At 46.6% G+C, this 72,089-nt stretch overlaps 1 protein-coding gene across 1 annotated transcript; it reads left to right on the forward strand.

Annotated features, from left to right (window-relative positions):
* The first annotated feature begins 2,486 nt into the window (after positions 1–2,486).
* Positions 2,487–35,865, forward strand: GNRHR (gonadotropin releasing hormone receptor). Its single transcript, XM_078879071.1, has 3 exons — positions 2,487–3,140; positions 28,942–29,161; positions 35,384–35,865. The coding sequence occupies exons 1-3, from the start codon at positions 2,487–2,489 to the stop codon at positions 35,863–35,865; spliced, it is 1,356 nt and encodes a 451-aa protein (XP_078735197.1).
* The last annotated feature ends 36,224 nt before the right edge of the window (positions 35,866–72,089 follow it).

A 72,089-nucleotide genomic window follows, 5' to 3' on the forward strand; every position in this document is an offset into this window, starting at 1 on the left:
CTGGCTGAGTGACCGCCGAGCTTTCAAACGAGCGCAGGGCAGGGCCTGGGGTGGGGGAGGCGAGTCATTTCTGCGTCGAAAACACAATCAGCATGCAGTCAAATAATGATAACAACAGCAATGATACAATTATTGTTGTTTACATTTGCGAGGCGCATTTCCATCTGTACATCCCAGTCGCCCTCCAACGGATGCAGAAATAAATTGACCACGTTTTGTTTGACCGCGTGGCAATTTTATTTATTTACTGCGTCGGGTGGAAGGGGGGTTTACGACACACATTTTTATTTGACGCGATCTGACCCCCCCCAACCCCCCCCCCCCCGCCCCCCCCTCCCCCAGCAATTATGAATAATAATATTGGTCGTGAAAGTTTAACACGCAAGCTTTTGCGACCAATATTATCCATAATAGAGATTTCGCCAGTATTTGCAACCAGCATCATTAGGCGACAGGCGACACTCTGATATGATGCTGGTTGTAGCTACTGGCGAAACGTCGCACTCGAATTGTACATGTTGTGAGTTTACTCTCCAAAACACAGAACCAGTAACGATTTGCCATGGTTTGCTCACGTGACAAACCTTACTAATTGGCTGTGTCGGGTGGTGACGGGTTTCACGACACATTTATGCAGACGCGATCTAAGCCTACTACGTGTAAGATGCCAAACACAAACTATATTTGACACATCTAAATTAGCCACACGGCCTCGTGGCAGTGCGCAATCTCAGCAGCATCGGTTCAACGCGAGCGATACTTCGGGCCGATTTCGAGCCCTTGTTTAACTCCACTGTTGGATGATGAACTTCGCCCACGCCGTGTGGGGGAGGGGTGGGGTGGGGTCACCGTATTTGACCATACCTCACCACGCTGGTCAATGCGAATTGGTGAAAGCGGGGAGCATAGGCAATCCAGTACAACAAAGGAGGCCAGCCACAACCCACGTAGCCTCGCAGGAGCCTGCAGCACCTGTTATATATTGGGGTTGCTCATCCGAACTCGGCACTGTTTAGCTTTCGAGACCCGGCTAGATCGAATGTTTGGTCATGTCGCCATTACATTCACGAGTTTAAAAATACCTTCATGTTCATCTCATTTTTATGAATGGATGACTTCACGTTCAGTAGACACGTGTTGCCTCCTCTAACGTGAATACGAGGATCATCATCAGCAGCAGCAGCAGCATCACCGGCAGACGCATGGCTTCTCTCAATCCCTCCATGCTTCGTGTACCACGTGTTATTGTTGTTAGGCACGAGGTCCAACGTTTCGCTCCACGAGCTGCTCGGAGCTTCGGCGCCAGCCGCTGAACTGAGCCAGACGATGCGCTTTTCCGCCACGGCGATTATCGTGTTCAATTCACTCCCCGAAGAAGCTTCCAGCTACGTGGAGCGAAACGTCGGACACCTGCGTCGACCAACACGGCGGAGATCAACGCGAAAGCGCACGCGCGCGCGCGCACATCGGAGCGCCCCTCCGCAGCACAGCTGTGAAAACCCGCACACGGTAGTAGGCATGATCTCTCTATCTTCACCACGTATCCATCCAATTGATTGTATATGACAGCGTATGGCGACTCTGCCCCCACCTACCCGTAGCCCCCCCCCTCCGCCCCGTAACCCCCCCTCCCTTTACAAATGTAAGCATAGCATGGATTGGATGAGCGAAAGGGGGGGCTCGATGTGGCGAGAGGGGGAGCGAAGCAGAGAGAGAGAGAGAGGGGAAGGGGAGGGGAGGCGGACGCCTGGGGGTGGGATATCATTTGCGCTGTTTCTTGCAACATCCACGCGGCGTGATGTGATTCCCCTGATTCGCATGATCATCATCATCAGCAGCAGGAGCAGCAGCAGCAGCATCATCATCATCGTCGCAAGTCAACTTCAAGTCGAGACGCGCCGCTAAGAGAGAAGTCATTGCGAGATTAGTGCCCGTCTGAGAAGCGTCACTAATTGAAATCCCCGTTCTTTTTTTTGCGTGTTGCGTGTTGCGCTCCTATCCGCTCCGTCCAAAAATACAATTTGCGTAGTCAGCGAGTTCACACAACCCGATCATTAACATTCAGAAGACTGCACCCAACCGCGTGTAGCTTTCCAAGGGAGATTTGTGATGAGATTCTTAATATAATAATAATAATTCTAATAATCGTCCAGAGTCATTTTGACTCATAGAGTCAGTCTTAAATTGATAGCGCATCTCTTGACGACGCTGGAGTTTGCAAACACGTCCTTCTTATTATACGTCCCACAGTCGTTCGTCACAGACAACAAAGAGCATCCCCTCCCCCCGCCCTTCCACCCTCTGTCCCCCTCACCTCTTTCCCTCCTCTTTCTAGGCTACGTAGACTGTTGGGGCAAGTGCTGCTAGCGAACACCTCGTCACATCACACACACGCGCGCGCGCGCGCGCAAATATCTTTATCGCATTCCCAGAGCGACTCACACCCCTAGAGCGACTTGCTCAAACTCATCGCTCCTCTGTTCGCGATGGAGTTACTAGCGCACGCGTGTAACTTCACGTCGTCGTCGTCGTCATCATCGTCATCCTTCTTCTCGTCCGCTCCCGGCGCAACCCCGTGCACTCCGGGCACCTCCCTCGTCACGTCGCACCCGGACGCCGATCCGCGCGGCGTCGACCCGAACATGACCACGGTCCCGGGCTCGAATCTCACGGACCCTCCTCCTCACCCGCTGCCCCTGCTGCCCACGTTCAGCGCCGCTGCCCGGGTGCGTGTGTGCGTAACGCTCATCCTGCTGCTCGCGTCGGCGACTCTCAACGGCATGGTGCTGCGCTCGGCGTGCCTCGACAGGCGAACGCGAAGTCGCCGCCAGCGCGGTTCGCACGTCCGCCTGCTCATGCTCCACCTGAGCGCGGCCGACCTCCTCTTCACTCTCCTCGTGATGCCCCTGGACGCCGCGTGGAACGTCACTCTGGAGTGGCGTGCCGGCGACGCCGCCTGCCGCCTGCTCATGTTCCTCAAGCTGTTCGCGATGTACGCGAGCGCATTCGTAACGGCCGTCATCAGCTTGGACCGCTACTCGGCCGTGGTCAACCCGCTCGCGTTCGGCCAGGCGAAGAGACGCAGCCGCGTGACGCTCTGCCTGGCGTGGGCTCTGAGCGCCGTGCTCGCACTCCCGCAGGTGAGGAAGGTCGTGGTTCCCGGAGTGCCTGAAACTCTCGCCGCGCGCGCCTTGTCCGACGTTTCTCTCCAAGTGCTCAACTCCGCGGAGGCCCCGCAAGGTCTCCACCGTAAAAAGCGCGCGCAGAGAAAGACGTCTCCCATACGCGTTGTCGGGTTAAACTGCGCGCAGTTGCCGGCGTGATACCCGACGTTTCGCTCCGAGTGCCGGGAGGTTCTTCGGGAAATTAAACGGTTCCTGAAGATGATGAATTCACTTCCTCGAGAAGCGGCCCCCAGAATACGGTGCGAAATTTCGGGCGTCGCGTGTTTTCCGGATCGTACCGCGCGCTTGTTTCCGGCGCAGTGTCCGACGTTTCGCTCCACGTGCCTGGGAGCTTCTTCGGAAATTGCGTTCCCCAGAAGCCGCCAGCGCGCGGAGCGAAATGTGGCCGTGCACGCGCGCCTGTGATCCAGCGCGAAGGAGACGAAGGGGGTTGGTGTATCACGCTGAGATTTGTCAAGCTCCCCAAACCCCGCTGGGACGCCACGTGGACAGGAAGTGGCAGTTCTGCACTGTAAATCAAGTGGATCGATGTATCCACCTGTGCAGAACTTTTAATGTTAACCCCCGCCCCCCCCCCCCCCCCTTGGAAGTATTGTCAGGACATTGATCTGAGTTGGGTATTTAGGCTGGATTCAGAGGTCACGACCGGAGGTCATCGATTTGTTAGATTAGCTAAAAGTGGGGTAATTTTAAGCAACAGTGGATGGATTGGTGTGTAGTCGGAACGCTTTCTGAAGTAGTTTTTTTTGTTGATAAAGGCGTAGCCAGGCAATTGCTCGCTCACGCCACTGCTGTCGGAAGAGCCTCTACAAGGGGGAGACATAGAAAGGCTCTATAGACTGCAGGGTGTACTTTTGCCTACTCTGCCACGCGAGTCAAACGTCTTTGGAGAGGTGCAAGCACCCACATCTTACCCCGCCATTCGTGACCACCCCCCCACCCCCCCCCCCTCTGCGAACTACGGTGGTTCAGAGGCGAGGCAATTCAAGAAACTGGCTTGCACCAATTGCTTGTTATATGTGTATACTGTATGTTGAACTTCGTTCGCACCGTACCTATCCAACCGTGCTAATCGGAGGTGTTTCAAGTGCCACCGCACGCGGTAGTGTAGCGGTTAGCGCGCTGCGCTATGAACCTGGCGACCCGGGTTCGATTCCCGCTCACGGCCAACACCAGTGACGATTATCTGAACCGGTCCTGGGCCTCCCCTAGGTCGACTCAGCCTTAAATGAATACCTGGTGCGGTGTGTAAACATCGTCACTGGGGAGACAAAGGCGGTCGGGCGTGGTGCTGGCCACTCACCCCCGAGTGTACCGTTCCGGCCTTCATAGGTGCTCGCTAACAGCACTTGCCCCTACAGTCTATTAAGGTTATACGGGGGATCTTTGTTTTTTATGTGTGTGTGCGTGTGGACACTACCACGGTGGCATCCAAAGCGTGAGTGTCTCTCAAAATGCCCAACCGCGTGCTCATCCCTTTCTGGAACACTTCTGTGCGTTCTTCACCATCCAGAACACAATCACGCGTGCCAGAGCTCTCATCATGGGACCCCCCCCCCCCCCCCCAGCTCTCAATGTCCTGATAGTGGCATTGTCATTGTGCTGTTCGCCTTTTGGCGTCCTCTTGTCTAACACGGTTCGAGACGAGGCTCTAAAGAAAGCTGTCTCTGGTGTGGACCAATCAGTTTCAAAGACAATGCATATGCTATATTCTTAGGTTTTTTCGGTAAAGTCACGTAGGTAAAACATTAAAATTAATAAAAGTAAAATAAAATAAAAATCACGACGTTTCGGAGGCAACACAAGCTTCCGTCTTCAGGTGGAACCGTCACAGCTACGACAGCTGTATAAAAAAAAAAATTAATGCATATGCTACCAGAGCATGTTTTTTTTTGCATGTTCACCACAAGTATATGTGGTTAATGTTGATCTGATTCCTTGCAAAAGGTTTCTGTTTAGTGTTTTAACATCTTAACACCTGTTTTTTTTTGCCAGAAGTGGTAAAACTTATTCTTATACAGACCTCTCATGTATGTACGTATGTATGTTGAACTTTTTTCCCGCCGTACGTAGCCAACCGCGATAAGCATCACAGTTGCGAAGCAATATTTTCTGCGTGACTCTTTCTCTCTACGTTTCGAATTTTTTTTCCATCTGCTCAAATTTCATATTGGGAAGCTGTCGTGGTGTGATGGTTAGCGAGCGCAATGGGACTTGTAATTTAGATGCCGCCTAAACGAGAGGGGAGGGGAGCGGTGGCGCTTGCACATTGAGGGAGGGAGGTGAGGTAGGGGAAAGGGGGGGGGGGGGAGACGGGCACTCATCCAGCAGTGTATTGACAAATCGGTCTGCAACACGCGCGGCACCTTCCACGGGTGAGCGCGCACGTGTGCCACTCGCGCGCGGCGCTTCGCACTTCACGGCGAGGAAGACGCGAGCGTGGAGAATTGTTCTCGCGTGGCCCTGATTTCGTCTGCGCGTGGCCTGTCAGCGCTCCTTTGTCCGCGCTCAAAGCGCTATTTCAACAACAACTACGAAAATGATTGCAATGTGTCGTGAATTCAGCACATACCTAAACACACGCTGGATGCTACGGCGCAAGGGTAAAACCCGGGCTGGCTTTCCCCCCCCCCCCTTACGGAATGGACTTCACGGATTCGGGCATGAGCGGTGGTGCTTGCACATTGAGGATCACAAATAAGGTAAAACCCGGGCTGGCTATATTAGCCCCTGCGGAATGGACTTCACATATTCAGGATTGAGCAGTGGTGCTGGCACATTGAGGGTCCTAAGGAGAATTTGTTTTAAATTCCGGGATGGTCACAATTCTCGCTGCGGAATGGACTTCGCGTATTCCGGCGTCAGTGGTGGTGATGGCACACTGAGGATCACAAATAATGTAAAACCCGGGCTGGGCACATTTTCCACCGCGGAATGAACTTCACGGATTCGGGCATGAGCGATGGTGCTGGCACATTGGAAATGTGTAAAACCCGGGCTGGTCACGTTTCCCCCTGTGGAATGGACTTCACGCATTCAGACATCAGTGTTGGTGATGGCACACCGAGGGTCGTTAAAATAAATTACTGTTGAAGACCCACCTCCTTTCAATGTGTAAACTCCTCGTGAGATGGCTGAAGAGATATCGACACGAGATTGAGATGCGGTGAGTGAGATGTGAGAATAGATATGCAGATGGTACAGATGTAGTGAAATTAATCGAGATGTACACAAGATACAAATATGAAGTTATGCTAGAGAATAGACGTAAATAAAAGATAAGGGACTAGATTTTAATTGGCTTTTTAATGTTAATCGGCATTTTATGTTTTTGGGATTTGAATTCGAGATAATATTTGATTAAACTTGTTTTTATATGTTACTCTGAGGCCCCTTTAGCTGCTTGGGACCCCGTCAACCACGGCTTAGTTTTGCCTGTGCCTAGCATCACCACTTGATCGCCTGGCATACAGAACGGCCAATATTTTTTTTGTATTTCTCCCAGGCAATAAAGTGAGAAAAAAAAGCGGAATGATACAACTGCTCCAGTTAATGGAATATATCATCCTCTCACTGCGATGTATTGCTCATAGAAGTTCCAAGCGCTTATCTGTGCCTTAGCCACCAGGCACAGGGGATTGAAACAGGAATTATTTTTTAAGTGATCCATAAAAGGAAATCGGTTTTGGTGCCACAAATATATAAGTACGTAAGTTCAACATGTTAGCACGCCTCAAGTGAGGCGAGAGAGAGAGAGAGAATGAAAAAATTAACCCGTAAAAACTAAGTTTTTCACTATAAATCCTTTATATGCGTGGCGGCTAGAGTCCTCTCGTCCTCTGGCTTGAGATGGCTGCCACCTATGGGTCAGATGATTGCCTGCCACCATTAAGCAATTGGTAATTAAATATTATTTCTTTTTTCCTAAAAAGTGTACAATTTTGGGAAAAAATTTTCACGAAAATATGTCACGCACAACGAGTCTGTGTGCAAAATGTCAGCTCGATGTGGGTTACAAAACGACCGAAAGATTTGCACGGTCGTAAGCGCGCAAGCAAGCAAGCAAGTAAGCAAGCAAGTGAACTTAATATAAAGGATTTAAAAAGAGAAAGAAAGATCAGGAGGAGAAGAGCGAATGAAAACGCCCTCTGTGTTTGGAAAATAAATGAAGAAAAAACCCAACAACAACAGCAACAACAACAACAACAACGTCAACATCAGCAGAATCATTAAAATCAGCGCTGGGGTCGTGCACATTCAAGTGCCACGTGGGTCGAATTGCATCGCGCCAAGTGCACAGGGTACGACGGTGTCGATTTGTGGGTGGGAAAAAATAACAACAACAATAACAACAACAGCGGCAACAACAACAACACCTCAACGCGTTCGGAATTAACGCCGTGGCCTTCGAATGAATGTATAAATGTGTATATAATAGGAGACGTTTCGGCCAATGGTCCTTCTTCACGGGACTTTCTATTCAAGAAAGGCCCTTTGAGAGGGGGCCTTTGCTCGAAACGTCACCTATTTGTTTCTATTAAGTTCAGAGTCTTCTTGTTTCTTTCGGTAAAGTCACGTAGAAGGGAAATAAGAAAATAATAAAAATAAAACATAATAAATTATGTTTATAATAATATAATAAAATAAAACGTAATAATATTATGTTTTATTTTAATAATAAAAATAAAACATAATAATATTATGTTTTATTTTTAATAATAATAAAAATAAAACATAATAATATTATGTTTTATTTTTAATAATAATAAAATAATAAAAATAAAACATAATAAATTATGTTTATAATAAAATAATAAAATAAAACATAATAATATTATGTTTTATTTTAATAATAAAAATAAAACATAATAATATTATGTTTTATTTTTATTATTTTATTATTTCCCTTCTACGTGACTTTACTGAAAGAACCAAGAAGATGAATCCCTGCAGTCACGAAAGCTTTAAATCGAAATTTAAGTTCAGAGTGTTGTTATTGACGAATGTGTTGTAGCAGCAGCATCGCCAGTGAATTCCCTTCACGTCAATATCGCTGTCATCATTGTCGTCATCGCCCGTCCCTGTAGACCAATACCTCCGACCCCCCACACATTTCTGTTTTGAAATGCATCTACTACCACAGCATGAAGCCATACAAAACACGTATACTGCTATTAGTACAAATGCATTTACCCAAAGAAATAGCAATGCTGCGATTGGCGCACCGACGCTATGAACCTGCGGCCACCTTTTAACATCAAGCCCCCCCTCCCTCTCCTCCTCCCCCATGCGGGGTCGTGGGAGGTGGGGGCAAGCGTGCGGATAAATAACACTGGTCAACACACTTTTTCTGGCATAAGGTATTCCAACGGTATTAATGTAATTTTGGGGTGCTGCTTCCAAATCTATCACATCAGGTTTTTGAGATATCAAATATTGCATTTTCAATAAAAACTGCGGAAGAAAAATATTAAATAAATGTGGATATCTACATAAAATGATATTATAAACACACCATCCTAAAAATACAGCACCATATTTTAACACTAAAGCCGTCACTGACTCGCAACAACTTGCCATCATAAGTGACAGAGTTAATTTCGGGTAAAATCAATGAAAATGGGGTATGCCGATAGCATAAAATGAGATGTGATAGAGCAAATCTGAGATCAGATTTGGAATCAGCACCCTGAAATTAGTCTAAAAGAGCTGCAAAAGTCCAGGCCAGAATTTTTTTTTTTTGTTGACCAGTTGTTGACCAGCTGTCGGCCACAAACGTCTCGCGCTCCACGCGCCGTGAGTGAGAGTCCGGAGAATGACGGAACGCGCCTCGGCGATGCGGCGTCGCGCGCCTGCGATTGGGACAGCGAACGAGAATGAGAGGACGACGCCTGCTCCGACCGGCCGCTTTGTTGGTTTGCAGGTCGGATAGTTTGGTTTTAAGCAAAAGGAACACAAAAGCAAAATACCCACTGGGCCGCGAGTTGTTTACAAAGAGGTCACCCTTAATTTTGGAGCTTTCGTGTCTGCAGGAATTATTCTTTGGTCCTTTCGGTAAAGTCACGTATAAAGATAAAATAATAAATTAAATAATAGCATACGACGTTTCGATTGCAACACAAGCAATCATCATCAGGTATAAATTAAATAGCAACAAAAAATCTAACCAGAAAACTATAGACAGACATAAAAGCAGACAGATATCACCAAGATACAAACAAGCCCAGCGTTAGTCTGATTAAATGGTGAGGCACCGGGTGGCGAGATGTTAACTACCTCGCCTGGTATACAGGAGGTCGTGGGTTCAATCCCAATCCTGACGCCTGCTGCTGTATATTTGGAGTTTGTGTCTCTCTCATCATCATCATCATCACGGTGGCTAGGAGATGTTAACTCCCTCGCGTGGTATACAGGAAGTCGTGTGTTCAATCCTGATCCTGACGCCTGCTGTATATTTGGAGTTTGCGTGTCTCTCTCTCTCTGATCATCATCATCATCACGGTGGCTAGGAGATGTTAACTCCCTCGCCTGGTATACAGGAGGTTGTGGGTTCAATCCCAATCCTGACGCCTGCTGCTGTATATTTGGAGTTTGTGTCTCTCTCATCATCATCATCATCACGGTGGCTAGGAGATGTTAACTACCTCGCCTGGTATACAGGAAGTCGTGTGTTCAATCCTGATCCTGACGCCTGCTGTATATTTGGAGTTTGCGTGTCTCTCTCTCTCTGATCATCATCATCATCATCACGGTGGCTAGGAGATGTTAACTCTCTCGCCTGGTATACAGGAGGTCGTGGGTTCGATCCTGATTCTGACGCCTGCTGTATATTTGGAGTTTGCGTGTCTCACTCTCTCATCATCATCATCATCATCACGGTGGCTAGGAGATGTTAACTACCTCGCCTGGTATACAGAAGGTCGTGGGTTGGATCTAGATCCTGACGCCTGCTGTATATTTGGAGTTTGCGTGTCTCTCTCTCATAATCATCATCACGGTGGCGAGATGTTAACTACCTCGCGTGGTATACAGGAGGTCGTGGGTTCAATCTCAGTCCTGACGCCTGCTGCTGTATATTTGGAGTTTGTGTCTCTCTCTCATCATCATCATCACGGTGGCTAGGAGATGTTAACTACCTCGCGTGGTATACAGAAGGTCGTGGGTTCGATCTCGACCCTGACGCCTGCTGCTGTATATTTGGAGTTTGCGTGCCTCTCTCTCTTTCCCCGTGGATTTTTCTCCGGGTCCTCCGGTTTTTTCCTTCCTCATATCGAAATATGTGTTTACAGTATTTGCCTGCTATACATTTCTACAAGAGAAGCCATGTTCGTCGATGTATTATGTGTGGCCAAGTCGCTTCTGAAAAAGAGTGACCTTTACCTTGCTAAACAAAATAACGTTTGGTTTTAGCATCACTACATATCACAAACAAGGGAATGCACAAAGGGAGCTCTAAAGAGAGCCCCTTTAAAGGCTAACTTGGCCTCCTCTCACACGCCGGCGATGCCCCGTTGAAGAGGTGGGAGTTCCCACACTTTGACCCACCACACGCGATCGAATACCCGTTCGCGAACACATTTACACCGCTTGGTTGGACAGAGTTTTGGCGGAGAATTTAACAGCTTGTCCCTTTAAAAGAAAACGATGAACTACGTTATTATTTTACCAGGTAAGGCCCACTGAGCTGTAGAGATCCCTTTCAGAAGCTGCCTGGCCACAAATGAAAGCGCAACGAGGAGGCTTGTCGTGCGAAAACGTCTAGCAGCCAGAGACTCTCCAAGTGTGTTTATAAATGTGGAGGGATAAACCGGAGGACCCGGCGAAAAATCCACGCAACCACGGGGAGAGCATGCCAAATACAGCAGGCGTCAGAGTCGGGATCGAACCGATGACCTCCTGTATACCTGGCTAGGTAGCTAACATCTCACGGTCGTGGCATGCCGGTAGATCTAATCGAACCGATGACCAGAGGTCATCACTGACCATTCCACCACGGCAGTATCTCCCACCTAAATGCGTTCTGCCGGAAGACAGATTGCCGAGGCAGAAATGATACATAAGCACTATGGTGGCAATTCATTTTAATAGGGTGATTTATTTGTAACGTTAATCTTATATCGCGGAAAGCCTCACTCAAGACTGAATTTGGCCAAACATTCCACGCAATGCACATGGGCCTTGTGGCTGTGTGTGTTTATTAATGTTTCCTGTTGTTGTTGTTATTGTTGTTGTTGTTGTTTATACACAAATCCCTGTTGATGGTTTGACAGTTAAAACAAAAACAAGAAAACAAGGAAGCGTTGTGCACTCGACGGTGACCTGGCAATTAATTGTACTGTGTTGGAAACAAGCCAGTGGTAAATAAATAAATGAATAAATGTTCCACACAATGATAACAAAAATGTTAATGCATATAATTGGACGCAAAAATTGTAATTGTGCCAGCAATGTGATTTCTGCAGTTTGTAGCACGACCGACACAAACAAAAGGGATTAACACGTGGTAGCCTTTCGCTACAAATATTATCCACAGTAGAGGTTGTTTTTGGTCAGATCGTGTAAATGTGTCGTTAACTCCGCCACCACCCGACACAGCCAATAAGTAAGGTTTGTCACGTGAACAAAGCATGCCAATTCCAATTAGTTACTAGTTCAGCACACTAGTGTGTTTTAGAGTAAACCCACACCATTTACAATTCCGGCAATCACAACCAGCATCATCAGGCGACAGCCAGAATTGTGAATAAATCCTCCTCCTGTTTCGGTTTTTCAAGCGACACTTAAAATGTACGCGATCTAACCCAAAAACCCCCCACCCCTATATAATGGACAAAGGAGATGCACAGATGTCGATGCAACATTCGCAATGCATGAATGGATCCGTGTTTACATTGTCGCAGTTGTGCGTGTCATTTGTGTGCTTCTTGAGCATCACCGAGATGGCCGTGGCGAGCGCTCCTCCGTGGTCAATTACGACGTTTCGCCTTCCACGTTGGAGGCATATTCAGGCAGTAGCTGCCTCCCACATTGGAGGCGTCTTCGTGCTGTCAAAAAAATCGCGACGAAGAAGAAAAAGAAAGCGACCGCTCGCCAAGGCTATTCCAAAAGAGCAGCTTTTAAGAGCATTTATCACACAGCGAGCCGTGAAAAACCTTAATCCATACATTGTGAACATCATTATCAACAGAACCAAGAGTGAGAGGTGAGGGCGGGGGGGCTGGGGGGGGGGAGGTAAGTAAGAGAGCATCGCAGAACAGATATGCGAAAATGGCTCTGATGGGCTTAAGTGGGGCCAATCTTTGACCTCACCACTGCGGCGTTTCCGTGGAACTCGTTGCTCAGGGCGCGTCGTCGTCTTCATCGTCTTCGTCGTCGTCACTGAGGAAGCGATGAGTGTCCCGTTGACGTCACGCGGCTTTGTCTGTGAACGTCTCTCCCACGAGCCTCTCGAAGTGGCCAAGGGCGGTCGAAAAATCCGCAGGCTCTGGATCTTTTTAAAGAGCTGCTTCATGGCTTCCGGCGGCACGACGATCATTTTCGATTAGCGGTGAATGTCTAAAAGCCCAACAAATATTTGTAATGCGGCTTTACAAATCATTACGCGCGTGCTGTTCTCCAAAGAGGGGGGTTACGAATCGCATGGTTTGACGTTTAGCATCAAGGACTGTCTTGCATTCGCATGCCGTGCAACTCTCGAAATATTCATAGGGGAGGGGGGGGTTATTTTTTTAACCGAATTCGCTAAAAAAAGATTCATCTTCTTATTCTATTGTTGTTTCGGTAAAGTCATGTAGATAATTTTTTTTATAATAATACAAAAAATGAAAACAAAATGAATAAAAAATAATAAAAATATAACGACGTTTCGATCGCAACACAAGCGGCCGTCATCAGGAACAGGGGAAAGTTTTAAGTCAAAATCCCTCTCCTTGTTATTGTGGTTGCCGATCCCTCCTCTGCTCTTAGGGCCACGCCTTTATCGCTTGCCTCTGATTCTCGGTTGCGCATTTCGTTATGCCCACCGTGAAATGCAACGGTGTAAAAGCCCCTGCGAGGAAATAAACGAACGGGGCCATTCTTGTTTAACGGCTCGGAGCTTTGGCTTTCTAACCCGTGAAAGCATTTTTTTTTAATGTAAAATCATCCACAATGGCTACACTCGCAGTGGGCGATCACACGATCGGGGCGGATAATCGACGGTCAGTTATGCCCCCCGCCCCCCCCCCCCGTAGCGTTGTGTAACAGTCAAACAAATGTGTCACGGCGATTTAACGCTCAAATAAGCCACGTTGAGGCATCGGAGCTCATCGCCTGTGGTGGACATTGCACGTTCCTGTCGCAGGACAACCACTTTTGACCCTTCTTGGTTCTTTCGGTAAAGTCGCAGGTGAAACCAGGTCTGTCGAGGCGACTCGACAGACCTGGTTTCACCTGAGGACGGATGCTTGCGTTGTGGCTGAAACGTCGTGAGAATTATTTTATTATGTTTTATTTTTATTATTTGATTACTTCCCTTCTACGTGACTTTACCGAAAGAACCAAGAAGATGAATCCCTGCAGTCACGAAAGCTTTAAATCGAAATTTCACTTTTGACCCATTCACAAATTGCAAACTATTTCATTGACTCCCCCCCCACACACCCCCCGGACAAACGATGGTCCGGGTACGAAGGCGTTAATTTATTAACGTAAAATTTGTCCCCTTTAGGGAATAGATTTGGGATATTCATTATCTGGGGATGAATGGAGATATTGAAATTGATTATGCTGTGTATGACGTATCAATCGATACGCGGACCGATTGATTTATAACAAAGAGAGTGGCTACATTAAGAGGTGACCCGGGTGGACGGGCTATAATGAGATGTTTCCTCTAAATAGCCGCCGCAAACCCTTAGCGGCGAAATGCACTCATAGGGTACAGATGATTGAAGGCTCAACACAACGGTAAAACCGCACGGCATCTCTTTCACACACAGCACGTGCACTCCGACTCCCGCGCCCGCGATTGGGCACGGTTGGCTACGTACGGCGCGAAGGAAGTTCAACGTACGTACGCACAACACGTGTAGCGAGCCGACGCTGCTGTTGAGAGAACGAGTATCGAGTTTAGGTGGAACGAGGGAATGGTCTCTGGGTCGGGTCACCAACAAATTGCACGAAAAAACCTCGGAAGATTGAAGCGAGTTCACAGGTCAAAACCGGTTTGCAGTTTGCCCGCTTAATCAAATAGTGCGAATAATTGTATTTAAAAAAAAAGTGTCTTTCGCGCACATTTCATTGGGCGTTGTGGTCAAAGCATTAGAGGAAAATGCAGACACCCCCCCCCCCTTGTTTACATCTGTATGGGATAAAGCGTTTCCCCCTTTCACCTTTCACACACGTGGGGTTTTCTCCGGGTGCTCCGCTTTCTTCTCACGCGAATAACGCACTCAGTGATAGGCTGAAAACAAATCTTAGTACGTAGAGGACCGCAGAACTCGGGCAATTGCTGATAGGCGCTGGCTCATCACCGTGTGGCCGCTGCCTTCTCTGTGGTTCCTCCTCCTGGTCACGTCTCCGAGTCGTCCTCTCTCTGTCTACGAGAGCCGAGGAGCCAATAGTGTGCGGCAATGCGTCACAAGCGGACTGAATAAATAAATAGATAACCCGCTAAACATTGCGAATCAGATAAACGTCAAAAAAGTGACGAGAACAGCAAAGGAGGCACAGCGGGGATGAGGCGGGCGACAGTAAATGCCTAAGCGCCCGACATCAGAGAAAGTGCGATGGAATGACCACAAATTTGGCTGTTAAGAAGGTGAAACAGGCCAATAGGTTAATGGACTCGAATCATATCTTATTTTCACGCAAAAAAAAAGCATTTGACTGTTAAGGTAAAACAGAAATTTACCGCGTCATGGAATTTGACTCACTCCTAGCTCCGTGAATGTTTATTTTAAATTGCCCCGACATATGACAAATACTATTCGTGGTACAAATTAAAAGCGTGCTCCTAGAGTGTGTGCTGTGATACAGAGGACTAAGTGAAGTCGTCAGTGGTTCGGCACGTACGGCGCACTGCTGGCAAACATCTGGCACATCACCTGCTGCAATAAATAAATAAAAACATTCCTTAGAGAAACATCTTCATCCCGTGACAAAGTTACGTATTTCTTTTAGTTCGATCGCGCGTCAACGTGAATTTGTCGTTAAACCCACCTCCACCCCAAACAGCCAATCAGCAAGGTTTGCCACGTGTGCGGAACCTGCCAATTTGTCACTAAATCAACAGCACCGGTTTTTTGCGTTACAGAGCAAAAACCCGCACCGACATTTACAATTTGAGCACGTTGACGCTTCGCCGGTGATTACAGCACACCGGCAAGCATCGGGCGAAATTGTAAAACGTGACTGTGAGATGGAGGAGAGAAGAGAGGGCGAGAGAGAGAGAGTGCGAGAAAGAAAACAAAAATCAACGAGATAAAAAAAAACGGAATATATATACAACGGCAGATCGAACTTGTCAATGAGAGGGCTTTGATCGGCAAGGCAAGTGACGAGACGAGAGGAGAGCGCCTGAAGACGGATTAACGAGCTACATGGGACGGAAAGTAAAACAGACGGACGCGAGACACGTGGAGGGAGCTAGAGGACGGGATCGGAGACGAGATCGAGAGGCGATGTCAATCAATGACTCTTTGTCTTACGTGGCAATATCGCCCTCGATTAAAGGAGGCATGGGTGCACATTGCAGCGGAACGGGAACGGTGGTGGGGGGGGGGGGGCGGCGCACGGAGCAAACAAGAATGATAAAATAAAGTCCGTCAAGAGCTCAGCGGCGAACGTGGCCCGAGAACAAAGATAAATCTGCAACCGCGCGCAGGTTAAAGGGCATCGGCGCGTAACGGAGTAAGCACGGGAGAGGTGAGTTAGTCGATAGAAGAAATTAAAAGTGAAAAGTTAAGTCATTATTCTTTGGTTCTTTCGGTTAAGTCACGTCTAAAGATAAAATAATAAATTAAATAATAGCATATTACGACGTTTCGATTGCAACACAAGCAATCATCATCAGGCATAATAGAAATAGCAACAAAAATCTAACTAGAAAACTATAGACAGACATACAAGCAGACAGACATCACAAGGACACACAGAGAGAGGACACATATCGGCACAAAGAGAGAGGTCGTTTCGTCGAGGACACATATCGGCACAAAGAGAGAGGTCGGAACGTCGTAATATGCTATTATTTAATTTATTATTTTATCTTTAGACGTGACTTAACCGAAAGAACCAAAGAATAATTCCTGCAGTCACGAAAGCTCCAAAATTAAGAGTTAAGTAATTGCTTTTCTTTACTCTTTTGATGTTACGGGGAAGGCGACAGCGTCTAAAAGAAAACACCACCACGCTTGGAGCGTCTATTTAAACTGGGTTGGAAGGGGGGGAAATTTAAAGAGATACAGATAGTTTGGGGCAGTGCTTGAGTACGGCTTCGTCCCCCCCACCACCCTCCATCGATGGGACAACGCGAAGCGGAAGATTGCCGCATGTCGACAACGTGTAATTTTTATTGCACGGATTCTTTGAATTAAACTTTCCACGCGGCCCAGCGATTTGCACTTCATGCAGCCACGGAACATTTGCTAAATTGTGACGTGCGCTGTCAAGCCGCAAACGGCACCACACCACTCGTCTAATTGGGGCGACAGCAAGTCCAGAGATTGATGGAGCGTGGGGGGAAAGAGGCGATGCCCGGGAGAAGGAATTACAGCAGGCAGTGGGTTGTTAGCCTAATCAGCGGCGTGATTGAGTGCTGCTCCCTCTCCCAGGAATGGCCTTTTTGTTCTCTGATGACTCCGGGCCCCTCCATCGCGTCTTCGGAAGTGTTTGGGTTATTGAAACGGAAGCCGACGGATAGATGTCAGGGCAAGCAAAAGCATTGGCATATTTGCAAATGTCTGTACAGGGACTCCTCTATTTACGAACGAGTTAGGTTCCAGAGGTTTCTTCGAAAGTCGACTTGTTCGCAAGTCCGACTTTGCCCCTGTCGATTCCAAACATGTTGTACGACGTATACACTAAACACGGGGAATGGCTTTAAAAGTTGTATAATCTCGTGTAGAAGTAGATGTCACTGACACTTGATGTTCTGCAGATGTAGATGCCACCACCGCCATCTATTCCGCGACGTTGAACTCACGACTCTTGATCCGAACAGGCACAATGCATGTACGGACAGGTTTGTTCGTATCTCTAAAGGTTCGTACGTCGAATGTTCGAAAGTCGAGGTTGTCCCCGTAGTTACCTTTTTCTGGTTCGTGTCTCAAAGTGTTTGGGCAACGCGCTGATGAATTGTGCCAGTGTTTCAGAGAGCCGGCCCCTAATAGCGGCAAAGCTCTTTGCCACATTTTGGGTTCACGTTGGATCACCTTCGCGGGAGTAATCGTGGCGTACGCGCTCCCCTACGTCCCACTGTGGACGGACGGACAGATGCACCGCACGTGTGTGTATGTGACCTCCTGCCAGCGGGCGTTCGACACTTCACGTGGCCTCAAGGTGCACATGGCCTGGCACAAGCGTCGTGGTGACGTCACCGCCACTTAGTGGCGAATGGCGGTTGTTGTTGTTGTGTGTTGAACTTCATTCGCAACGTACGTAGCCGACCATGCTAACCGGAGTTGCAGGGGAAAGGACAACAGCATTTCTAAAGAAATGAGTTTTGTATCTAGATTTAAAAGTGCATAGCTCCAAGCGGCTTCCCAACGTAGAAACAATTCGTCCAACAAACATTTCAGGGCAAAATCATTTGCTCAAGGAATCGTGAGATTCCGCGAAACTTTTCGACAAGGTGAACAAGGACATTCCTGTTAAGATGTTCTAACACCAACTAGATACCTTTTGCAAGCCATCAAATCTGCATTAACCACGCGTACTTGTGACAAAACATACAAACAAACATGCTCTGATAACATACGCAATATCTTTGAAACCGATTGACCTACGCTAGCGGTAACCTCGTTTATGACCTGCTCTCACCAGTGTCAGGCCAGAGAACGCCAAAAGACGAACAGTATAAAGAGAGAGTAAACCCTAATCTTATTTTTCATACAGTGATATTGGCAAAAAAAATAGTCCCTTGATGAGGACGTTCTGGTTAGAAGTGACAAGTATTCAAAATACCCTTTAACATTTTTTTCGAGAGGGACACATCGAGATAATTCAATTGCTAAACAAATGACTCCTCTTTGCAACGATAGAAAAAAATAAACCTTAGTCACGGTCCATGACTCTAAGCACGGCAGCAGTGCATTGTGCATTCGCGTGCGTTCCACACACGGCACGTTCTCTCTCTCTCTACTCTCTCTGTGTCAATCAAGCGCGAGTCTCGTGTCTTTTGTGTATGCGCCCTCGACGTGCGTAGCGAGTTGCTATGTACAGCGAGCCCAATGAACGGTGGCGGGCAGGGCAGCTTGCAGAGTACCGCTGGAGTGGAACGGCTTTGCGCTGCAGGAGCCACATCCAAAAGGTAATTCTGCCCACTCTTCCACGCTGGCATGCCGTGTTACGGAAGGGTCGGGGGTGCCCACGGTTTACCCCACCACACACGACCCTCCAATCACAGAGCAACACCAGTGTATGCTGATGGGTGGGTAGAGGCGGTGGTGAGTTGGGAGGGGGGATGTAAGAAATGTTGCATCGGTGGAGATGGAATCGAACCAGTGAACCTCTGGATCGCAGGTTAAGGGTGCTGATCATTGCACTGCGGCAGCAACACTGCCCCGTAAATGGAATTAATCCATGATTTAATTAAAGAAAGAAATATAACCGGACAGCAGATTCGAAATGTCGAATATCGGTGGAACTTCGTCCTTTGATGCAATATTCATATTCTTGCGTTTTTTCGGTAAAGTCACGTAGGTAAAAAAATTAAATTAATCAAAGTGAAATAAAAAATAAAATAAAAATCACGACGTTTCGGAGGCAACACAAGCTTCCGTCTTCAGGTGGAACCGTCACAGCACGATAGCTCTTCAGGTGGAACCGTCACAGCACGATAGCTGTACAGCTATCGGAAGCTTGTGTTGCCTCTGAAACGTCGTGATTTTTTATTTTATTTTACTTTTGTTAATTTTAATTGTTTACCTACGTGACTTTACCGAAAAAACCTAAGCATATGAATCCTTGCAGTCACGAAAGCTTCAAATATTTGATGCAATCTCATGAACCCAGCTCGCGCGCGTAAGCTGGGGACATGCCGGGTGGAAGCAGAAGTCCATAGCGCAGTGTTCGGCAAGAGTGGTCAGTCCGCACAGCGCGTGTGATGGATTGCGTCGAACATGAGCTCACAGCGTCGTGGCAGTGCGTGGCAGCAAGGGATTGTAATCCATGGGCGACGCATCTGTTGATTCGCAAGATCGATAACCCTCCTCCTCCTCCGCCAGACTTGTCCGGAGGATTCTGAGCGATCGTGCCTGACACGCCAATGTCCCTGGCAAGCGACCTTGACGTCCACATTGTTGTTTGCTTGTTGTTTGTTTGTTGTTCCCGAACACCCTGAACCTCAATTTACAATTGATGTAACCGTGCAGTTTGATGTACTAATGGTGGCAGCTGGTTTTGTTGTTGTTGTTATCAGAATAATGTATAACCTCAAAAAAATTTGGCAGACATGAATTAAACCCGGGCTTGTATATCCTTGGGATAGATTATATTTATTTGTCGGTTTATTATTTATTTAAACGAGGCCATTCAAAATGAAAAGGAAACGCCAAACAATTAGCAGGAGTGCTCCGATGCGACCGCTCAAGAGACGAGTGACATTTGTAAAACTCCAGAGTGAGGTTACAGGAGGAGCTCTGGAGTTTTTTTGGGGGGAGGGTGAGGGGTCGAGAATCTGCAAACACAAGCTGGGAGAGGCCAATCAATTAAAGGAGCCTCTCCTCTGTGAGGTTCCGGAGCCGCATGCGACTCTTTAAGTGACGGCCTCGTGACGTTGTTTATTAGGGGACCGCCTCCGTCTCGTATTCACCACCACAATGCACTGCGGCTCTTGTTGTTGTTGTTGTTTGACTTGCATCCCACTGGGATATTTGCACACAGCGTTGGTGTACGGTGATTTTTTTCTGCAATATTTTGCTGTCTTTTCTTGGATTTTCTGTTTGCACTTAGTCACATATTCACTTTAAGATGTTTTTTGTTCATGTTTTTGTTTTTTGTTTGTTGCGGTTGCACCCGATTCAAGAGCCGAATGGCTCACAGGGCTATACCTAATAAATGAACTTGAACTTGAAACATCGAGCTTATTTATTTACCAAGTTTGACAGAAACGGCTCTTCTTGTTATGTTGGTTACCCACCCCGGTAATAGAGGATCCCACCAAGCTACAGACCGCATAGGTTAGGCAGCTCTTTGGGGCCGTCCATAAATGACGTCACGCACCTAGGGGGGGGGGGTTCAGACATTTGTGACGATGTGTGACGAGGGGGGGGGGGTTGAGAAATGTGACGTCACATCAAAATGCGCAACTTTAAATAAATATAGACAACACGTTCTACTTAATTAAATATACTTTTTTTATAAATGTTTTCTCTTACAACATCAAAGTGCAGCGGCACATTAAATACGCACTACAATGACAATAGTTTAAAGCGATTTGAAGCACGTTTTATTTGGGGGGGGGGGGGGGGGGCAGAGCTTTGTGACGTAATATTTGAAGGGGGGTCTGACTTTTTGTGACGCCGTGTGACGAAGGAAGGGGGTCAAAAATCGTCAAAAATCACGTGACGTCATTTATGGACGGCCCCTTTCCCTATAGCCAGATGATATCACCATGATCAGCATCAACATCATCATCAGCCATGGTCAATCCACTGCTAGATGAAGGCCTCCCCCAAACCCGCAATCATCTCTCACAATTCTCAGATGTAATAATCCACCCAGCACGTGGTCTGCACACGAGGTGCCGATTTCATCGCTCCGTCTCCCTGGTACACGTCCTCTCGGACGCGTTCCATTCCTTTCGGCTGCAGCTCCTTCATTGTTCTTGGCCAATCGACCATCGTGTCCCCATAAGCGGAACAAATCTGAAAGCACCTCCACCAAGGAGATGGAGCGATGGAAAAAGTTTGTATCCAGCTGGTAGGTAGATTACGACATGGCACCGGCTTGGGGAAGGGTCTTAAGCTAAACTATTCAACAATTTTTCTTGCTGTGGATTTCACACCTGATGATGATTGCTTGTGTTGCAGTAGAAACGTCGTGATAATTTTTCGGTTTAAAGCTTTCGTGACTGCAGAGATTCATCTTCTTGGTTCTTTCGGTAAAATCATGTCATTTTCACGAATTGTATTTTATGATCTTTTATTTTTATTATTTTATTATTTCCCTTCTGCGTGACTTTACCGAAATAACCAAGAAGATGGGTCGTGATAATTGTTATTGTTTTATATTTATATTATTTTATTATTTCCCTTCTACGTGACTTTACCGAAAGAACCAAGAATAGTCAACTATTTGTTTCATATTATTTTACATAGGTATGGCCACACTGAGCAATACAGCGCTTTTTCAGAAGCAACGTCGCAATCACAAATGATAGCTCAACAAAAGTGGCTCATCACGTGGAAAAAATATTTTAAACGCACGATGTCTATTAAAAATTTTTGGAGGGGAAAAACCTCAGGGAGAGAGAACGTGCAAGACTCCCAATAATCAGGCACCGTCATGGGCACGGGATCGAACCCATGGGCCCTCCTGTATACCAGGCGGGGTATTTGGCTTCTCGCCACCTCGTCCGGTCCAAGCCCGCGGTGACTTTTTTTTTGACAGTTTCGATGGTGCCATTAACCCGCGCGCGTGTCCTCTAAGAGGCGTTGCTCCTCTTCCTGTCCATCGATCTAAACTCGCCCCTCCCACCCTGCACCATGACTCTGACCGTACAAAGGCAGTGTTAGTTACATTTTACATTTGTGTCGTTTTCGTTTGAACTTGGAGGAATGTCGCCGAACGGTCAGATGAATGGATGTGTCCTTCTTATCTCCTGGCTGCAAAGCGGCGTTGTGTACGCGGTGTTTCAGAAGTCCTGTGACCCACAATTAATTGAACCCCTGACATGCTTTTTTGTTGTTTCCTTTGCGTATTCATTCGTGTTTTAAATACACCATACTTAAACAAATGTAAATTAAGTGTTAGAGAGTTAAATGGGGGTCACAAGACATCTAGACCACATCTGTGCATGTGCTTGTACCGTACGGTCCTGAATCAACCCACTGCTGTATGTCAACCTCCACAATGCTCAGTCAGTGCGGGTTGGTCAAAGGTGGGGAGCGAATGTGTGCGTGTGTGTGGCCCTGATCTTCCCACCAGAGCGTTCCGCAGCCTATAACACCTGTTTTCCCGACGGTCGCCCATCCGAGAAACTTTCCAGTCTCAGCTCTGCTCAGCTTCCGAGATTTTCGTGAGGCCGGGGGCAATCGGAGAGATTTGGCCCGATGTGGTGTCATTGATACAAACGCGTGTCCGTAAGGGATTCGATGTGTGTGCGCGCGCGTGCGTTGACGTGTGCGGAGCGGTAGTGCAGCGGTTAGCGCGCTGCGCTACGAACCCGGCGGACCCGGGGTTCGATTCGCGCTCACGGCCAACATCAGTGACGATTATCTGAAACGGTCCTGGGCCTCCCCTATGTCGACTCGGCCTCAAATAAGTACCTGGTGCGGTGTGCAAACATTGCCACAAAGGCGGCCGGGCGTAGTGCTGGCCAATCACACCCTCGTGTGCTGTGCGGGCCCTTCATAGGTGCTACTCGCTGACAAGCACTTGCCCCAACAGTCGGTTAAGGCTATACGGGGGGTCTTTGTCTTTATCTTTATCGAACGCGTACCGTGTTTTACATTTCTCAGACGAGCGGGTGCAGGAGCGTAGAGTGTGCCGTTGGGTGTTTGGAAGCGTTGGAGGAGGATATCGACGTTTTTTTTCTTTTAAATTAGCAGTCAATTCTCGATTGAAACAACAAAATGCGTAGATGGGCGGATTTTTGTTGTGGATTTTTTTTGTTTGGTGTGTAGTTGTGTTCTAGCAGAATGGACATTATCGATTTGGTCGGGGGTTGTGAAATTAGTCAAACGCTGGGCATGTCATGGACGAGTGTTTTTATTTGGCGTCACATTCCCACCTCCCCCCACCCACGGAAGAATTAACAATTGTTGATAAATAGCGACGTGCGGTCAGGGGAGGCAGAGGAGGCACAGCCTCACCTGTGATACTCCAATGAAAATAGCTGTTACGAAAAGTAAAAAATTATGAACTAAAAATTAAGCTTTTTCCACTGATCTGTGTTATAAATGTCATTTCTGTACGATTCCAATCATTTTTATAGTAAAAATCGCCAAATTTGCGGAGCTCCGCTGCAAATACAAGGAGAGACGAGAGGTGAGGCAGCGACCAGCTCGGCCTCCCCTCTGATTGCGCAACCCCTCAGTAACTGGATGGAGCGCGGGCAATAAGCGCGTGCCTGTTACTATCTCTCTGTGTGTGTCACCAATGTAATGTTTGTAGACCCCTTCATTTCTTGTCCTCGCCTTCCATACTCCAGGTAACTTATTTCACGTATCTGTATAAAGATATTTAGGCTCGCTGGTCTCGTCATGAAACTGCAATGAAAAAGCACCAGGGGAGGCAGCTATCACATCTGCCTCACTGAGGGGGACGTGTCTAACACGCCCCCCTCAGTGAGAACACGCCCCCCTCAGTGAGGACACGCCCCCTCAGTGAGGACACGCCCCCTCAGTGAGGCCACGCCCCCCTCAGTGAGGACACGCCCCCCTCGGTGTGTAAATCTCGCTCTCATACCAGCCAGTGCCTCCCCAGCCATTGACCTCACCGCACGCCACTGTTGGGAAATGAATTAAACTGTAAGACAATTGCGCCTTCATTTTTTTTCACTGAAGCGTGAAGCCACGTGGCTGCCTGCGTTATTGGGGCCCCCGTGAGATTCCCCGTAGTTCCCACAATGCACGTGTTCATTGCGAAATGACAAAATCTCTGAACCGGTCGCTACGCAAATTTCCACGAAGCAACGCCCAAAGCGGTACCGAGCGCTTTTTTTCCTGTCTCGAATCAATGCCGCTGGATTTACGCACTCCCGAAAGAAACTGATGGTTTCGAGCAATAAATATGTAAATATTAAGTAGAGATACTGGTACGTGAATTCGACAACATCGGTCTGCTGATCTCTTTTGTTTTTTATATTGTCCCCAACGACGATCATTATTATTATATAACAATATTATTCTGAGTTACATATCAATGCCTAGTGGGAGAGTGTTTGCTTGGGCAAAGATTGACGATTGCAGACGTTAAAGCAATTAACGTTTTAATAGTTAAATAATGACTTATTGATTTTTTTTGAAAAACATGTTTAATGATTATTCAATTACGACTAAACGATCATTTGATAATTGATTGATAATTATTACATTAATTTCGGCAATTTTTGTTATTACTTTTTACTTATTATTTCATACTTTTTTAATGCTTGTTTAATGATTATTTTATAACTATTTAATAATTATCTAAGACACGTTCAACGTTACGTTGCACACGAGCGCACTCTATGTGTATAGGTCGGGTTTAAGTAGAAAACAGCGGGGCCAGTGTTTCATTTTAAAGATCGGAAGGCACGCGCCTCGGGTTAGGACAACGCATTGAAGGTCTTGAGCCCGGCACTTGTATCGCACTCACTTGCCCTTCCAACTCGGTCACGTGGATTCCATCCCTCGCCACACCGAGCCACCATCAGTGGTGACTGATGTCTGCACCTGCCCTGAACGTCTGGTGCGGTGTATAAACACCGGTGGCTGGACGTGGTGCTAGCCGTCCGCGCTGCCCACTCGTGCACCGAACATTCTTTCCAAATAAATAAATAACAGTTGCTCGCTAGCAATGCCACTTTCCCCAACGGTCCCCTGTGCAGGCTACCCGGGGGAACTTTGTCTTTGTAAGCACGCGCCCATGGCACGCGACTCCCGCCGGCGCACGCGTTCGCGTATCGCTGCTGCGCTCAAATCGCGCGTGCAAAAACGAAAACAAAAAAATCTAACGCGCAGTGCAAGGAGGCTTAACAGCTTGCCGAGGGCTCGCGAACAGAGAGCCGGCGCAATGGCGGAGCCAGGCTTTTTAGGTAGGGGGGGGCAACCCCTCCAGCAAGGAAAAATGATAGAGGAGTTGTTAGTGAGTAAGGACTTGTCGCTTGCTTTTTATTGGACGCGTGCGTGGCGATGGCGCAACCATCGACCACATCAACTGCAGCGCCACCGCTCCCCGTGGATGAATAATCCCCACTCCCTCCCACTACCTGGCACGGCGTGGGGTGGTCCTCTTCGGGTACAGACAGTGGATTGGGTAAACGTTAGTTCAACACGTAGAAGGCTTTTGGGTTAGATTGCGTAAATATTTAAGTGTGTCGTTAAAACCCGCCACCACCCGACACAGCCAACTAGTAAGGCTTGTCACGTAAACAGAACATGCCAATTCGTCACTAGTACAGCACACGGGTGCGCTGCATGCCTATAAAGGGCACCATACTTCAAAAAGGATTACCGTTGGTACGCCTATTTTAATACACACAATAGACAGGAAGGACAATATCAAAGGGCTCGCATAATGCACATGCATAATGTACGTTGACTCATTAATTACGACGGAGACTTGTGTTGCCTCCGAAACGTCGTGAATTTTATTTTTATTTTTGTTTTGTTTTATTTTACTTTCATTACTTTTAATGTTTTACCTACGTGACTTTACCGAAAAAACCTGAGAATATGAATCATTGCAGTCACGAAAGCTTCAAATCTAGAATCATTAATTACCCCTCCCCCCCGCACTTTGCGCAAGAGCGCAGAAGCGTGGTCACCACATCTACGCCTCTACATAAGGAACGAAACAGGTGGATTTCTCCACAAATCTGGCTGTCGCCTGATGAAGCTAGTTGTAATGACTGGCGAAACGTCGTACTCAAATTGTAAATATTGTGGCTTGGCTCTCCAAGACACCGGTTAGTGCTGTACTAGTGACGAATTGGCCACGTTCTGTTTACGTGACAACCCTTACTAGTTGTCGGGTGGTGGCGGGTTTTAATGACACGTATATTTACGCGATCTAACCCCCCAAAAAACCTGAGAAAACGTCGTGCGAGTACAACGACAAGGGGCGAAGGCGCGCAGAGTCGGGGAGAGCAATCGGCAGACGACAGCCAAAAACGCATTTCGGACACGAAATTAAGAGTGGGGACTGACCGAGATGAAGGTGCTCGCATTCCGCCGAATGAACACGCAGAGGAAGGGCGCGCGGGCGGACGGGCGGGGAGGGGGGCAATTCCATACACCCTTGGGAGTCATGAGCAGTAATCCTGGGCCGTGGCGGTGAGAGACAATGGATTTAGCGCTCCGGCACGCAGGGCTGTGAGGTGGCGTGCGGTGGAAGGGGTTGGGGGGGGGGTGGGCTGCTGAGTAATTTATTTGGAATAAATTCTGCCGGGTGTCGGTGGAGATTGATATGCCTCTTGGGCTCCCGGCGTTTTTGGTCGTCTGGCTATACCCCCCCACCCTCCTTGCCCCCCAGCCTAGTTACAGCTATTCCCATTTCCAGGCACATTGAATTCCACGATGACTATTTCAAGCCGGTGATAACGCGATCGTACGCGTTGCGAGCTATATAGCACTTTACCCTCGCGATAGAATTCCTAAGTTGGCGTATATCTGTTGCTGTTGGTTTCTAATCGAAATTGCGTTTGAGTGCAGCTGCTACTGCTGCTGTTGGCGGCGGTTGTTGTTGTTAAATCGCAGAGGGAAATGAACTTGAGATCGCGTCCGTATGTCCCGGGCAAGATGGCCCAATAATTCGTTCATTCCGCCGATCGTTGACTGCGCAACTGCCGTGCACAGCTCCCGTCTTTCAATCACACTCCTCCTTGGGTTAAGCGGGCCAATTGACCATACTTCACCCGCACAGGCGTGCGTCTAGTTTTGCTGGAGGTGGAAAAATCGTTCGTTGTTAGGTCAGCATTTGGACAGATTTGTTCAAGCCGTGGCATTTATCTTCTTGGTTCTTTCGGTAAAGTAACGTAAAATAATAAAAATAAAACATAATAAACACAATTCTCACGACGTTTCGGCCACAACGCAAGCAGCCGTCCTCAGGTGAAGAACAGGGCTGTCGGAAAGACAGCGTCCGAATGAATGTCTTTCCGACAGACCTGTTCTTCACCTGAGGACGGCTGCTTGCGTTGTGGCTGAAACGTCGTGAGAATTGTATTTTATTATGTTTTATTTTTATTATTTTATTATTTCCGTTCTACGTGACTTTACCGTAAAAACCAAGAAGATGAATTACCTGCAGTCACGAAAGCTTTAAACCGTGGCATTTAGGTTTTTTTTTGGTGGCACTGCACTATGCTGGTACCTGAGCCGCACACGAGCCTACAGCAAACGGACTTGCCGTGGTGGCCTTGCCCAACCCAAGCGCCATCCAGGCTCACCCCTCTTGCTGAGCTCGTGAGGATTTAACGAGATGCAACTGCCTACCGGGCACCTTTAGGCAATTGCCTCGGAGTGTCAATTAAGCGAAACGAAGCCGAAATGGTACGTCCTTAATTCGTATTACTTGTGGGAGGGTTTTTCATTTATGCAACTTTACAGCTCCTAAAACTCATTGTCGTTATCATTATGCAGTAAGGGACGCAAGTGGATTATTTTCGTTAAAAAGTGGCTCATTCTGAATGGCAAGCACACCAGCCTGTGAGACAAACGGGTTACAACCAAGATTATTCGTATGTACGTTGAACTTCATATTCTTAGGTTTTTTCGGTAAGAATATGAATCCTTGCAGTCACAAAAGCTTCAAATCTAGAATACGTTGAACTTATTTTGCACCGTACATAGCCAACTGTGCTAGTCGGAGTCGTGTTGGGGAAGGATAACAAACTAAACACACATAAATCAGTTCGAAAGAATTTAGTTTTCAATCTATACTTAAAAGTGCATAGCTCCAATGGCTTCCTAATATCGGAAAGAACAGACCCATAGAGACCGACAGAGATACAGAGACTCATACAAAACCATAGTGACCCACAGAGACCCACAGAAACCCACAGACACCCATAGAGACCAATATGTATGGTGAACTTCTTTCGCACCGTACGTAGCCAACCGTGCCTGCCGGAGAATTCAAGGCGGCCTTGTGGCTCTGGGGAAATGAGCACCGCACCTGGCACTGAACCGGCACCGCTGAGAGCCTGGGTTCGACTCTGGGTCTCAGCCTCCCGTGGTGGGCTCTCAAGTGAAGTCAATTTAAACTTTTGCTTCACACGTCGGCGCCTTTCTGGCACAAATCTTCCACCCAAAGCGCGTCATTTGTGTCGTCCTTCCCCGCACCTACGATTCGCACGATTGGCTACGAACGGTTACGAAAGAAGTTCAACATACATAGTGAGTCGGTGGTCTCTGCTCAGCTACATTCTTCATCTTCTTCACATGGCTGACGTTGATGCAGAGCAACGACTTCCAATTGGACACCGCGGCGGTGCATGAGCCAGACGTCTGCGTCAGGAGTAGCGCCAGCAGAAAACGACCCTCCCCCCGAGAGAGCAAGCCCGGCTCGGCTCGGATGTGGCAGTGGAAAAAGGGGCTATTACTCACGATCCTCTTCTGTCTCGTCCCTCCTTTACCTTTCTCTTGCGACCCCCCTCCCCTTCCCCCAATCTCCTTCCACGACGCAGCTGGTCCTGTTCCGCGTTGTGCAGACGTCCCAGCCGGGCCCGCAGTTCACGCAGTGCGCGACGCACGGCAGCTTCCCGCAACGCTGGCAGGGAAGCCTCTACTTTATGTTCACCTTCGCCTGCCTCTTCCTGCTGCCCCTGCTCATCATGGTCTTCTGCTACGCGCGCATCCTCCTGGAGATCGTGCGGCGAGGCAGGGAGAGGGATGGAGTGGCGCACGGTGGGTGGGTGGTGGGTGGGTGATGGGTGGGTGGCATGGGTGGGTGGGTGGGTAGTGGGTGGGTGGTGGGTGGGTGTCATGGGTGGGTGGGTGGTGGGTGGCATGGGTGGGTGGTGGGTGGGTGGCATGGGTGGGTGGTGGGCGGGTGGTGGGTGGGTGGCATGGGTGGGTGGCATGGGTGGGTGGGTGGTGGGTGGGTGGTGGGTGTCTGGCTTGGGTGGGTGGTGGGTGGTGGGTGGGTGGCATGGGTTGGTGGTGGGTGGGTGGGTGGGTAGTGGGTGGGTGGCATGGGTGGGTGGGAGGATAGGGTGGGCGGGCGACGGCTCCCCCGGCTTTTCGTTCGCGTAGCGGTAAAAGAGTAGGGGAGGGGCAAGTTTGAATTTTAACCCCGGCACAAAAATTCTGAATTCAAATCAGTAAATGATGAGAAAATCCATCACAACAGAAAGGTTAGTGGAAACGGGAAAACAATTATATTAAAAAACGCCCAAAGATGTCCAATTCCTGTAGTAAGAAAAAAAACTGTCAGCCTTTTGCAGACCACCAGCTCAAAAGAACCGCACGTGTGACCGTTTTGTCTCTCAATGTGATTACGACACGCATGAATTTCTCCGTGCATTTTTGGGCACTCATCACAGCTTTTGTTTAGCTATTTCTCATGAATGACCGTGTTTCTGAACCATGTGTCATCGAAGGCTGGATATCCATGTGTTTCCCTCCATATATTCCTGCTGCCACTCTCTCTCTGAAGTGTTGTCCTCCTCCTCCTCCCTCTCTCTTCAAAAATTCCACCGGAATCATTGGCGGTGTCCTTCCGTGATTACGAAGCCGAGTTTTATCAAGAGCACTTTCACCCGGGGACCGTGGGAATGAGAGCGAGAGAGGTTAGCGAGACGAGGGGGGGGGGGGTGATGAGTAATTGGGGATCGGGAGATTGGAAGAAAAGAAAAAAAAAACCTCGAAATGGCGAGCTGCGTAACGTGGGCTGACCGCCACCAAATCTAATCCCGCGCGCTCACCTGACAGGTCGTGTTCGTCGGGACAATTCCGCTTAAACGTAGGGGATTTTTTTCCTCTTTTTTTTACTCGTGCACTATTAACCTCGCCAGCGTTTAAACCACCGCATCGCGTTCCGCTTGCGAAATCGGTGCAGAAGGACGCCCGCTACGCTGCCCGCTCAAGCAAGCCTGCGTGAGCAGCGCTCGTTTCCGTAGCCCAACGGCGTCAATTCCACATTACGGTGGCGGCCGTTGTGTTTGTACTCGTCACTGTGTGACGACAGGCGGGGTCGATGTGCCGAGGGGTGGTACAGCGGATTGCAAACTGCACTAAGAACCCGACGACCCGAGTTCGATTTCCCGCTCACGGCGGAGAAGACCAGTGACGATTATCTGAGCCGGTCCTGGGCCTCCCCTAGGTCGACTCAGCCTCAAATGGGTAACTGGTACGGTGCGTTAACATCGCCACTAGGCAGACAAAGGCGGGGGGTGGGTGTGTTGCTTTCCACCCCCTCGTGTGCCGTGCAGGCCATCCTAGGTGCTCATTAACTGCACTTTCCCCAACAGTCGGTTAAGGCTATACGGGGGATCTTTGTATTTGACGTGCTGAGCTGCGGGCCCGGGGATTGAACTCGTACACCTTCCTGGTGTCTTCCTGACGATGGCTATCATTGTGGAGTGAGTGAAATCTGAACCGGCCCTGCTCCTCTGCCTTCGCCAATCCGCACTGACCAGTATGGTGAAGTATGGTCAAACAAACCCCCCCCCCATGACCGACACAGCATTGTGCATTGGGGGAGTGGTGGGCATCGTCGAGTAGTGGATTGACAAAAAAAAACTTCCTTAAATGATTAATGGGACTTTTTTTGCCAGTTTCCAAAATGATGAAAAATAAGAATAGGTTTTAGCTTTTCTGGCAATAAAAAAAAGGTGGTGTTAAGAGGTCCAAACACCGAATATATTCCTTTTGCAAGGCATAAAATTCTGCATTAACCACACGTACTTGTGGAAAAACACCCACACGAACATGCTCGGACAAACATGCTTGTCTTTGAAACTGATTGGCCTACACCAGACAGCCTTCTTTATGACCTTGTCTCGCCAGCGTTAGACCAGAGAACGCCAATTAACAACAATCGATGAGTCATTCCGCAAATTACTCATCAATTACTATTATTTTACTGCAAATACACGCTGACAATTATCACGACTAGGGGGTTGGGCAGGAAATAAAACCACGTGTCTCCGAACATGCCTCGGCCAGGTGTTGGGAGGTCGTCCAAGGAAGTTAGAGGTTCCGAATTTCAGCAAATTATTATTTTTTGTCTACGTGACAAACCTTACTAATTGGCTGTGCCGAGTGGTGGCGGGTTTAACGAGACGTTTAATATTTACGCGATCACCCCCCCCCCCCCCAAAAAAAAAACTGTCATTGATAACATTGATCGCAAAAACCTACTACGTGTTCAACAAATCATTCTTGCTCTGCTCGGCGGACCTGTGACAACGCAACGATAACGAACAAAACAGCATTCTTCTCGGCGCCGTCGTCAGCATCGCCGTCGTGCCCAAGGAGGAGACGTCCCGTCCGGGCTCACGACGAGAGGGCCGCAAGCCGCGCCGCCGTTCAAATCAACCGAGCGCCCGAAGGCGATCGCAAACAAAACATAATACCCGCCAAAGGTGGCTTCGACTAACGGTGCCTAATTGCGCGCGTGCAAGCCGATCACACGGCTCGCCACGAGATACCTCTCACATACCCCCCTCCCCTCCTCCTCCACCTCCACCCACCCCCACAGCCACCGCCATCTCTCACCCCGCTGAGTCGCCATCTGCTCCGATAATTGTACCGAAATATATGATGGAGGGCGGGGGAGGGGGGATACGGTGGAGGGGGGAGTTGCAATAGCAGTGGGGAGAATGGGGAAATGTGGAAAGTGGGGAGAGGGGGGGGCTCAAAGAGAAGACTTTTGAAATGCGTGTGAAATCGAGAGAGGCCCACAATTATCCCTTGGCCAGTGGCAGCGCTAGACGTGGCGCGAAGTAAAGCACAGAGCATAATCTCCCCAAGTAGCTCAAGGAGTCCGGGATTAATGAAAAATAAATGGTAAATCAAATATCAGCTCGAATTCAATTCCTAATGCGCATAAATCCAATTATTATTAAAAAGCTCATTAATCTCTCTCGTCTCATTACACCTCTATCTATTTAATCCACATTTCTTACCTCGCTACCGACCAATATCTCTGTTTATTTATCTATCTGCTGTCATCTCAATCAGAGATAGAAATTAAATGGGGAGTTCCCCAAAAACAATTGCTGCTTTGGGCCTCCAATGGGCGAGCGCCACCGATCTCGCCGTTCCTGACCACCGCCAAAGACAAAGATCTCCGTGTAGCCTTAACAGACTGTTGGAGCAAGTGCCATTAGCGAGTAGCACCTATGAAGGCTGGCACGGCACACGAGGAGATGAGGTGGCCAGCACCAGGGCCCGACCGCCTTTGTCTCCCTAGTGACGACCACCACCATTAACCACTCCCAGTGGCCGGTATTGACTCTTTGTTGAGAGTCGTGGCTGTTAAACAAAACATGACGGCTGAACTAAACTGCCTCATTGCCAATGGCACACAAACGCACACAACAACAACAACAACAGAAGAACCCATCGCGAGTATCAATGTTCCACTTTGTAAATTAAAGGTGCATGGCCGTGAGAGATGGCAACAACCTGGAAGAAGCCTTCATCCAGCAGCGGCATTGCCCATGACCGACGACAGTGATTTAAACCAGCAAGGGCCCCGTATCGATTTAAATCTTTCGTGACTGCAGGGATTCATCTTCTTGATTCTTTCGGTAAAGTCACGTAGAATGGAAATACTAAAATAATAAAAAATAAAACATAATAAAATAATATTTTATTATGTTTTATTCTTTCGGTAAAGTCACGTAGAATGGAAATAATAAAATAATAAAAATAAAACATAATAAAATAATATAATATTAAATAATATTTTATTATGTTTTTTTTTCCATTCTACGTGACTTTACCGAAAGAACCAAGAAGAAGGGCCCCGTAGTTTAGATTCAGCCCCCCCTTGCTGCCACCGACTGGTAACCGGCGGCATTTGTTCACCAAGCCTGCTGATGAGACCCAAAAGGGTCGAAACTCACCCCAAAAATGTGCTTTGCCGAAACAAATGTTGCCGCATAATATCCGCCTGGCAAGTGAGTAGGCCGATGGACTGTTCGTATCGTGTGCATGCGTGTGTCTATGTATGTTGTATGTATGTATGTTGCATGTATGTTGTGTGTATGTATGTTGTATGTATGTTGTGTGTATGTAGTGTATGTTTTGTGTATGTATGTTGTATGTATGTTGTATGTATGTTGTATGTATGTTAGTTGTATGTATGTATGTTGAACTTCCTTTCGCACCTTACGTAGGATACCAAACTGCACACACACACACCGGTTCTAAAGACATCGTTATTGCGCGTGGAGGAAATGAACGAAATTGTGCTTAAGTGGGCAGCAGACGTCTCAAACGCAGGTTCATGTAACCCCCTGTGACAGGGACGGGGGGGGGGGTCAGGCCTCGTTTTCGTTCCCGCGTGTGCCAATGTTCTCCGTTTAATGACTCGGGCGGTGTGCATGTTGCTGCTGCTGCCGCGTGCGGCTCTCACGCGAGTTAAGCGAACTTGCCTCCTGTACGGAGTTGACACGGCGAGGCTCAGGGTACATCGATCCACCACTCATGTCAGCCCAGCTGGAGTCGGTGGGTGGCTTCTCTACCCCCACCCCCTCCCCCGCAGCCTATAACGCCTGGTTGTGCGTGGTGGTTAGAGAGTTCGGCTATGCAAAGACTCTTAGATTGCGATAGTTTGTTGTGCGTGAAAACGCTTCAAACGTCATTTGACGGGCGTAGCAATGCGTAAACTGTACGGGGGTGGTCCAGATGCCTTGTGACCCCCCCCCCCCCACCAATTAATTGACCCCTAATTTTCTTTTCCTTTGCATATTCATTTCTGTTTTAAATGAAGCTCGCTTTAAAAAGTATGCGTTTTAGAGAATTAAATTGGGTCCGTAAGACATCTGTACCACCCTGGAGTGTCGAGAGCTTTGTCTATCCGCTGCTGGATGAAGGCCCTCCTGCTTACGCCACGCGGGTCGTAGGAGTCATTTGACCATACCTCACCACGCTGGTCAGTGCGGGTTGGGGGAATATGATATGGCGTAGATGTGGGGAGCATAGGCGTACAGTCCAATCGTGGATTTTGCGAGTCCAATAATCGATGAGCAAGGGCAATTCATCATTTGACCAATTATTTTGATCACCAAGTTTTCGGGCAACCCCGGTTTTCTAGAGGGCAAAGCCCTCCTGGCAATGCAACATTGGAGTAACATTTGGTTAACATTTGTATTAAATGTGGCGTCTTGCCCTCTTAACATTTGTTCGGTCACTCGTATCTCTTCAGTCGCGAGCCCGACCTCTCTGATGAGACGCCCTTCGCCGAAACCGCTCCCGAGTTTTGCTCGCATCTTGATCACTGCGGAACGACCGCATTCCCAGGAGGCCACGGTGGTCCGATGGGTTGCGTTGAGAGATGCTTTTGATCATGTCCTCTGCTGATCCGTTGAGTTTAATTTAGGGATCACCTTGACGATACAGCCCCGCTACAGACAGACGGACAGACGGACAGACGGACAGACGACTACTGCGACAATTAGTATTTTATTTTACAAGGTTAAGGCCCACTGAGCTACAGTATCTATGTCTTTTTCAAAAGCGACCTGGAAAAAAATTATAGCTCAACGAAGTGGCTCGTCACTGTGTGGACACTTTTAGTGGCGGGCAAACATTCCAACCGCACGTCTCTAGACGTGGAGTGAAACCCTCGAGGACCCGGAGAAGAATCCACGCAAACACAGGGAGAAAGAGAGAGAGAGAGAGGTTACATGCAAACTCCAAATATACAGCAGGCGTCAGGATCTAGATCGAACCCACGACCTCCTGTAAACCAGGTGAGGTAGTTAACATCTCCTCGCCACCGTGGCGCCCCGTGACAAGACGGACAGAGCTGACGCATTGACGCGTTCGACCTTTGTTGGGAAGCGTTACAAACAAACAAACGACAAATGTGTTTTGTCGGTCATAACTCCGTGCCGGGGGATCTCATTGCTACATCCCCTCGCCACCCCCCTCCCCTCCCCTCCCCCCGAACAGACGCCAAGGCGGTCACCTTGCGCTGCTCCTCCAACAACATCCCGCGAGCGCGCCTCCGCACCGTCAAGATGACGGCCGCGATCGTGGGCTCATTCCTCGTCTGCTGGACTCCGTACTACCTGGTGGGCATCTGGTACTGGTTCTGGCCCGCGGCGCTCGACCAGGGCACCTTGCCCGAGTACATCAACCACATCGTCTTTCTCTTCGGCCTCCTCAACGCATGCCTGGACCCCCTGGTGTACGGTCTGTTCAGCGGCCAGTGGCACGGCACGCTCTGCTACCGCTACTGCTGCTGCTGTTGCTGGTGGTCATCGTCGTCGTCGACGCGTCGCCGCCGTCGTTCCGGAACGACCACCGGAGCGACGACCTCCAGTCGCGGCACGATGGCGAGCAGCGAGCTCGAGCCGCAGCCAACGCTGGCCACGGCCTCGGTCGACCTCTCTGCGCCGCTGCAGCGGCAGGGGTGCCCCCCCGTTCAATAACGGGACGAGGAGCAAGGATGCAGTGGTGGTGGTGGTGATGCTGTGGATGGGTGGGTGGGTAGAGTGTGCGGAGTGGGTGGGTCAATGGGTGCGTGGGTGAAAGGGTGAGTGGGTAGGTGGGTGAATGAGTGAGTGGGTGGTTGCACGGAGTGGGTGGGTGAATGGGTGAGTGGGTGAAAGGGTGAGTGGGTGGGTGGGTGAATGCGTGAGTGGGTGGGTGCGTTATAGGGTGAGTTGGTAGCTTGGTGAATGAGTGAGTGGGTGGTTGCGCAAGGTGCGTGGGTGAATGGGTGAATGGGTGAAAGGGTGAGTGGGTAGGTGGGTGAATGAGTGAGTGGGTGGTTGCGCGGAGTGGGTGGGTGAATGGGTGAGTGGGTGAAAGGGTGAGTGGGTAGGTGGGTGAATGAGTGAGTGGGTGGTTGCGCAGAGTGGGTGGGTGAATGCGTGAGTGGGTGGGTGGGTGAATGCGTGAGTGGGTGGGTGCGTTATAGGGTGAGTTGGTAGCTTGGTGAATGAGTGAGTGGCTGGTTGCGCGGAGTGGGTGGGTGAATGGGTGAGTGGAGTAGAGTGAGGGGCGGTAGTGTGGTGGTTAGAGCACTGCGCTACAAACCCGACTACCCGAGTTAGATTCCCACTCACGGTCAACATCCGTGACGATTATCTGAACCGGTCCTGGGCCTCCCCTAGGTTGACTCAGCCTCAAATGAGTACCTGGTGTGTTGTGTAAACGTCGCCACTAGGGAGACAAAGGCGGCCAGACGTGGTGCTGGCCACCGACCCCCTCGTGTGCCGTGCCGGCCTCCATAGGTGCTCGCTTACAGCACTTGCCCCAACAGTCTGTTAAGATTATAGGGGTGATCTTTGTCTCTGTGTATGCCAGGTATCAACTTTATCGACAGCTGGCACGAGTTTTACATTTTACTTTCTGGAGCATCTAATTACCTGGAGAATACCCTGAATATTGATGAAAAGTGTGTGCTCCACATTTGACTATTTGGTTACTTGTCAAAAAATTACCTATAAAAGAGGTTTTGTGTTGTTTACATTTGGGCGAATTTATAGGTTGATGCATCCAGAGCCGTACCTAGGGGTACACGGCGAATCGGGGCGAGTGCACTGGGCCCCGCACTTTCGGAGGGGGGGGGCGGTGGGGGTAATGATCACCCCTCGAGCTGTCTACCCTCCGGTATAGATCATTTTTTAAAAAATCGATTCAAGAATCGATGAGTTCACATTGGATATCTCGTGACCGATGCATCAGTACAACCCTATTTTGTTTGTATGAGCGTAATGATAGTGAATGTACACTATGAAATCTCTTTTACCAGTGGCAAAATATAGTAGTAGGTTTTTACCCTTTTAAACTGGTACAAATCTGACACCTTTATTCAAGGCATCATGTTTTGACAACTTGTGTTGTGGTTATTGCAAACATGATGCCTTGAATAAGGGTGTCAGTTTTGTACCAGTTTAAAAGGGTAAAAACCTACTACTATAGTGAATGTAGTTACCTCCATCCTCCAGCCCGCTCGTTGATGCCTTGAGTGTTGCGAAAAAAAATCACCAATGTAATAATACATTCTGTTTTAACACTGAAGTTAATGTAGCAGCCAGAATCAGAATCTTTATATAGGCTGGAGGAATCCGATGAGCTATGAAGCTCTTTTTTTACAGCAGTCCAGTAGGGGCGGGTCGACAATTGGCTGAAGGGTTCGTGTGAATACATTACAAACAAATTTTCCATTATATTAAAAAAAACATTGCTGCTTTCTTATGCGACTTGATTGCGTTTTGTGAGCTTGTTTGCAGTAGGGTTCCTGCATCGGTTTTGTGTAAATATGTTATATTTCATTGTATTTTGCTTTGGTAGGGATCACGTTCCCTCCCTGCAATGTCCTGAAAACGAATTTCTTTAGAACTGCTTTTTGTGTTTAGTTTGTTGTCGTTCCCCCGCACCTCCGATTAGCACAGTATGCTACGTACGGTCCGAAAGAAGTTCAACATACATACAAACTACTGTACACTACACTATACACTATACTATTACACACTACACGACTATACTACATTCAGAACTAATTTCTTTAGAAAATCTTTTTGTGTTCAGTTTGTTGTCCTTCCCCCGCACCTCCGATGAGCACGGTTGGCTACGTACGGCGCGAAAGAAGTTCAAGTGCATAGCTCCGGTGGCTTCCTGATATCGGAAGGAAGAGCGTTCCAGACGGCCGCAGGAGCGCGCCTGAAAGCGCATGAGCGGTGACCGCCTTCATTCGATGGTTAACCCAAAGCCGCTGCGAGGATGACCGGAGTTGGGTGATGATGGTTTATGCTGCTTTGACGAGATCAGCAAGTTGTTTTGTTCTAGATTTGAAGCTTTCGTGACTGCAAGGATTCATATTCTTAGGTTTTTTCGGTAAAGTCACGTAGGTAAAACATTAAAATTAATAAAAGTAAAATAAAATAAAAATCACGACTTTTACTTTTATTAATTTTAATGTTTTACCTACGTGACTTTACCGAAAAAACCTAAGAATAAGTTGTTTTGTTTCATTTGTGACAAGCACTTTGTACCGTTAACCGATATTAATCGATGAATCGCTGCAACGTTCCCATTCCAGTTTGCATAACGAGTTAATAAAAATACCTACTGTCTTTGTTTGATAAAGTTCAGTTAGCTTACCGTTTTTCTCTCTCCCCAAAACGGGGGAATGCGTTTCTCTATAGTGACCTCCACCGCCGGCGTCTTGTGCTGTGATGGAACGCATTGTTTTTTAAAGTGGTGTCCTGTTGAGAATCTGTCGCGTGTAGCTTATTTTAGAGTGGTGCGAAGATGATATACGAGTCTGCCTGGGCAGAACCCATCACGTGCAGCTGATACGATCTTACACTCATTCACCGAGTCCTCTAAATGTGTTTGGTGTGGGTTTCATTCTAAACAACTTGTTTTTTTTGTGACGCTATTTCCTATTCAAATACATTACTTGTAAGTATTATTTACATGTATTTACTCTGCGATGATTTTTTTCTTGTGATGTCAATTTTGTTCTCGTTATTTACGTGTTAGTTTATTTTTGTTAGCTTAAGTAGCGGGTTTTGTTTTTATATTTGTGGACGGAATTGGATAATTGATGTGCAGCATTGTGGGATGCAATTGCATGAATGACGCTATATAATATTAAATTATTATTACAACATTTTAATGACCATATCCATATTCAATCAAATTTTTGTTACAATAAAAAGTGGCACTTTCCATAATAAAGGTGCTTGCTTTAGATCGCGTAAATATAAATGTGAGGTTAAACCCGCCACCACGTGACATAGCCAATTAATAAGGGTTTTCACCTTAACAAAACAATGCCAATTCGTTACTAGTACTGCACACCGGTATGTTGGAGAGTAAACCCACAACATTTACAATTCGAGTACGACGTTTCACCAGTAATTACAACCAGCATCATCAGGCGGACAGCCGGAGTTGTGGAGAAAATTGTTCGCGAAAGCCTCCGTGTAAAACCGAGTGGCACTCTATTCAGATCAGAAAAGTTTATTGCAAGCACAGTGATGTACACCACGATTCCTGCACCAGGTGACCGCGGTGCTGGCGAAACTGGGGGGGGGGGCTGTTGGCGGCGGGGGGGGGGGTCCCACATCGGATCCATGAACTTTTTTAGAGATGACAGACAATATAGCGACGAGAGTTAGAGATGTAAATCATGGCCGGACACCTTTATTGATTTATTTTCAGTACTCTTGGGTTCTTTCGGTAAAGTCACGTAGAAATAAAATAAATTAAATAATAGAATACGACGTTTCGATTGCAACACAAGCAATCGTCATAAGGCAGAAAACAAACGTAGTGAGCTTAGAAATACAATGCAATCCAACACAGAGAATCGGCTAACACAAGTCAGCACCTTACCTGGTTGAATACGTCCTTCCAAAGATTGCTAAATTTGAGAGAGAGAGACAAAACACAGACACGGAGACACACAAGCAGAGAGAGAGACAACACAGAGACACAGAGAGAGAGACACACAACTGCTTGTGTGTCTGTCTGTGTGTCTCCATGTCTGTGTTTTGTCTCTCTCTCAAATTTAGTTCTACCTGATGACGACTGCTTGTGTTGGAATCGAAACGTCGTATTCTATTATTTAATTTATTTTCTTTCTACCTGACTTTATCGAAATAACCAAAGAGTAATTCCTGCAGTCACGAAAGCTTCAAATCAAGTTTATTTTCAGTAGTTTACCATCAAGATTAAAATCAATTCATCATATGCACCAGCCATTCCTTGCGTGTGGACGTAATGTCACTGTGCACACGTGCGTGGAAATCCTTTGGTCGCTTTTGGCCAATATCCTTTAAATACTCGCTGGTTCTTTCGGTAAAGTCACGTAGGTATAAAATAAAATAAATCACGACGTTTCGATCGCAACACTTCAGCAAAAAAAATTATTGCTGTGGTTTCCCACCTGATTGCTTGTGTTGCGATCGAAACGTCGTGATTTATTTTATTTTATACCTACGTGACTTTACCGAAAGCACCAATAAGTATGGATTCATGCAGTCACGAAAGCTTCAAATCATTTAAATGCTTTTTTTTCAGTGCAATCTTTCGTTGGTCGCTTAAAGCACAGCAAATGATGTGGGCAGGGGAATTACTGAAGTTGAATGAAACCACCCTGGGCTAATCCTGAATTGAAGCCGGCTCGAGATGCGTCGACGGCACCACGATCGAAAAAGAAAACTGAATGCGATCACAAAGACATCATGATACCTCCCTTACCAGTATCAAAATATAAGGTTTTAGAGCCTAGTCTCAAAGCCTAGTCTTTGTGCTGTTCGCCTTTTGGCGTCCTCTGGTCTAACACTGTTTGAGACGAGGCTCTAAAGAAAGCTGCCTCGGGTGTGGACCAATCCGTTTCAAAGACAATGCTTATGCTACCAGAGCATCTGTTTTTTTGCATGCTCACCACAAGTATATGTGGTAAATGCAGACCTGATTCCTTGCAAAAGGTTTCTGTTTGGTGTTTTAACATCTTAACATCTGATTTATAACTTTCATGACGGCAGGTATTCATATTCTTGGTTCTTCTTCTTTTCCGAACATAGATGGGACTCGTTAATCTGACCAACTGCGAAATCGCTGTCCGTGGTGCTGACGGTAAGAAAATAACCGGCACTTTTTTCAAATTTTATTGCTGTGGATTTCACACCTGATGATGATTGCTTGTTTTGCAGTCGAAACGTCGTGATAATTTTATTGTTTATATTTGTATTATTGTATTATTTCCCTTCTACGTGACTTTACCGAAAGAACCAAGAATATCTTAATACCTGTTTTTTTGCCAGAAAGGGTAAAACCTATTCTTATAGGTGTACAGTTTCCCCATTCTTACTCATGCATTTGCTCTCTGCCATTTTTGATATCCGCGAATGGTATCTGGAACTCTACACGATTGCATCTCATCACTTTTCATCACTGAAATGAAGTGATTAGAGATAATGTGATAGGAGATAAAGTGATGAGTGATGAAGGTAAATTAATTTACAAACTATTTTTGTATACTTTAATATTCATTATTATTTACTTGCTGATTATCATAACGATTGTTTTTTGTGTTATGATCATTTTCACGTAGTTAATAGCTTATATGCGTATTCATTTAGGGCAATTCACAAAAAAAAGATAGTTTATTCCCAGGCCAACATCATTATCCGCAAAGATTTGGCAACGAAAAGGGACGGTCACAAACAAAGACGAGCGAGGCATTAGCGCGTAATGGAAGGGTAACGTCTAATTATATTTGGCTGAGGATTAATATTTGAAAGGCTATATTTAAAAAAGTGTAAGATATAATCCCACAATGAATGCGCACACACACACACAAAGCAGACTATTGACTGCAGGAGGCCATATTTTGATTAATTTCATCCGAATTGGAGAGTCCCCCTATTGAGCCATTGTCACTGGTCTCCTAATGGCGTTAGCCCCTTTAAATATGACTGATGCCCTCTCTGCGTATGCTTGTACAACGGTGTGATTGCGTTGGTGGGGGGGGGGAATGGTATTCTACACAATTTCTGATTAATCACCGCTTTGTCAAAATCCGCCGCTGAACGGAGGCCTCCTCACTCCACGTCGGTCATGCGGGTCGTTTGACCATACTTCACCGCACTGGTTAGAGGCAATTGCCGATGTGGCAGTTGTGGTGGTGTGGGGTTGAAGGTGGTGGAGGGGGGTGATGCAGTCCTGGTCAGATATGACTCCCCACTGATGTGAGCCATGGCCAGGAACCAAACATCTAACTACTGCCTTCGGAGTGCATTTCTTAACAGTTTAAAATGTCAAACTTAAGAAAAGTGAAGGGGTTTGAGACAGGACGTGTTTTGCATTTTTAAATGATCTAGATTGAAAACTCGTTTCTTTATAACTGCTTCTTGTGTTTAGGTTGGTGTCCTTGCCCCGCAACCTCCGAGTAGCACGGTTTGGCTACGTACGGTGCAAAAGAAGTTCAACGTACATAACATAGACACCTCACGGCTATAAGGGAGGATGGCCAATGATTTAGATTAATAACAGTGGCGGCCAAAGAACGAAACGGATCCAAGAGGGAGGAACGTCCAAAGAGGAGATGGAGCGATTAAATCACTTTGTGTGCAGGTGCCGGGTGGATTATTGCATCCAGCAGTGGATTTACCATGGCTGATCATGACGACAACATCCGTGACGATTGCCGTTCTCGTATGCGGAGTAGAGAGAGAGAACCCTGCGTGGAATTTCTAATCGAGCCACCTCAACTGAATATTTCATCAACATTGACAACTGTCAGTGACACTCAGAATGGGTCGAGGTTTCTGTGCCATTGGGTTGCCCTTTTCAGGAAAAAATAAAATCAGAGGTCATGGTGGGTCGCTAGAGACTCGGCAAGCAGAGGGCAGAGGTGAAATTGAGCACAGGTACAGGGTGAGCCATCGTCATCAGACTTGGTCTATCCACTGCGGGATCTGGGGCGCTACGTAGGCGACATGACACATTAACTAGCTCTTCATATTCTTAGGTTTTTTCGGTAAAGTCACGTAGGTAAAAAAATTAAATTCATAAAAGTAAAATACAAATAAAATAAAATCACGACGTTTCGGAGGCAACACAAGCTTCCGTCTTCAGGTGGAACCGTCACAGCACGCTTGTGTATCAAGTAAATGAGAGATTCCAAGAGATACTACCCCGTATATAAATACTGGTCGAGGGGGGGGGGGGATGGGCCAGGACAGGCCCCCTTTTATTATTAAAAAACCTAAGAATATGAATACTTGCAGTCACAAAAGCTTCAAATCTAAAATTAACTAGCTCGCCTGGCATACAGGAGGACGTGGTTCTAGATTTGAAGTTTTCGTGACTGCAAGGATTCATACTCTTTGGTTTTTTCGGTGAAGTCACGTGGGTTAAAAATTAAAATAAATTAAATCACGACGTTTCGGAGGCAACACAAGCTTCCTTCTTCAGGTCGAACCGTCACAGCAAAATTACTGGTTGTCCCACCTGATGACGATTGCTTGCGTTGCGATCGAAACGTCGTGATCAATTATTTTTCTACCCACGTAACTTTACCGAGAGAACCACAGAGTTTAAATAGTATCATTGTTTAGCTTAAGAGCTTCCCCAAGCCGGCGCCATGTCGTAATCTACCTACCAGCTGGACACAAACTGATTCCATCGCTCCATCTCCTCGGTAGGACGTGCTTTCAAATTAATTCCGCTTTTGGCTGCCACACCGTCGTTACTCGAAACCAGTGGTTATTCTCAACCTTTTTTTCGGCTACTTGTGTACCCAACTTGTTGGATTGTGTTTCAACCCAGTAGACCTCCCTTTGCCTGACCCAACATGCTTCTGAGAAATAAATGTATTTTGTCAGGGATCCTAACCAGCTAAGTAAGTGCACGCGAATAAAAAACATAAATCACGGACGTTCTGCAACGCGTGCTGTAATGTGTTGCCGCTCGATGGTTACTCTTGCAAACCACGTGATTTACGATGAGTTTAAGGTATTTTATATCGTTATAGGTGAGCATATGGATTGACATTTCATCGTAGTTCATTTAAATCGGCAGATTCATGCGTGCTTATTCACCAGTGACCTCTCGCGCATGATATAATTTCACACCATGATATAAATCACATCACGTACCAACCTTGGACATTGGCACGTGTACCCCCTAGAGGGTCGGTGTAACGCCTCGCTTGAGAACCACTGCTCTAGACCAGTGGCTCTTAACCTGTGGCACGAGCTTGCATCCCCGGAGGGTGCGAGATGCCTTTTCTGGGGGGTGCGAGACATGGCCACTTTTTTTTTCGAAGGTAGATCATCGAAACAAATCAACCCTATGTATTAATTAACGTTGTATATTTTTGTAACTATTGAGATCAGCACAGAGAGCATTCAAGGGGACTAAATATACCAAGTGGGAGAGTCGGGGAGGGCAATTTAAGCAAGATCTTTTCGAACAGATTAGATTTAAGCAAGACCTTTTCGAACAGATTAGTTTTTTTTGGTGTTTTTTCTATTTAAAGCTTTCGTGACTGCAGGGATTCATCTTCTTGGTTCTTTCGGTAAAGTCACGTAGAAGGGAAATAATAAAATAATAAAAATAAAACATAATAAAATAATTCTCACGACGTTTCGGCCGCTTGCGTTGTGGCCGAAACGTCGTGAGAATTATTTTATTATGTTTTATTTTTTTTAGCTATTGAGATTTGAAGGTGGTGATTGGCTCAGCGGATCTGATCTCAATGGGCAGTGTGTTCCATTGCCTAGGGGGCAATTGAGGAGAAGTGCCCCCCCCCCCTATCACCCATAGAGAGGGGGGAGGTTGGTGGGAGGTAAAACGAGGAGGATCGTAGGGCGCGGGCCGCGGTGTAATAGTGAAGGAGTTGGCGGGTGGAGCCAGGAGCACAACGATGGAGTGCGTTGTCAGTGAGAAGGAGGACCTTGATGTCAACCCCAGATTTTACGGGGGAGATCATTGATTTCTGATGACCCTCTCACTTTCTTGCTCGGCAGGTGAGTAAATATTTATTGCGAAACACGGTACGATATCTTACAGACGAGAGGGTTAAAATGTGCAGTATTAGTATTGTAGATTGGTCGGGGGTGTGTAGAGGGCTTGACAAATAACACGTTGTTTTAGCCACAATTTCAAAGTATTGTTAAAATGACTCCTTATATTTAGCCCACCATCTCACACGTCACTCTTACCTGATCCAGCTGATGAAACCCAGAATGTCAAAACCGATCAAGGGTTTGCTTCCTTAATCAAATTTGTTTTGATATTGGCTGATAGACGAACGCATTTACAATCAGAATGAACTTCTGATTATACTGGATTTGTTGTGCCACACGCACCGGAGAGCACACCAGTTCTCACTTTCAAAATCTATTAATTGATAATTGTAATATTTCCGATCACGTCATTATCCTCATCATCATCACAGTTCTATTACATCGTTCAAGTTTCAGCAACAGCCGTTCAATAATTGTCAAACACAACCCAAGAACACAACGGCAGTCGCTGCTGCTGCTGCTGCTGCTTGCTACTTCTGCTACTAGCCAATCACACACACACGCGTGCACGTGTCACAATTGAACGGTGCCGTGTTATTAATACGGGGAAAAGATAAACAGCTGGGAAGGAAAGGTTAAGGCAGATTTCGCGGAACCTAACATTTATCCGAGGCTCGACCTCCGCAGGGTGCGACGGCCACGAAGGCGGCGTTTGAATTCGAGCCACGCGGCAGCCGGCGTGGTCCGCATTGATCCGTGGCCGTGCCGTTTGCGCGAACGTGCGATTATTCGCAAAGAGACCAACAAAAAAACGAGCCATTTTAACCGTCCGTATTTCAACAAGTAAGCCCAAAAGTGCAACTGCTATGGTGCGACATTTTTCTCTCCCCTATGTTGTTGTTGTTGCTGCTTAGTTTGCATCAGAATTGATTCAGTGGACCCACTGGTTTCCACATCTTGCTGTTTGCGCGCCGATAATCGGTCACTGGACCTGAGACCACCAACTCGCTCCGCTTGAGAACCTGGTTTAGCCAGGGGAGGTGGAGCGGGGGGTGGGGGGAGAAGCTAAGATCTGGAGTCGAACCAAGAATTCATCAGTGCTCTGAACCCCACCCCCCCAAGGCCTAATCCAGTGGTTAATTTTAGATTTGAAGCTTTCGTGACTGCAATGATTCATACTCTTAGGTTTTTTTCGGTAAAGTCACGTAGGTGAAAAATATAATTAATAAAAGTAAAAAAAAAGTACAATAAAAAATCACGACGTTTCGGGGGCAGCACAAGCTTCCGTCTTCAGGTGGAACCGTCACAGCACGATTGCTGTATCAAGTTAAAGTAAAAGTATAATCCAGTGGTTGATAACCTGGGATGAACGTACCACTCTGGGGGTTCGAGATGCCGTTTCTGGGGGTGTGAGACATGACCAAACATTGTTTTGGAAACTAAAAAATCGAAACAAGAATTAAGCACGGGCACCTAAGAACAACTGACTTTGTTTCATCAAACCCCGATGCATTTATTAACATACATTTTTATCGATCGAAAACAAAAGGAGTGCAATTCTACACTAAAGGTTAAGAACCACTGGCCTAAGCCAAGCAAGCCACCTCTGCCGCATTTAGATTCGTCACGTTTTGCTTTGCTATGTTTAGTATTCAACCCTGTCTCCTGACACATGGCTGTGAATGGTGTGTGTGTTTTTTTTATTATATACATATAAATGGATGGTCGCATAGGTTAAACGAAGACTCATTTCTCTCTAGCCCTCTGGCGTTATACATATAACAGCATTTGGTTTGACAGGCGAGATTCCGCTGATGAGAGCCAGAAGGTCGAAACCTGGACAGAGCGTGTCCGCTTAATAAAATGCTGCAACAGAAGTTCGGCCTGGAAAGCCCTTAGGCTTATAGATAGAGGAGGGTGGGGTGAGTTAATTTGATTGCAGAGATGTTTGTATGTTAATTTATTTGTGCATCACCCGCATTGCCCGACAGCAGCACGCAGTACGGTGTTCCCCTCGTTATTCGCGACACGTTCTGGAGATGGTCCTTGAATAGCACATGTCACGAATAATGGTGTTGGCCTGCGAAAAATCTATCAGTTTTTTTTATGAATCACCTTCAATGAATACATGGGTTAGCTATTAACTACCTGCAAATTATCAAAACACAAACACAATCTTTTGATTTAAAGCTTTCGTGACTGCAGGGATTCATATTCTTGGTTCTTTCGGTAAAGTCACGTAGAAGGGAAACAGTAAAATAATAAAAATATAAAACAATAACATTCTCACGACGTTTCGATTGCAACACAAGCAATCATCATCAGGTGTGAAAACCACAGCAAGAAAATGTTTGATTGCTTGTGTTGCAATCGAAACGTCGTGATAATTTTATTGTTTTATACTTTTTATTATTTTATTGTTTCCCTTCTACGTGACTTTACCTAAAGAACCAAGAATACAAAAACAATCGTTATGATGAACAGCAAATACATATTAATGTATATTAAAGTATTAAACAATAGTTTGTAAATAAATTTACCTTCATCACTTTATCTCCCGTAACTTTATCTCTCATCACATTATCTTTAATCACTTCATCTCATCACTTCTCTCTCTCTCGATGCAGTGGTGTAGAGTTCCAGATGCAATTCGCGAATATCAAAATCGTGGCGAGCAAATTCGTGAGTAACAATGGGGATAACTGTACACCTATAAAAAAAGGTTTGACCCTTTATGCCAATAAAACAGGTGTTAAAACACCAAACATAAACCCTTTTGCAAGGAATCATGTCTGCATTAACCATATATATTTGTGGCAAACAAGCAAAACAAATTCTAGATTTGAAGCTTTCGTGACTGCAAGGAATCATCTTCTTAGGTTTTTTCGGTAAAGTCACGTAGCAAGTAAAATAAAATAAAAACAAAAATCACGACGTTTCGGAGGCAACACAAGTCTCCGTCATCAGGTGGGACCGTCACAGCCAGATTAACGGTCCCACCTGATGACGGAGACTTGTGTTGCCTCCGAAACGTTGTGATTTTTGTTTTTATTTTATTTTACTTTCTACGTGACTTTACCGAAAAAACCTAAGAAGAAGCAAAAAAAAAACACATTCTCTTTCTTTAGAGCCGTGTCTCAAACAGTGTTAGACCAGAGGACGCCAAAAGGCGAACAGCACAAGGACAATGCCACTCTCAGGGCATTGAGAGCTCGGGGTGAGCAGCTACACCATGGGACATCCCTTGCCAGTATCAAAACATAACAAATAGGTTTGTACCCTTTCTGGCAATAAAACAGGAGGTGTTAAGATGTCAAAACACCAAACTGTACACGTGCTTACACTGGGGGGGGGGGCGGGTGAAGGTTACATTCGACTCTGTGCTGTGGTTCCATGCTTGTGATTACAACACGAATATTGTGCCATTCTAAACCGGCGTGTGCGCTGATCATATTTATTCCATCGCTTAGTTCTTGTTGGCCAATAGTGGTGTTGTTTATTAATTATGATCATTATCAATGTTGTTGACACAATAACTGTGTAGGTAGAGTGCATATGTGGCATATTTATTTTTAAAAAAAAACACTCACAAAGTTGGAAATCAAGTACTCTTTGCTGATATACAAAACATAATAACGCCAAACGACCAATGCATATATATTATAATATATTATTATTAATATATTATAATATATTATTATTAATATATTATAATATATGCTCCGATGATTATCAGAGCATGTTTGATCATTAGCAGCGCATATATTATAATGTATGCATTGTCTTTGAAACTGAGTGGCCTACACCAGAGACTTGAGACGACCTTTTTTGTAGCCTAGTCTCGCCATTGTCAGAGCAGAGAACGTCAAAATACGACCAGTACAAAGACAGTTCACGCATCAGGGCATTTGCAGCTCGGGGCGAGCAGCTGTATGATGGGATACACTTCGCAAGGAATCAAGTCTGCATTAACCACACATTCTTGTGGTGAGCATGCAGAGGTGGTTCGTTGCAAAGGGTTTCTATTTGGTGTTTGAACATCTTAACACCTTTTCTTACATTTCGATTTAAAGCTTTCGTGACTGCAGGGATTCATCTTCTTGGTTCTTTCGGTAATGTCACGTAGAAGGGAGATAATAAAATAATAAAATAAAACATAATAAAATAATTCTCACGACGTTTCGGCCACAACGCAAGCAGCCGTCCTCAGGTGAAGAACAGGTCTGTCGGAAAGACAGACCTGTTCTTCACCGGAAAGACAGACCTGTTCTTCACCTGAGGACGGCTGCTTGCGTTGTGGCCGAAACGTCGTGAGAATTATTTAATTATGTTTTATTTTTATTATTTTATTATTTCCTTCTACCTTTTCTTACTTTTCATAGTTTGATATTGCCAAAAAGGTATCACATTACATATATATTTTGTTATTTTTAAGCCACAAGTGTTGTTGACACGCGTATTAAGTTTAGTTTTTTTTTGCTAATTGTGCTTTTACACCGCCAGATATAATCTGTTTAATTCTGATTGGTCGCTCCGACCATAGAGAACGGAGAATGGCAAGCGGATGTCTGGTCCGAGTGAAACCACTGACAAACGGGTACATCAATGCGGGACATCAATGGGAGAGGCTTGCTAATACTACCGGTTAATTTAATCTCGTTACTTTGATTGAAAGAGTGAAACAAATTTCTCTACATTGCACTTTGGGTTTGGAACGGGCTAATGATGCTTCACGTTTATTTGAGGTCACTTCATTCTCTCTCGTCCATACCGTGCTGATTGATCGGTTGTTTTATTAGTATTACGAATAAAAAAATAAACCCCGCTTATGATTGCCGATCCATTGTACGCGGTTTGCAAAAATAACGAGGTCTGTCTGACCACTGATTGGTGAGGACAATAAAATGCAATGAACACAAACATTTCGATTTAAAGCTTTCGTGACTGCAGGGATTCATCTTCTTGGTTCTTTCGGTAAAGTCACGTAGGATGGAATTTGTATTATTTTATTATTTCCATTCTACGTGACTTTACCGAAAGAACCAAGAACACAAACATTTTCCACACAAACATTTTCAACGCTCGTTGGCACCTTGTTGCTGCTACGCGTTGGAATTTTGCGTATACGGATTAGTATGTTGGTCTAACTTCGTAATTCCTGAAAGCGAAACCAAATTTTAATTACGTGAACACGTGCGGTGCTTTTTTTGGAAAGTATAACTCAATGAAGATGCCCACAGGGTCTGGAATGCTATCGCAAATAAACTCCAGCTTAGATCATTACCAACAAGACGATCACTCAAAAATGCTCTGGAGCGGAGTCGTACAACCATAGCTGCCACTGCTATCCTGTGACCTGAAATCAAAAATATAGCTATAGATTACCGATGTATGATATTATTATGTATTTTGATTCTAGTGCGCTGCTACCGCTATTGTTAATTCGGCTGTTATGGATTGACTTATGTAGCTCGCGAAGGATGCTGGGTTTAGTGATGTGTGTTGTGTGTGTCGCTATTGTCAACTTTTAATCACATTTGTTGGGAAAACTGTTACGTTGCTTATATAGCATTGTTTTAGTACGTTTTAGAGGGGCTTGGTTGGCCCGATTTGTTTTATTTAGTATACATTTATACTTAAAATGTTGATCTGTATTGTATTATGATTGTTATTGAGATTAAACATCGAAATGGAATTTTTTGCACTTTTTGTACGCAGCATGAACGGGTTGTGCTTTTTCTGTAGGATTGTATTGTTTACGTATGTGATGTTTAGATTTGTATACAATTAATTTTAGGTGTATCTTGTAATTTTATTGTTTGTTGTGGTTGCACCCAAATCAACAGCCGAATGGCGCACAGGGTAAATCCTAATAAATGAAGACGAATTATTTGAGTGGTGGTGCAGTGGTTAGCACACTGTGGCTACGAACCCAACGACTTAAGAGTTCCCATTTCCCAGCCACCGCTAACGACAGCGGCGAGCGACTCAGCCGCTTCTGTGTGCCGCTTGACCAGTGTGGTGAAGTATGGTCAAATAACCGTCATGATCGGGACACACCCGTGGGAAGGTCTTCATCCATGCCGTGTCGGTCATGACGGTTGTTAAGCCATACTTCACCATGGCGGTCAGTGTGGGGTTGGTGAAGGGTGGGGGGAGAGGCCCAAGACCGTTTCAGATATTGCTTCCAACTGATGTTAACCATAGCCGGGAATTCAACCCATGTTGCTGGGTTCACAGCGCAGTGGGGTAACCGCTGCTCCCCCAGGCGTGGCATTCTTACGTGTCACCAGACCTGCAAAAGACTTAAGGAGGCCAACGCAAGAAGAAGCGACATGTCAACGCACCTAAATAAATTGCCAGTTTGTTTTCCATTCTGTGCGCATGTAACCAGTGGCGCCTGTACGGAACAGGAGCACATGCGTTGACCAAGATGATGGGGGCTTAAAAGCTACAAACGTTTCACTTTTAAGTCACCTCGATTGAAAACGCATTTCTTTAGAACTGCTTTTTGTGTTTAGTTGTTTGTCCTCACCCGCACCTACGATTGTCACGGTTGGGGTAGCTACGGTGCGAAAAAAGTTCAACACATACAACACATAGACTCACACAGTGCCCCGTAGACTCATCACACAGAGACACATGGACTCAAGTACTGCATCGCACTTCTGCGGCCGCCTGGAACGCTCTTCCTTCAAATATTAAGAAGCCACTGCAGCTATGCACTTTTTAATCGAGATTGAGAACGCATTTCTTTCAAACTGCTTTTTGTGTTTAGTTTGTTGTCCTTCCCCTTGCACCTCCGATTAGCACGGTTGGCTATGTTCAGTGTGAAAGAAGTTTCAACACACATACAAATGTGCGCGAAGAAACACGCAGAGGCACTCCGAATTCCTCCTCTCACGTGAAGCGAAAAGCTCATTACTGGAATTGGCCAAACAACCCAATGCAGGACCCGCTTGAAAAAAGTAGATTTCAGTCTCAGCGAGGCTTGCTTGAGTAAATAATTGTCATGATCATTATAACAGGGACTCCTCGACTTGCGAACGAGTTTGGTTCCAAAGGTCTGTTCGTAAGTCGATTTCTTCGTAAGTCCAACTTTACTACTCCTGTCGATTCCAAACGTCTTGTACGTCGTGTACACTGAACACGGAAAACGTTTTCAAAAGTTAAATAATCTCATGGAGATGTAGATGCCATTGGTTCTTCATGTTCTGTAGATGTAGATGCCACTGGTTCTTCATGTTCTGTAGATGTAGATGCCACTGGTTCTTCATGCTCTGTAGATGTAGATGCCACTGGTTCTTCATGTTCTGTAGATGTAGATGCCATTGGTTCTTCATGTTCTGTAGATGTAGATGCCACTGGTTCTTCATGTTCTGTAGATGTAGATGCCACTGGTTCTTCATGTTCTGTAGATGTAGATGCCACTGGTTCTTCATGCTCTGTAGATGTAGATGCCACTGGTTCTTCATGTTCTGCAGATGTAGATGCCACTGGTTCTTCATGCTCTGTAGATGTAGATGCCACTGGTTCTTCATGTTCTGTAGATGTAGATGCCACTGGTTCTTCATGCTCTGTAGATGTAGATGCCACTGGTTCTTCATGTTCTGCAGATGTAGATGCCACTGGTTCTTCATGTTCTGCAGATGTAGATGCAACCACCACCATCACTTGCACGGCGGGCTCGATCCGAACAGGCAACTGGACATACGGACAAGGTTTGTTCGTATCTCTGAAAGTTCGTAAGTCGAATGTTTGAACATCTTAACACCACCTGCTTCATTTCAGAGAGAGCGGGTATAAGATTCTGATTTGCCAAAGCTGTCGCAGGAAACCGTCGTTAGCACCCTCGTGCCTACGCGTCAGTTGCCCGCAACGTGTGTAAGTCGAATGTTCGTAAGTAGATGAGTCACTGTATTACTGAAATGAACAGCTGTTGCCTCTTATGTTTCTCCCAACTCCCCAGGGTGGCTCTGCGTACAACCCTCTTCGCAGTGCCCTAGATTCACCTCGACACTGCAGATACAATAGGACACAGTGTGGATCTAATGCAGAGTCTAAATGCGACTGTATCTCATCAAGATGCCGTTCAGAAACGGCGTAAATATTATTTTGTAGACAGAGCCCTCGACGTGAGTTTGCGGCTCTCTGTGAATTTGTGAGTAACTGCGCTAGTCTTTGCAACACAATGGGGATTCGCGTAGCGTCTAATTGAATTCGTATCTCACAGATGCCGTTTAGAAACATCAGGGATATTTATACAGGGTGCTTCAAAAAATGTTACCACTCACATGGGACTCTCGTTTTTAATGGAAAAATAACGAATTCACTGGAACATGATAACAAATGTGATGTTAATAGCTTCAAAAACTCAAAGAGTCTGCCACTTGTTCGCCATCATTGTCAACACGTGCCTGGAATCTTCTCCAGGTGGTCTCCAGAGCCCGGAGGCACATTTCTCGTGGTATTGTTGCAAATTCTCAGAAGTGTAAAAAAAAAATGTAAGCACCCTGTATTATGGACAGGGGCGGTCAGTGATAGACCAAGGACACTTAGGGAGATCTCGAGCCCGGATTCGAACTTGCGCGGGGAGACGACGGTGCAGAAGTTCTGGAGGCAGGAGAGTTCCAGGTGAGGTGGAAGCTCGGTTAAACTCTAAACTATTTTTTTTTATTTTACCAGGAAAGGCCCACTGAGCAATATAGATCTTTTTCATAAGTGACCTGGCCACAAATGATAGCCCAACGAAGTGGCTCATCAAATTGAAAGCAGCCAAATACTCTGAACGCGCGTGTTTTAAATGTGGAGGGCAAACCCCGGAGAACCCGGAGAAATGTTCTTGGTTCTTTCGGTAAAGTCACGTTGAAGGGAAATAATAAAAATAAAACATAACAAAATACAATTCTCACGACGTTTCGGCCACAACGCAAGCAGCCGTCCTCAGGTGAAGAACAGGTCTGCCTGAGGACGGCTGCTTGAGTTGTGGCCAAAACGTCGTGAGAATTGTATTTTGTTATGTTTCATTTTTATTATTTTATTAAATATCTTCTACGTGACTTTACCGAAAGAACCAAGAAGATGAATCCCTGCAGTCACGAAAGCTTGAAATCGAGACCCGGAGAAAGTTCCCCGCGATCACGGGGAGAGAGAAAGACACGCAAACTACAAATATACAGCAGCCAATTCTAGATTTGAAGCTTTCGTGACTGCAAGGATTCATATTCTTAGGTTTTTTCGGTAAAGTCACGTAGGTGAAAAAAATTTAATTAATAAAAGTAAAATAAAAATAAAATAAAAATCACGACGTTTCGGAGGCAACACAAGCCTCCGTCCTCAGGTGGAACCGTCACAGCACGATAGCTGTATCAAGTGATACAGCTATAAAAATAAAATTACAATAAAAAATACAAATCGAAGGCAACATAAGCCTCCGGCTTCAGGTGGAACCGTCACAGCACGATAGCTGTATCTGTATCAAGTGATACAGCTATCAAGTGATACAGCTATCAAGTGATACAGCTATCATGCTGTGACGGTTCCACCTGAAGCCGGAGGCTTGTGTTGCCTCCGATTTGTATTTTTTATTGTAATTTTATTTTTATTTTACTTTCATTAATTTTAATTTTTTACCGACGTGACTTTACCGAAAAAACCTAAGAATATACAGCAGCCCTCAAAGTCGGGATCGAACCCCACGACCTCCTGCGTACCAGGCGAGGGAGTCAACATCTCCTACGCCACCGCGGTTTCCCATCCTACGGTGCACGCGCCGTCATCACCCACACGCACGCGCGTCGCGGCGCAGATCCTCCACGTCGAGGTCGCTTCACTCGCGACTCGTCAGCCAGAACGATGACCCCCCCTCCTCCTAACCCCGCATCGTTCAGATTCAGGTTACGGCACGCCGCTAATTTCCATCCCCGGGCGATGTCGCCTCGGGTGCTGGGCGAGCGTAACGATGAACGCGACAAGCAACTGTTGGGCAACGATCGCTTTACGTGCTTCAATGCGCCGACACGATATGGATTGTTGAGTTCTGTTAACTTTAAGTGGTGCCCCCCACCCCGCCCCAGGCCCTCCCCGCTCCCCCCCCCGGAGTAAGCAATTTACAACAGCGAAACCTCCGTGCCCAAATGAAATGCCACCGTTCGGAGACGGACCTGCTTGACAGCGAACAGGAGGTGTTCCCGGACTGAACGCAGTTGCATTCTAAACATTTACGCCGCCCCCCCCTACCCCCAGCACCGCCGCCTTTTCATCTCGCCAAAATTAATAAATGTTGTGTAGATGTTTTTTTGAATATATATTTTTTTTAATTACACGTACGCTTTTTTTTTTGCACAAAGATCCAGGCCGACGTTCGCCGCACGCTACTAGCACACCAAGAAAAAAAATAAAAATAAAAATACAAACTGATCGGGCGTTAAGCCTGGCAGATGTAGGTATTAATCTCGCGCCTTCAATAATTTACAAACTACGTGACACGAACAAGAGGCAATTTACAGCGCGTGCAACCCATACGCACCGATAGACGGGGGGGGCGGGACTGGGGGGGGGGTGAGAGGGAGGGAGTGGGGGGGGCGAGGGTGGGGGTGAAAGGGGGGCGCGGAGGGTGGGGGTTGGGGGGAGGTATGGGGGTAAGTGGGTGGGACGTGCATCTCACACTTGCTGCCAAGACACGGGTCTGCTCACACTGGCAGGAGACGGGCAAATCGCTCAACGCTCGCCCGTGTCCAACAACGGTGCACCAGGGGTGTGCAGGGTAGTCCAGAATGTCTTGTGACCCCTCCTCCCCCCTCCCCAATTAATTGACTCCTAACATGTTTTTCCCTTTGAATATGTATTTACTTTCCTTTGCATATTCATTTCTGTTTGAAATATGTGGTGTGAACCAATTAATTCCAAAGACAATGCATATATTATTGGTTCTTTCGGTAAAGTCACGTAGAAGGGAAATAATAAAATAACATGAATATAAAACAATAACAATTCTCACGACGTTTCTACTGCAACACAAACAATCGTCATCAGGTGTGAAATGCACAGCAAGAAAATTTGAAAAAAGTGGCGGTTTTTCCTGACGTCAGCACCACGGACAGCGATTTGCCAGTTTGCCAGATGGACGAGTCCATCTATGTTCAGAAAAGAGGAGGGGGGAGCAGAAAATGGAATGCGGTCTGAAAGTCACCGTAAGCGTGAACACAACCAATTAAGACGTGAAATGGTTGATCAAATCCTTCCAATGATTGCTAAGCCAGAATCCATCTTCTCGGATGAAAGCTTTAAATCAAAATGCAGATATTATCATAGCATTTTTGTTTGCATGTGTGGTTAATGCAGTAACTCTGACTCCTTGCACAATGTTTCTATTTGGCGTTTGAACATCTTAAACAGCCCCTGCTTCATTGCCAGAGAGCGGGTAAAAGATTCCGATTTGCCAGAGCTGTTGCAGGGAACCGTCGTTAGGGGCCGTCCATAAATGACGCCACGCGATTTTGGACGATTTTTGAGCCCCCCTCCCCCCATCGTCACACAGCGTCACAAAAAGTCAGACCCCCCCCCCCTTAATATGACGTCACAAAGCTCTGCCCCCACTCCCCCAAAAAAAACATGCTTCAAATCGCTTTAAACTATTGCCATTGTAGTGCTTATTTAATGTGGCGCTGCACTCTGATGTTGCAGGAGAAAAATTTATTAAAAAGTATATTTATTTAATTATTAATTAAAACGTATTGTTTATATTTATTTAAAGTTGCGCATTTTTACGTGACGTCAGATTTCTCACCCCCCCCCCAGGGGGGTGACGTCATTTATGGACGGCCCCTTAGCACCCTCGTGCAACGTGTGTGCCGGTTTAAGACGGCAATCGACTGCCTGCTGACCGATTGGAATGCTGCGCGCTGCACTTCCAAAGCACTTGAAGCATCCGTCCGTCACTTCATTTCTGATTACAGAACGTTGCCATCGCTGTAGTTATGATTGCAACGCTGCGAAAATATGTATTTTATTTATATATTTTTCATCGCCCTCTCTCGATCTTCCGCCCCTCCCCCCACCCCACTCCTACTCCATCCAACATGATTCTCGGTTGATTACCGCAAATTACGTAATCAAGAAACGAGAATGATTCCTAGGACTTGACACAATCTTAGGATGTCACGGTAGCGGTAAGAGGCCACAACGAAAGTAAATAAAGGGTCGTCTCAGGCCCGGTCACCAATGACTGACAAAGACAAAGATCCCCACCTGCCTCGTGTAGCCTTCAGCAGACTGTTGGGGCAAGTGCTGTTAGCGAGCACCTATGACGGGTCCCGGCACGGCACGCGATAGGGGTTGGGTGGCCAACAGCCACGGCCGCGCGCACCACATCACATACACACACAAGCCGACACAGCACATTTGGTGCTGCACTTAATTTGGCTATTTTCAGCTGCTCCGAGGATTAAAATATCGCTGTGACTGTCACGCGACGCAACCTGAAATTTCGTACGCAGAGAGCGCGTATCCCGCTCTACGGCGTGTCTGTGTGTGTGTCTGTGTGTGCCTGTGTGTGTGTGTGTCTGTGTGTGTGTGTCTGTGTGTGTGTCTGTGTGTTTGTGTGTTTGTGTGTGTGTATCTGTGTGTGTCTGTGTGTGTGTCTGTGTGTGCGTCTGTGTGTGTGTCTGTGTGTGTGTCTGTGTGTGTCTGTGTGTGTATGTGTTTGTGTGTGTGTCTGTGTGTGTGTCTCTGCCCGTGTGTGTGTCTGTGTGTGTCTGTGTGTGTGTGTTTGTGTGTGTGTGTCGGAGAGTGGGGAGCGGTGGTGTAGCGGTTAGTGCGCTGCGCTATGAACCCGGCGACCCGGGTTCAATTCCCGTTCACGACCAACACCGGTGACGATTATCTGAACCGGTCCTGGGCCTTCCCACTAGGTCGACTCAGCCTCAAATGAGGTCCTGGTGCGGTGTGTGGTAAACATCGCCACTGGGGAGACAAAGGCGGCCGTGCGTGGTGCTGGCCACCCACCCCCTCGTGTGCCGTGCCGGCCTTTATAGGTGCCCGCTAACAGCACTTGCCCCAACAGTCTGTTAAGGCTATGGGGGGGGGGGGGCGGGAGTCTTTGTCTTGTGGACCCAGGGATCACTGGACGGGAATCTCAGAAGTAGCTCTGTGGTATCCACTTCCGTACGCCACCGCGAAGGGCTGCCGCACGGCTCTGCGAGAGATCCGGACGGGCGCTTTCGTCTCGGCGCCTCGCACCGAGAGCACAACGCGGACGCAGCTGCATGGGGAAAATGACAACAACAATAACATCAACAACAACGACAACGACAACACGTGATAATTAAAAGCAGTCACTCGTGGCAGAGGTGAACAGTCAAAGACGTCCCTCGGTTTCGATAGACGGCAAAACGGCAGCACGACGCATTGCATGCAGCAGCGGACATGACCTTAACTAAACAGGGGCTTTATCTTCGATCTCTCTGAATAACCCCGACGAAATTGTCAGACGTAACCGCACGGACGCAACAAAAACAAACGGGGCCTCCTCGCTGGCACGCACATAAAACAAATTTGCCGGGCGCGATATATCCCACGCTGATTAATTTACAAAGCCCGGCGTGAGGTTTTCTATCGCGGAGATTTGCCCCGTGGCTCGACCCAATGGCTTGCCACGGGGCAAATAGCCCCGGTCTGGCGAGACGCGGTTTCCTTGGGGAATGAATCAAGCGTGGGCGAGCGAAATCCTCTTCGTGATTTTTTTTAATATATACGACGTGCAAATACATCACTTGATTATTTTCTGTAGTCACACCAATAATAATAATAAGAGTGACGAGACCTCCCGCACGTGACACCGACGATGATAAATTTCACCGCCTCGCCGCGGTGGCTAGGAGATGTTAACTACCTCGCCTGGTATACAGGAGGTCGTGGGTTCGATCCCGACCCTGACGCCTGTTGTATATTTTGAGTTTGCGTCCCTCTTTTTCATCATCATCACGGTGGCGAGATGTTAACTATCTCGCCTGGTATACAGGAGGTCGTGGGTTCGACCCCAACCCTGACGCCTGCTGTATATTTGGAGTTTGCATGATCTCATCGTGGTTTGCGTGGATTTTTCTCTGGGTCCTTCGGTTTTGCGTTTGGAGTATTTGGCTGCGATAAATACATTTCAACATGATGAGCCACTTCGTTGAGCTCCCAATTGTGGTAAGGTCGCTTCTGAAAAAGACCTACACAGCTCAGTGGGCCTTACCTGGTGAAATAAAAAAAAGTTCAGTCTGCCCGTTGAATCGCAAATATATTGAAAACAATTACACGGCGAACCTCGTTAAAGTTGGAGCGCACTCCGTGTTGCCGATTGCAAAAAAACGTTTCAAGACATCTGCAGATATCATAGATGAAGGAGGAGAAAAATAATAATTATTTGAGTGGTGGTGCAGTGGTTAGCACACTCTGGCTACGAACCCAACGACTTAAGAGTTCCCATTTCTCAGCCACAGCTAACGACAGCGGTGAGTGACCGCTTCTGAGTGCCGCCTGACCAGTGTGGTGAAGTATAGTCAAATAACCGTCATGATCGGGACACACGTGGGAAGGTCTTCATCCATGCGTGTCGGTCATGGGGGTTGTTTGCCATACTTCACCATGGCGGTCAGTGTAGGGTTGGTGAAGGGTGGGGGGAGAGGCCCAAGACCGGTTCAGATATTGCTTGCAACTTATGTTAGCCATAGCCGGGAATTCAACCCATGTTGCTGGGTTCACAGCGCAGTGGATTAACCACCAGCCCTGCAAAATACTTAAGGAGGCCCGCGTAACGCAAGTGGCTGGCCAATTACTCTCCATTAAGTTAAAAGTTTTACAAAGTACTGTTGGCTGAAATCAAATCAACGCTAAACAAATTACACATTTTTTGTTCAATTCGATTAATTGAAATTGAATCATCTGCAATCCTGTGTCATTCAAACAGGGGGAGAGATGCGTGCTGGGAATTGCAATGAGAGACGCGAATGATGACACGTGGATCAGAGAACAAATGCGAACTGGAGACATCGCATCGCCCGTTGAACAAAAATATCAATGGCAAGGGGAGACCTTCACCCAGCAGTGGATTTACAATGGGGGGGGGCGGGGGGGTGGGGGGGGGGCGCAATCCAAATTTTATGCTTTTTTTGAAAATAAAACAAATGAATACATGACAAATATTTCTCGAGTGCATCTCAATAAAATACCAATCTCAAGGTCTCAAAGGTGGTCTTTATAACCTTCATCGCCTACATCGCATCCCACTCTCCCCCGGATCCACCACTGATTAGTATTAAATACAATTATTTCATAGTATTACTGCACCCTACTATTAACCAAACCTCATATTACGCATACACTGACAAATGCGGTATCAAGGTAATTATCATAAAACTAATATTAAGTTCCTTATTGAAAACCACTTGTACTTGTTAGAGGCAATGTTCCCTTCTCAATTTGACATCAATTCCCATCCCACATTTACACACACACACGCACGAGTCAAGCCAGGCATGGGAGCACACTCCGACACAGCGCGTGGAAGCATCCACCCTGCGCTCCCTTCTGGCTAAACCCCCCAAGCAAACCCCCTTCTTAGGGGTCCCTGTTGGCAAAATCCCACAAAGCGAGCTTCCTGCTTATCCCCAGGCCTCAACTGTATCGGTTGACGTGATGCTTACGACGCGAGGCTGTGGCATCCTCCTCCTCCTTCTCGTTCCCAACTCCTCGTTCATCCTCCTTCTCTTTCCCACCTCCTCCTCCCTCGTCCATCCTCCTCCTCCACACATGGGGGGGGGGGGGGGTTATCGAGCTCAGATAACCCGGTGCGCAGGGTAAATCGAGGACAAGGGGGAGCTACGTGGCCAGAGAGCCGCAGCTGGCTACCCCGTATCGTGCAGGGAGCAAGTCTCATCGTAGCTACCGACAGTAATGACCTGTCGTTAAACACAGAGGCGTCCCATCGGTGTCCCAGGATTCTGAGCAAAGATATCGGCAAGAAAGGAGTTCAGGCGTGCCCCCCAGTGACGCACGTGAGCCCCCCACGTGTCAGTATCACGGAGCAAGCGACGAAGCACCGGAACCGTGAAATTGACAGAGCTTCGTCCGTCTGCTAAGACAGTACATATTTCTTTATTTCAACATTAAACATTGCACCACCATCTCTGAACATCTGACTAAACTTATGCTACTCTTAGTTCTTTCGGTAAAGTGACGTAGGTAAAAAATTTAATTTAATTTAATAAAAATAAAACAATAAAAATCACGACGTTTCGGAGGCAACACAAGCTTCCGTCTTCAGGTGAAACCGTCACAGCAAAATAATAAAAATCACGACGTTTCGGAGGCAACACAAGCTTCCGTCTTCACCTGAAGACGGAAGCTTCACCTGAAGACGGAAGCTTCACCTGAAGACGGAAGCTTGTGTTGCCTCCGAAACGTCGTGATTTTTATTGTTTTATTTTTATTAATTTTAATTTCATTTTTTACCTACGTGACTTTACCGAAAGAACTAAGAGTATGAATCCTTGCAGTCACGAAAGCTTCAAATCTAGAATTAAACTTATAATATCTACAGACCTATCATGTCTCGTGCATTATGCGTCTCTCGCTTTCTCTCTCTCTCGCGCGCTCTCGCTCCCGTGGGTGACTGACGGTGGGAAAAATCTATCTCGCACGTTTCCAGTATCGTGGAAATGTCTGGGAGATAAATAGTGCAGCGTAAGGAATTCCCATTTCTCCCTGGGCGTGAAAAGCTTGCAATTACAGCGTGAGTGAGGTGGACGTGTGGCCTAGAGGCTGGCTGAGATCCTGGGTTTATACCCAGGCAGCAGCTACCTGAGATTAAAGCGATTAGACTATTTCGATTTTGATAATTGGTTTTTTACCCTTCTATCTGGCAACAAAACTGACACCTTTTTTACAAGGAGTCATGTTTGCATAGACCATCTGGTCCAACCCATGTGAGACTAGGCTCTAAGGAAAGCTGTCTCGGGTGTGGACCAATCAACTTCAAGGACAGTGCATATATTATCAGAGTTATGTTTTTTGTTTGCATTATGGCTGCAGGTATTGTGGTCTATGCAAACATGACTCCTTATAAAAAGGTGTCAGTTTTGTTGCCAGATAGAAGGGTAAAAAACAATTATCATATTTTTTTACTGGCAAATGAGGTTCCAATGGTGTATTTAGATTTTACTTGGTAAGACCCACTGAGCTACATCGCTCTTTTTCAGAAGCGACCTGACCACAAATGATAGCTCAACGAAGTGGTTTAACACGTGGGAATGTATAGCAGCCAAATACTATAAACGCATGTTTCTAAATGTGCAGGGAAACAACGGAGGACCCGGACAGAAATCCACGCGACTATGGGAAGAGAACATGGAAACTCCAAATATACAGGCGTCAGGGTCGGGATCGGGATCGAACCCACGACCTCCTGTATACTAGACAAGGTAGTTAACATCTCACCAACGTTCCACCCTGGGTTAGCAAGTGTGTAGCTAGTTTATGGGCTCATCTCGGTCCATTATGACTTCGCACAAAAACAATCCATCACGGTACATTTGGTAACTCACTTAATTTGGCTAAATTCCAGCTGTGTCACGCAAAATAAATTGTTCAGGGTGGGCTGGGCTAGAATGGGAAAGTGCCGCTCCTTGCTGCGCGTTCCAGAGGTCGTTGGAAGGCATCTCAGAGGTAGTTCTGCGACATCCACTTCCACGGATCCGTCTCTACTGCTCTGCGCGAGGCGCCGACAGCGCAACCGCGGGTGGGTGGGTGCAACATTGTCGCAATGTATTCGTAAACGCTTCGGCAAAAAATCAAAGCGTGAAAATTCCAACGCACACCTCCTTCAACACCACCCCCCTCCCACACACACCTGCACTCTGACCTCCGATCTCGCGCCACAGACTCTTCGATCAGATTCTCCCCTCTGCTGAACTTTCTCGCACATTCGTCGTCTTCCGACTTGACAACTGAAGCTTGACGACTCCGTTTGGGAGAAATCGCCGGCGGCCGGGGTGAATGCGGGGATGAGGCTCAGCCACAAAGAAGTGTTTGGTGTCACAGAAAAAAAATATATATATAGTAAAAAAAAATACTTGCGTGTGTGAAATCCCCAGATGTGTATGAGGCGTACGGCAAAACGATTTCTTAAATTTATACAAACAAGCTGTCTTGGGGCTTTACGTGGCAAGCAATGCGGGGGTGGGGTGGGGGGATGGCTTCGAATATTAAAAAGAAATGCAAGAAAAGTGAGGCGTAAATAACGAAATAAAAAGAACCACGCTAATGTGACTTTGACGCAAGTGGAATCAGATGAGATAACGATGTTTACTGTGTTTGGTAAAACGATGGATCAGTTGAAAATGAAAATGACTGCGTTTATTCCGAAAATAGCCCTCAATTTATATATTTATAAAAGCCATTGATACCGGGATGCTGCTGTGATTGTACTGGTTAGGCCGCCAGTTCAATTCGATCTCCTGGCGCGGCAGTTGGAACGGTGCAAGTTTCTTCACGCCCCCCCCCATCACCCCAGGCCCCCTCCCACGCCCCCTACCCCTTCCACACCCCCCTGCCCCCCCCACGCCCTACACCCCCCCCCCCACGCCACCCACCCCCCACGCAATCTCCCGCTCCCCACAACCCCCAACCCCCCCCACCACCCCAGGTCCCCCCCCCCACGCCCCCCCCACGCCCCCCGCCTCTTTCCGCCAGACAGAATCAAGATCTACGCCAGTTGGTCAATCAGCGGGTCACGCGTGGCGGCGGGGAGGTCGAGCGTGGGCACTCCCCAAGACGTCCGGACAGCATGCAGAAGTAGGCCGGTGTCCCCTCTAGAGGGGCTCCACTCCAGTGGCCGCGTGAGGCTGGCACTTGCAGGGCCGCGCCCTTACCTCTTTACTTGGAGGGATCGAAACGATGAATTCTGTAAAAAAAAAAATAAAGCGTCTGCATGTTTTTCGAATATGAGGCTCACGTCATCATCATTATGATTTGCGCTATTGCCGCCAAGTTTCACTCTGACGGGGGGATGTTGTATTACTGTGGCAGGGAAATTGATCGAGGGTCTTTGCAATCGTGTGAAAGCTGTTATAATTGACTTTGTTTCTGCCAAATTGTTCACTCACCACCAACCTCCCCAGTCGAGGCCGTGTGTAGGCTGTTCACCCTCGCCGTGCCCTCACAGTGCCGCTCATTTATTTTAATTAGCTGATGTCTTGGGTTTTTGTAAACGTGTTTCAACTGCAGTTTTATGTTTTCCACTCCGCAACCTAACATAACAAAAGCTAAATTCAGCAAATTACTAGCTGATGGGGGATTTTTTAAATTTTGTTTTGCAAACCAAGTGTCCGTCAAACAATTGGAGGAAAGCACGTTTAGTTGGACGTTTCCTTGAGAATAAACAACGTATTGTACAAGTATAATGAGCAATGATTCGACCGTCTTCGTAGTTGCAGCCGGTGTGAGCTCGCCTGTGATTAATCACGCCGTGTATTATAGTGCACTCTGTCGCAGATGGAAATTCAAAAAAACTATTTTGCACAGCTGCGGATAGCCAGCTGCGGTTTATGATTACTATATTATTTAAGATCGGGCAAATGGTGATCAGAGATGAAACCCTCCACGTGCACAGCAGGGTACCAGGCAAGCCGCAAATGGATGTGGCCTATCTTCTGCACCGGTAAGATGCATTCGACATTAGCTCCAATAATATATACCATTCATTTATATGACTTGAATGATCAATTGGCTAACGTGAACTCGATCATGTTAATTGACGGCTGATTGAGTTATTGGCGGTAATGAAAATATGCACAATTAAGACGCTGATATTAAAGTGTATTTCAATACGTTAAATACGTATCGAAAATGTTAACGCCGGCGCTCAATCCCATTAACAGAGGAATTCACCTGCGATGTGGGAACAAGGAGGGTAGATTTGAAGCTTTCGCGACTGCAAGGATTCATATTCTTAGGTTTTTTCGGTAAAGTCACGTAGGTAAAAAATTAAAATTAAAATTCCTAACAGCGTGCTTCAGCCTCACAATAATAATATCCAGGGCCTACCTTGGCTCCTCCCACCCTCAACCAGTATATATACAAGGACTGTTTTCTTGGAATTTCTCTCACTTGATACAGCTATCGTGCTGTGACGGTTCCACCTGAAGACGGAGGCTTGTGTTGCCTCCGAAACGTCGTGATTTTTATTTTTATTTTATTTTTATTAATTTTTCTTTTTTACCTAACTGACTTTACCGAAAATACCTACGAATATAACAAGGAGGGTATCTCTGATCGCTATTGCAGGTACGATATGTTCACCTATTTGAGAGTTGTATTACAGGCAGTATCCCCGGGTTTGCGGAAGACTCGACTTATGCAAATGCGGAAATGTTTGCGTCAGTTACGAAAGCGCAACTAGTGCAGCGCGATGAGGTTGCGGATGAATACCGCGGATGAATACCGCGGAGCGAGGCGTAAGGCGGTCCACCTTTACGCCTAAATCCACCAAAACGCCGCCTTCACAAAGTCCGAGCTAAATGGAATTCTTTGTAGCGTTACGACGTAATTCTCGGAGAGCAAACGAACCTAGCAATCGGGTAGGGAAGCAACAACTATTTCAGGCTATGATATTTTATCGTTGATTTTGGGGGGAAATTGTTCAGTTCCCGACATACGGAAAATTCGGGGTTACGGATCGTTTTGGGGAACCTAACCCTTCCGTAACACGGGGACTGCCTGTATATCGTTTGCCGTTTTTGAGTGCGCCTTGTGGTGATTTTTTTCATTTATTATTACGAGTGTAGTTACTTGTTCATTTTAAATCAATCCAACTCGAATCAATAATAGCCATAACGAGGTTGGAAGATGATTCGACTTGTTTTGGTGATGGAAATATAAGTTGTTCTTTGTAATAGTTTATAACGTTTGGTATTATTGTATTGGGTTGCGCTCTTCATTGGGAAGGCACAAAATGGCCGCCTTAGAGGTGACTTTGTAATTTACATATTGTTAATGTAATTTGATAATTGAAAAAAATGTACGTATTATGCATTGCATAAGTACGTATTGCCTCGCTTATGTAGCACTAGCAGGGGCACAGAATCATCGAGACGCATTGACCCGTAGAGGCATTTACTTACCGTATAAGTCCCATAACATCACATTGCTATTCACACCTTGGCCATTTAAATTCCGTTTTTTTTAACGTGAACTGTGAAGTTAAATGCGAGTCAAAAACGACCGGGTCTATTTTCATTTCGGGCACGTAACTGGTAGTTGTGACAAAGATACCCCGTAAAGCCTTAACAGACTGTGGGGCAAGTGCTGTTAGCAAGCACCTATGAAGGCCAGCACAGCACACGATGGGGGTGGGTGGCCACAACACCACTCCCGGCCGCCTTTGTCTCCCCACTGGCGATCTTTACGCATCGCACCAGGTACTCGTTTGAGGCTGAGTCGACCTAGGGGAGGCCCAGAACCGGTTCAGATAATCGTCACTGGTGTTGGCCGTGAGCGGGAATCGGACCCGGGTCGCCAGGTTCGTAGCACAGCGTGCTAACCGCTACACTACCGCTCCCACACACACACACAACACTGTGATGCTTTGGCTTTAGTTACTACATGGCGCTGGGTGTTTGTCTTTCGCCCGCACCTCCGATCAGCAGGGTTGGCTACGTACGGTGACAAAAAAAAGTTCAACACACAACACATCACTTGAGTTTAAACCATTCTAAAGTAGATATTTGTATATTTTGGTGCCACCACCACCACCCCCCAAATTCTATGTTACTGGGCTGCAGCTCTTGAAGCCCCGCTGCACTAATCTTTGCACTCCTATCGTGTTGTTACATTGTTTGTTGTTGGAATGTTATTACCCGCCCCTACTGGACATCTGTGAAAAAGAGCTTTATAGCTCATCGGATTCCTCCAGTAAAAATACATATTCTGATTCTGAAATATTCTTGATAATCTGGTTCTGTGGACCATTTAAACAAGTTCACATTGGCATCACCGAACCAATATCTTTAGAGAGAAAAACATATATACCAAAGTCAAGAATGCTGAAATTACAGATGATTACTGCCACGCTTGTTTTTTCTTCTGCGGGTCGTGTGAGGCTGGCAGGTAGAGAAGTAAAGATGCCCCCTTTCTTAGCGCCCAGCCAAACTCCTAATTTTCCTCCCGCACCTTGGTGAATTCAACTTCCCACAAAAGACGCGCTTGATACATAGGGCCATGAGTCAAGGGTGCAGCCCTGCAATGTCTCGCTAACGCCACCGCTGGAGGATGAGCTCTGCCATTTGCGACAGCTCCAGCGAGCTTCTCTAGAGTGTGTTTATGTATGTGTAGAAATTATATCACGACAGAAGATATTCACTTGACATGGTAGACACCGCGTGACGCCAATAATCAGCAAGTAAAAACGAGCCCTCTGATTGATACCTCATGGGCCTGAAAGGGAATTGATTAGAGGGAGGTGAAATTGAAGGGGATTGGAGGAAATAATACGGAGGATGAATGACACTTGCCCATTATTTGAATCATTGCGCCTGGAGATTGAATTGCACTTGCGACACATGCATTGCATGTGCAATGTTCGAACCCATACACCAGAGGAACACCCCATATATACATATTTAAGGGATCTGTTCCCGGTTTACAGATGAATCTGAAACATATTAAAATCAGGCCTACATAATAAATTTTGGATAATCTGATAAAAATATTGCCTCGAATTTATGCAAAAAAATGACATAACATCCACACAGATCCAACAATTTTCTTTAGAAACAAAATCACTCCTATACAAATGTAGTGTCAACGATTCAGAGTTTCTGGGAGGCACTTTCTTGATTAACAACTTCCACGGTCTCGTCCGTGCACCTAGCCTGTACACAACACTATCGGTCTAACACTAACGGCGCTGACTGAGATAGCCAACTGCTATCCTTCGTAGCCCAATGCCTAGCATAGACGTTTAGCGATGACGGCGACGAGACGACAGCGACGACGAGACGAGTCCACTCCCAGAACCGGCAGCCTCGAGCCCCTCGCTGTCGGCTCCTTTTATGCTCCCAGCGTGGCTTGGCTCCCCCCTGACCGCACCTCCCTTCTCGAACCCTCTAGCAGGTTCCAGGGGCCTCCAGACGGGGTCCTCCGTGACCCTTGCCCCAGTTACTCCACCCTGCCAACACACCCCGTGCACAGCCCTCACCGGCGTGTGTGCTGTCTGTCCACCCTCACAGTTGCCGCTGCTGTCCACCAGCCGGCGCTATTACACTACACAAATATAGACGTAGAAATGTATATATATATACCCACGCAGAAAAGATATCACAAAGAGTTGTGTCAAAAAAATACGGACACGCTCGTGAGGTGACAATAAGCGGGTTAATTTAACACGTGGCAGGCTTTCGCCACCGATATTATTCATAATAGAGGTTTTTGGGTTAGATCGTGTAAGTATAAATGTGTCGAAACCCTTTGCCACCCGACACAGCCAATCAGTAAGGGATTTGTCACGTAAACAAAACGCCAAACAGTTTCTACTTCAGCCCACCGGCGTGTTGAAAGTGAATCCACAACATTTACAATCTGAGCGGGTTCCCGTCGCCAATCCGGCGTTTTCAGCTTCATTTCAATGAATTCGGCACGGGCTGATTTCGAGGTCACAGGGCACCGTGCAAACAAACAAATGTAAATGTGCACGAAGGAGGTGGACACCGTCGCTCCGACCAGAACACTCGGAGGCAATGACCTCCATCCCTCTCTCTCTCTCGACTTGCGAGAGTAGCAGGTTACAGGACTGCGGTTTGGAACCCCACAGGCCGCGAGCCACTCGGGGGAAGTGTAAATTAGGGCTTCGTTTCTGCAGCCGTGAGGAGGTGTGGTGAGAGGAGGAGGAGGGGGGTACTACTGACCTCTCCCGTGACATTGTCAGCAGACGAGATTTTTAAATTAAATCGACAGTCAGCTGGCGCAGCCTGACATTGTTCAAAACATGCATAAAGAACATCCATTAGCATGGAATAAAACCGTTAATTTACTCGTTACTCAGAAGATTAATTGCATACTGACTGGCAGTGGAATATTAGGCTTAATAATATTCGTTTCATATAAATGATTTTTTATTTTAAAAAAATATTGTAATTAATACATTGTTACGATGCGCAATTTTACACTTTTATGTATCTGGGGAGAAGGGGGGGGTTCATGATCCGGTGCGCGGCGGGGGTGGGATTTGATAGAATTTTTTGACAGCCAAATGACTAAATGGGACCATCTGTAATGTGTCTCCGTGCCTATTTGTGGTGACAAATTTCGTGCGGCTTATCAGCGAGGGGTGCAACTGCAGCAAAAGTGACACGGCGCAACGCCCCACTTAATGCAAATATTTAAGAAAAATGCATGACCTCCAAAAGGCAGCAACACTGTTGACAGCGAGCATGACCAATGTTTATGAAGCAAGTTTTTAAAAGCCTGTTGCATTATGGAATAAATTTGTTTATTTTTTTTTGGCTGAATTTATTGTCATCCCGTCCGCATCCCTCGCCTAGCCGTGTGACCCTTTCACGTTGGAAAACGACCCACGGAAGCGGATATTGAGGAGCTACATCTGGGATTCCTTCAGGTGATCTCTCGCCCACATAGTAGCACGCATGACGGTGCAGTTGGAGCGCCGCGGTGGCGAGATGTAACTACCTTGCGTGGTATGCAGGAGGTCGTGTGTTCGATCCCAACTCTGATGCCTTTATAATTTGAATTTGCATGTCTCTTTCCCCACGGTCGTGTGGCTTTTTCTCCTGGTCCTCTGGTTTTTGCTCCACATTTTGAAAAATGCGTTTAGAGTATTTGGCTGCTATATGCATTTCCACAAGGTAAGCCACTTTGTTGAGCTATCATTTGTGGCCAGGTCGTTTCTGAAAAAGAGCTGTTTAGCTCAGTGGACATTTACCTGGTAAAATAAAAATAAACGTTTTAGTTTATGGTTTGTCATAATACAGTGCAACCGCCATTTTAATTCTCAGAGCTGGTATTCAGCCCAATGAAGTGGAGAACCAAATTTAATTTGATGGCCTTTTAATTTATTTTTACCGTGCAACAATTGGTGATGGTATTGAGGCCACCATCTCGCGACACTTGAAAACCCGGTTTCATCACAGGCAGTTGAAGCCCGGATTCGAACCCAGGCCTCAGACGTTGCCGGCTCTGCGCTCTGAGTCCATAATGCCACGTCTCTCGACAACGAGTTTAAAAGCACAATTAATATTCACACGAAGCTGAAAATACTAAATATGAGAACCGTTGGGTGCGTTGTTTTCACTTAGCTACAGTGTACGAATTACCAGCCTTATTTTCAAAGCGTCAGAATCCTGCAATTATTGCAGGTATAATGTCTCCAATAGTTGCTTAACAACAACAAATACACAAAGAATGTCCCACTACTTTGCTGAAGCCTTCCAGCTTCTATCCTAGCGGACATTAACGAAGCATCGCACTCGTGGCCTCTTCGCAGGGCCCCACAGAATCTGCCATGGTAACAACGGGTCCATCGCCATGGTAACGGCTAACAACACTGGCTTGTGCAACGATTAAGCGGGCAGGGCCGTGCAACGTTATCATGCTGCAAGCGATACGCTCTGCGTGCTTGCGTGCGGAAGATGTTCGAGGCGAGGATGTCCATCAAGAGAAGAGCCACCGCCACTTTGGTCTGATGTTAACTACCTCGCCTGGTATGCAGGAGGTCGTCGGTTCGATCCCGAGCCTGACGTCTGTATATTTGGAGTTTGCATGTTTCTCTCTCCCCCCGTGGTCACGTGAATTTTTCTTTGGGTCTTCCAATTTTTGCTTCTACATTTAGAAACATGTGTTTAGAGTATTTTTTAAAATAAAATAAAAAATATATTAAATCACAACGTTTCGGAGGCAACACATGTACTCGGGCTGATTTTGCTGTGATGGTGCCACCTGAAGACGGAAGCTTGTGTTGCCTCCGAAACGTAGTGATTTAATTATTTATTTTATTTTATTTTTTACCTACGTGACTTTACCGAAAAAAACAAAGAGTATTTGACTGCTATTTCCAAGTGATAAGCCACTTCGTTGAGCTAACATTTGTGATGGCCAGATCGCTTCTAAAATAGAATATATCTGAGTGGGCCTTACCTGGTCAAATAAAAAAACAATTATAATAGTTGATCGGCCGTCGGTTCGATCCCGACCCTGACGCCTGTATCATTGAAGTTTGCGTCTCTCCCTCTCTCTCTCTTTTTTTTAACGATCAGAGGAAACAAGAAGATGCTCGGTGTATTCGACACTTTGCTTCGTTCATCATTTCGGTTTTTTTTTATTCCTTGCTTTACGTAATCCTCTCTCTCTCTCTCTGCCCCCGTGGTGGCGTGGATATTTCTTCAGGTCCTTCAGTTTTTCCTTCCACATTTAGAATCAAAACGCTTTTCGAGCATTTGGCCACTGTGCATTTCCACGTGATAAGCCACTTTGTTGAGCTATCATTTCTGATAGCCCGGTCGCTTCTCAATATATATATATATAGCTCAGTGGGCCCTCATCTGGTTAAATAAAAAACAAAATTGAGTTTAACCGAGCTCCAACCTCATCTGGAACTCTCCTCTCCCCAACCTTCCGTGCTGTCAACTCCCCATCCAAGTTGGAGTCCAGGCTCAAGACCTCCTTAAGTTCCCTTTGTCTATTCCTGAACGCCTGTCATCCAGATGTCGCCTGTTCTAGTCAATTTCCCGGCACGGCAGTTGCAATCATGGGCTGGAATGTCTCTTAATCCTCTCACCTCCTCACCACTGCCTTGGTCAATGCTGTAGTATGAATGGGTCCAACGCAGTGAGGTGATCGGCAGGTCGCGTGCATTGGGGTAAAGTTGTGGGCACTCCCGCCTCTTACCATTTGTGTCTGATGAGCGTGGAAGAGTGGGCCATGTACTCGGGCTGAACGATTAATCGATTTCAAATCGAAATCGCGATTTGAAACAACGCGATGAGCAAATCGCAAAGGCTGCGATCTTTTGCGATTTGAAAAGTCCTATTACTTTCTTATTGGAATTGTTTTATTTTTTATTATTATAATTATAACATTATTTAACTTAACAATTGTTCTATGTG

The sequence above is a fragment of the Lampetra fluviatilis genome, chromosome 53, assembly GCF_964198595.1.
Source record: "Lampetra fluviatilis chromosome 53, kcLamFluv1.1, whole genome shotgun sequence".
Classification (NCBI taxonomy): domain Eukaryota; kingdom Metazoa; phylum Chordata; class Hyperoartia; order Petromyzontiformes; family Petromyzontidae; genus Lampetra; species Lampetra fluviatilis.

What these genes read in the sequence shown, in the direction of transcription:
- GNRHR (XM_078879071.1), top strand. Translation starts at nt 2,487, where the DNA reads ATGGAGTTACTAGCGCACGCGTGTAACTTCACGTCGTCGTCGTCGTCA. An exon ending in CCGTGCTCGCACTCCCGCAG is followed by an intron (nt 3,141 to 28,941) that starts GTGAGGAAGGTC and finishes TCCACGACGCAG; the next exon opens with CTGGTCCTGTTCCGCGTTGT. An exon ending in GAGGGATGGAGTGGCGCACG is followed by an intron (nt 29,162 to 35,383) that starts GTGGGTGGGTGG and finishes CCCCCCGAACAG; the next exon opens with ACGCCAAGGCGGTCACCTTG.